Consider the following 59,686-nt stretch of genomic DNA (forward strand, 5'->3'; position numbering starts at 1 on the left):
GTTTGAGACAATTTTCTTTTATTTGTTTGTGTTCTTATTTGTTTTGGTGTGTTTATGATTTAAAACTTCTAGTAATTTAGGATTTTAAGTGTGGTTGTTTTCCTTTTCATTATGTTGTTTGGTATCTTTGATTTTGCAGAAAATTAGGGTAAGGATTGAGAGAAAAATAACAAGCGTGAGGAAATTAACGTAAGGAGTCGAGTCGTTTATTAGAAGATTAGAAGATTGAGAGGTTCGTTGACTCCGATGTTTTTAGTAGTTGAAAAAGAGTCTAGTAGCTGAAGAAAAATGAGGGAGTGTATCACCTTAATACCCTCCTTAACAAAAAAAAAATCAAAGCTGAAGCAGAAAGAGGAAATTGGTCAGACAAAAGAAAACGCGTCGAGTACATAAATAGAACTCGACGAGTCCAAGTATAAAACTTCTAGTAATAGAAATTGTGTTTTTATTTGTTTTGGTGTGTTGATGATTTAAAACTTCTAGTAATTTAGGATTTTAAGTGTGGTTGTTTTCCTTTTTATTATGTTGTTTGGTATCTTTGATTTTGCAGGAAATTAGGGTAAGGATTGAGAGAAAAATAACAAGCGTGAGGAAATTAACGTCAGGAGTCGAGTCGTTTATTAGAAGATTAGAAGATTGAGAGGTTCGTTGAGTCCGATGTTTTTAATAGTTGAAAAGGAGTCTAGTAGCTGAAGAAAAATGAGGGAGTGTATCACCTTAATACCCTCCTTAACCAAAAAAAAATCAAAGCTGAAGCAGAAAGAGGAAATTGGTCAGACAGAAGAAAACGCGTCGAGTACATAAATAGAACTCGACGAGTCAAAGTGTAAAACGCGATTTCTGCCAATATAGTGATTCAACTCGACGAGTCTCCATATAAAACTCAACGAGTTACTCATTCTTTTATCTTGATTCTAGTTGACGCGACCATTGATTATATTTTTGAAGATCATTTCCGAGCATTTTCATGAGCTTTTTCCTCTATAGTTGGAGCTGTACCACACGAGATTTTGACACCCAAGGCGTGGATGGGCTATTCCCATGCCTAAAGTCAGCTGAAGATGGAGCTTAAAATGAAGAATATCAACCTCACAACTTCTATCTCGGGGGAGTTTGTTCCAATTCTCTCTTTTTACTTTTATGTTCTTTATCATGCATAACATGCAATGGGGACATTGCATGAATTAAGTGTGGGGTAGGGGGTTGGTTATATTAGTTAAATTAGAATCCTAGGTTTAATTAAAAGAAATTTTTGCATAAAAAATTGCTAAGGTTAAACTATAATTTTTTTTTGGTAAAAGCAATTAGGATTCCATGCTAGTATTATGTTTGATGATTCTATGAGGACCTAAATGTTTAGTTGGGCCTATATACACTATAGTGCATTTGTGGCTCCCTTTATTTTAGTGAAATCATGGGACAAAAACACAACCTCACTTAGTTTGAGGGACGCAACATGTTTAGCATCGTGTATCATAAATGTATCCAGGAAAGCTTAAGTAGTCATTGCACATAAGACTAATGTCTTTAATCAATAAAGGATGAAGTTAACTCCCCTTGCGTAAGCATATGTTTTTCTAGGATTTTAGTTTGAGTGAAAAAAGTGAGATAAAAAAGTGATGAAATGTTTGAAAGAGATAATCCACAAAGCGATGAAGACAAAGAAGGAATACATTGAAGAAAAGCTGCAAATTATTGAAGATTCAAGTTATCAAGTTATCAAGTCTTTTATTTTATTGTAAATTTTCTTTTCTAAGTTATTTTACCATATGTATGCTTGGGGTTTAACCAAAAATATTTTGAGGTTAAGAAAGTTTTCTGGGGATGGATTCGGAGGGATGCATAAAATGAGCGTTGTTCAAAAGAAGTGGGCGGGTATTTATGAGGATTGTTAGTATTTAGAATTAGGGGGGTCCTTAGGAAAATTTTAGCCACAAATGCATGCATTGCGGTCTTGGCATAATGGTTGGGTTTGATTGAGATTGTCTTATGTGAGGCTAGTGTACTAAAATTCAATTTTGCTTAGGGGCAAGCAAAAGTCAAGTGTAGGGTATTTTGATATGTGCATATTTAGTCATATAATTCATATAATATCTTAATACTTTCTGCTATTTTTGTCTCAATTTATGAACAAAAGGTACTTAATTTTTTTAAAATTACATTTTCAACTTTAAAGACATGTTTGTAACAACCCGCTATTTTCAAGTCAAGAAAAGTCAAACCCTTTAAATAGAATTTCGAGTTTTATTTATTTCGTTAAGTCTATAAGGTTTAGAATATGATTTAAATTCTATGAATGATGTCTCTATATAAGTATTGTAAAGGTTGGAATAGAATGCACTTAAAAATCTTAACATTTTCCTCAGAACCAAGAACCCTCGCACCGAAAACCCTCGGACCGCAAACCCCTAGCACCGAAACGCCTTTCCGACCGAAAACCCACCCGATATATATGGTTTCACTCGAAAACATAGTCATTTTTCTCACTTCTCCAACCGGAAACACACCCATTTTTCTCTCAAATATCATACAAAAATCTTCATAATTTTAAGAAAAATCCTTCAAATCTTCATAATTTTCACCAAGAACACTAAGAACAATCTTCAAATCTTCAAGCTGGCTGAAAATTGCTTAGGCCGAAAACTCACTCCTGACCGATAACACCTTTTAGACCGTGAACTTGGTTCTCGATTGAGGTTTTAAGACCAAAATCAAGGGAATTCGGTGAAGGCTAGAACAAAAACCCTCATCAACACTCCAAATAATTCTCGGATCCCGTTCTTTCCATGTACGCTAGCCCGAGGATCATATCTACAGTTCTGCTATCCAGAATCGAACACACACTAGAGGTAAGTTCATACCCCTACGTTTTCACTATTTTTCAATGTTTTAGGGGGGGGGGGGATACAAGTCAAACACAAGACTCTTGTGTTAATATTCAAACGATTTCAAAACCGTTTCAAACCATTTGCAGTTGTTTCACTGCACTCGTCAAAATATGATTATATATTTTTAACTCTTTTGCTCGACATGCTACAAAAGGGTTAAAAATACACGAAACGAGAACATAGATCTAAATTGTAATTAGTATAGTTTACGAATCACCACACTATTTTGTTAAGTTCAATACACGAAACAAGAACATACATTTAAACTATAATTGGTATGGTTTGAAAAACACTACGTTATTTTACAAATTCAAGAACACTATACAGGAACAAGTATTTAAACGATAATAGGTATAGTTTATGGAACACTACTCTATTTCACTAACTCAAGGATACAATATTAAAATAATTATTTAAGTATAATTATCTTACATTACAAAGTACACTACCACAATGTAATGCATACATTTTCAAGTACTAGAGAACACTACTACACTACACGTAAACTAGTTAATATAGGGTTGTAAGGCACTACATCATTGTACCCAACAGGGTACAGGTCTAAGTCCTATAAATTATAACCAGTATCCTAGAGGGAGAGCGTGAATTTGTTTATAGATCTATACTGGACTGACAACCCCGCACCTGAGCTGCTTGCAACAGCTAGGCCCGTAGGCTTGGGGTGACAAATGTCATAACATTTCGACACTTGAAGAACGTCGTGGAGGCCACTAGTCATTTTAGCAAGGTTATATGAAACTCACAATAGTATCAACTAAAACATTTGTTTACAGGATTAACACTACTTCAAAGGTTTTATTTTAAATAATGAAACTACAGTACACTATTTTACACCACTGCTGGTGGATTCCAAGCACTCATACAAGAAAGTTTTCATACAAATACTACTACAAACACTACTTGTGACATCCCCAAAATCACGTCCAGAAAAGACCGGTTTAATTTATGCTTTTAAAATGATTTCAGAGTAATCATTTGATTAAAAGAGTTGCAGAATTTGTTCACAAAACAAAATATAATAAAAATAAGATGTACCAAAGCATTTCTTAAATAAATGTATTTTTCATTATATTACAATACTCAGGATGTCATGTTCCGATAAACAGACCAAAAGCATAAACATTTCAATACATACCTTACAACATTTATTTACAACAACAGTTCTATAATCCAAAAATAACTTGACAAGTCATCCAACTTATGCTCTGGCGCTACTACCTGTAATACAAAGAAAACTGAGTGGGTCAGGCTTGGGAGCCTGGTGAGCATATGGGGTTTTCAACCCACAATAAGTAATTAAATTTATTTTCATTAACCAGCAATAACCCAATTACCTATTCCCGTTATTCTCACTTTATGTCCCTAAAACAACTAACACAAGGGACCTAGTCTAAGAATATTTCATCGGGGCGAGAACACATGCATTCGGGGGTTTCCCAACAATATATTTCAAATAAGGCAACCATGAGGGGGATGGAGTACAACGAATGAACACCCAAGTTCATTAACACCTTCAGGTGGCGAGCCTGCTAGCGTTCCACAGGACTGTCTAGAAAAGTTCGTGGTCGTCATCTAAACTCCGCTAGATGACTGAATCAAAAACAACATCGAGGCCTCTCATCTGTTTATCACACACCAACTATCTACCCATGTTCTACCCAACATATAAGTAGACAAAAATATATATTTTTATACATAGTTTAAAACCTGTATAACATTCTCATTCAATACATATTCCAAGCAACAGTTGAGACACATATACATAACACGTATTTCATAGAGAATAAATCATATATATGAGATAGAAGAAAGTGAATATGCATTCACACAAATAACAACAAAATATACACATAACACGTATTTCGTATAGAATACTTCAATATTTATGTGTTAGAAGAAAGTGACTACACACTCACTTGATCAGAAGATGATCGGACAACACTACGGCTTGTAGAAGTAGTATTCTTCGGTAGATCTGGAAGATCTTCACAAAAACCGGGCTCTTCGCGGGCAGAGCTTCGTCTCGGAAATTATACTTCTCGGGATCTTCGAGGCTTCGGGACTTGCTTCGGGTCTCGAGAATGATATCGGGGATTCGGGATAATTCTTGCATGAAAAACGAGGTAAATTGGGAGAGAGAGAGAGAGATAGAAAGAGAGAGAGAGAGAGAAGAGAAAAGGAGCAAAAAGGCCGGCAGCCCTCGCATCCTTTATATAGGGGCAGAAGCCTCGCATTACGTTGGGCATAATGCTCAGCTACGCGGGGCGTACGCTTCGGATCGTCACTGCTTACGTACTTCAGAGCACTCGAGTGCGAGGCAGGTCATGTTTCGCTGTACGTTGGCCGTAACCCGGATCGGATTGCAGACTCCTTCGGATAACTATCCAATTTAAAGATTAAATAATAAATATTAATTATTTAAAAACTTCGGTAATTCATATCTTCATACGAACTCCGTTTTTGATGTTCTTTATATCCACGCGTAGGTGAGACTACGCTCTACAACTTTCGTTTAGACTCTGTCGGCTAATTTTAACTTTATTTTTTATTATTTATTTTTAGTAGGTCGGGACAGGAAAACTCCGTTATAAAATCATAACTTCTTCGTCTGACGTCCGTTTTCGTCTGTCTTTTTATCGTTTCACTACTATTAACGAGATCTTCGATTCTCGTTTAGATTGTTTCGGCTAAAACTGCTCGATCGCAAATCGAGTATTCGAGCTGCATACTGCTAAATCGAAACTTCGGAAAATCAAAACTTCCTCATACGAAGTCAGATTTGGACGATCTTTTTATTCACGCTCTGGGTTTAATGAATCTACAACATTCATTTAGATCGCTAAGGCTAAATATCGCTCTAACATAAATTTCACTTTTTACGTCATTCAGCGTTGTCGATTCTGTCGCGAAACTTCGACAGATCATAACTTCTTCGTTATAACTCGAATTTCGGCATTCTTTATATCTTCGGAATCCTTGTGTTGACCACTACAACTTTATGTAAAGATATCAGGATTATATCACACTTTAATTTTGACGCTCATTTTATTCTTAATTCATAAAATTATAGTAATTAAGAAAATAAAAACATAATTCACATAATACTCAAAAATTTCATCATTAATACTTCAAAAAGAGTTACAAAAGTTAACCTAGACTATTACATCAACGAAAAAGTCTACTTTAGAAACGCGGGCGTTACACTACTATAGTACACTACTTTTCTAGTACAGAGTACGCTAGTACATCATACAATTTCAATAACATTCATGAGATAGTCTTATTTATTAATAAGCTACAGTTTACTATTTCAGAGTACAGTAACAAACATATATTTTGGCCTTAAGTCCTAAGAATACATTACATTCACTAAAAGAAAAATATTGGATTTTCTAGAAGAACACTATAACAACTCAAAGAACCAAAACAAGTTTTCCATCTCAAAAACATACTTATGAACTCACCAACTAAAATGTTGATACACTTTCAAAATCACTCGTATTCTAAGGGAACCAGTAGACAGGTACACTCACAAGTTTTGAGAAGACGAAGCTTATAGAGTCGCGTCTTTTATACTTTTGTTATATACTTTTTGATGTCATACAAATTATGTATTGAACAGATGTAAATATTATATTTTATCAATGTAATGGTTGTGTTTGCTTGATTACTATTATGAAATTGTTGTGATACTTTACATAACGCCTTCCGCCCCCAAACGTTTCCGTCGTTCTGGTTTGGGGGTGTGACAATGTTTGTGTGAAACAGGAAGCAGAACTAGCAATTGGAAGCTCGGAAATTGAAGTTTGAAGAAAGAAGCCTAAATTAAGGACGAACTCGACGAGTTTGCTGGAAGATTCCCGATACAAGGATGCCTTGCTGCACACGTGTATTAAGTAAAAAACTCGTCGAGTTAGGTCTAAGAACTCGACGAGTTGGAGTTGAAATTTGGAATACATAAATAGAATCGATTTCTCCTGAAACCCAAGCACATTTTGGAGGCTTCTGACGACTTTTGAAGATCAGAAGGGTTCTTGGGAGCTTTGGTTTTCGAGAATTCAACCTAGAAGTCAATTTTGAAGAGATTAAAGGCAATTAAACATTACTTTTATCTTAATCTTTTATGTGAACCATGTTTGAATCATTAGATTTTGATTTTATGATGATATTTGACGTAGTTGTGAGCTAAAAGCTTCATACTTCTGTTTAGACTAGATGATCTTATGAATATGGTTTGATTGAGTGGTTTGGATTAATTTAATTTGATTATTTATCTTGTTAAGCTTGTTAAAAGGTCCATGCATATTAATGATAATTATTTTCTGTTAATAATCAAGTTTATTGAGTTGTATGAATATCTTCTTAATTGCTTGAATCATATATTTTTGTGAAAACAAGATACCCAATATTAGTGAACATGAACCTAGGGTTAAGTAGAAAATAAATAAGTTAATGTGTGAGCATGTGTGATGAACAGCCACATACGAGTTGATTGAATTGACAAATTTAGTTAACTAATATTACAAGTCTTACTTGATTCGAAATGAACACTAGGAAACTTGTTAGTTTAATCAATTGGCCACTGTTTGAATTGACTTGTTTGCTAAAGGATTAGTAATAGTGAACACGAATCTAATCACATTAGAAATCGGTAATCATTGATATATTAATCCATTGCACTTGCCACAAAATCAAGCATAAGAATAAGTGAATCGAAATCTAAATAGAAGTCTCTTTATCTTATTGAATTTGGTTGTCTTTTGTTCCCTTTTATTAATTGTCTTTTGTTTAAGTGTTATTTGATTGCTTAAGTTTCTAGTCTTGCAAAACTAGAGCCCCCCCCCCCCCCCCCCCCCAAGTTTTAATTAATTGCTTTATTTAGATAATATTAGTATTGATTTTAATTATTTACCGTTTCATGTGTTCGATATCATACTTGCTTGAACTAAATTATTATCGATAGATACACTACTTTCGTGTGTTTATTTTGTGTCCAAAATACTAGGATTAAAACTAGTACTATTTCACACGTATCAAAACTAGTTGTATGTCAAAACAACATTTCATGTATTTCACACTTAACACGTGTTTCCAAGACTAAGTTAACTATATATATATATATATATATATATATATATATATATATATATATATATATATAATCATTTAGCTTATGAACAATACTAGATTGGAGCCACGACTTTTTCGGTTTACTTGTGGCTCCAATATTGTCTGGTTTTGAGCCGGAATTGCTTCAACGTACCGCCATTATCCTCTAATTGATTGCCTCCACCTGATGTGCTTCACGTTTCTTCCACTGCTTCCCTTATGTGTATCCTTCTTCCACTGCGACAAACGTTTGTTTGTTTAATTGGGATTGAGATTTGCTCTGCTCTTCAATCCCCGAATTAGAGTAACCACGGTAGAAGAAGGAGGAACGAAGATTGGTAATGTGCTTTCCATCTCTACCTATCACCACGTAGAAGTGAACTATCAAAGAACGATTCTCGCTTACTTCTAATTCTGACCTCGACATTTCAATCCCCCCCTAAGGTTTATCTACTTTCGTTTTTTTTTAATCGATTCCTATGATACAGTAATCAACACGGGGTTCCTTTTACTTATTCTTCTATTTGGTGAATGGTAACGACAATTGTTTTGATTTAAAGAAATGTTGAAGAAATCAATGGAGGCAAAAGCGCAACAACGATTATGGGGTGCAAATCGTAAGAGGTTGTTGCAAAACATCAAAGAACGCTTCTCGACAACTTTTGATTCCAACCTGAATACTTTAATCTCTCTAAGGTTTATATGCTTTCGAGGGTGTTTGACATTACTTTTAAAATAACTTTTGAACTTTTAACTTTTCCAAAAAGTCAAAAATGTCCAAAAGATGTTTGATATAAAAGTTCATTTTAAAACAACTTTTTGCTAAGAACAAAAAAATTGTTTTTCAAAAGTCATAAAATCATGTCTTTTTATGACTTTAGGCTTTTAAAAGCCTTAAAAACAAAGTCAAACACATGAGATTGGCTAAAAAGACACCCAATTTTACCTTATAGACACCTTAATTAAGTTTTAAAATATTTTTATTGGTTGAAATTGTATTGTTTTCCGAAAAAGTTAATTATAAGTATTTAATTATAGGTTAACTTTTTATAAAAATATCAATAAAATGTTTAAAGGGTCTCTTACCCTTACAAAGGGAAGTCGCCTCCATTGTTCCAAAGCACCCACTTCTTCATATTTTTCCTCAAGCACCAGTTTCTTCATATTTTTCCTCGTTGCTTTGTAAGTACACATCACATAACATCACACTAGTCTTACAGCTTACTTTCACATTAAAAATTAAAACCATTAATCATAGCAACCTTTTTTTTGACATGTGTATTTAAATAACGGGGGGTTCAAATTATTTTAACATAGGTTATCATAATCGATAGAAAACTAAGTTTGCTATTTTAAATTTAAATGATTCAACAATATAAGAATGTCATTTTTGCATAATAAGTAAGGTTTATCATAAATGAAAACAGGGTATGATCCTATTATCAAAACTTCAAAGCGGAGAAACTTATCTAAACATTATCTTCTACAACTTACTTTGTAATATTGGTTATTATATCGTACATAAACGCACATCCAAACATCCCCTTAAATAGCCATTTACATTCATTCATCTACGTTTTGAATTTGATCATTATTAAATACTAATCTATTTTTCTTCTCACTTATTGAATAACTTGAATGCTTAAAAAAACAAACCACTCTTACATGCCAAAAAAAAACAAGATAACGTCCAAACAATATCTGTTTCCGTGATTTGAATTGTCACCAAATCCAAAACAATATGATTGTTTTGAATTAAACTATTCAAACTTTGGAAGAAAGATTTACAAAATTAGAAAAAAAGTGGAAAACGAAAGGGCAAAAAGTGATATACGATGATAGTATCATATTCATATCAGATCCAACGTTTGCGATTTCGAGATGAATGATTTGCTCTTTGAAACCATCTATCCCATCCACCATCTGCCGGCCCTCTCGTCCTGTTTGTGTATAGTTTCATCAACACTCATATTCAGTATATTTTTTTTATAAAGAATAAAATGAAAATTGGATTTTTTTTTTTTAATTTGTGTTGTGTTTGTCAACAAACAATATTTTGTACTATCAAGTTTATTAACATTCATATCCAAAAGGTATTTTATAGATTACTTTAAATGGTTAAAGTCTGTTCAAAGTTACCTAAAAAGAGATTGGGTTCAAATTAAATGTCATATTTGTGTCAATGGAAAAAAAAAATTAATGCAAATGCTTAACCAAATTGGCATATTTTAAAGGCCAGAATCATATAGAATACAAGTTTCAAAAATCTAGTGGCCTTTTTTCTTTATATTTGCAACCTTATTACTTTCTTTAAAAGGTCAAATCATAGACATTAACCCCACAAAGAAAAATGTTTTACCATTTTATTTTACTAATATATACAACATTCTTTTTTACTTGCTCAAAGTAACAAACTTAGTTTTTTTTTTACCAATTTATCTATAACTTACTAAAGATAAGTTTTTAACATAAAAGTCAGATTTTACATAGATGATTAAAATAATAATGATATGATATATTAAAAAAGAAAAACTACGTGAAATAAATTAATAAAATTATTTCCCTTTTTTTCAATTAAAACAAGAGAAATTAAATATATCAATTAGTTATTGTACTTGTTATCTCATAGACGTTTTGGATTTGTGCGTTTTTTCAGCAAATATAATAAATTAAACACACAAAAAAAAACTATCAAAATCAAAGAACAAACAAAGTAAAAGAAATGACAAAAAAGTAGATATTGGGGATTGAACAGGAAGATAAAAAGACGCTTACACAGGAAGCAGAGCATCTGTACTTGATTCGACACTCGATATCAGCCTGGATGTACAACAATACAATCACTCATTCAAATTCATTGCTGAAAACCAATTACCGATGAAATTAATAAATTAATTTTAATTTCACATACTGTTCACAGACAAGCGACGCTTCTCCAAGCGTTTCCAATTGATCCAGCTCTTCCTGATTAATCGCATCAAATCACTTTCTTCTACTACTCAGTGTGTGTAATTAATTAATCGAACAAACAAATGGAGAAGCTAGTAAAATTTTCATCTAATCTAATTGATTACCTGAATGATCTGGATTTGTTGATTCTGTTGAGAAATAATGGCAGCCAATCGATGCTTACCTATGAAATTCGAAGAAACCACACCGGAAGATGTTCGATGATTGTGACGATTAACATTGGTTTCTGATCGAGATGTTTGTTTGGATTGGGAAGGCTCGTCGCCATTAGATTCGGAGGGTGAATCCATGTAGAATAAGAAACCTAATATTTCGGTTGGAGAATGAGAATGAGATGGAGGGGTGGGTACTTGGGGGTTGCTGAAAGTAAAGGTGGAAAGGAATAAAGAAATGGATGAGGATGCACATAAACCCATCTACTTTTTCACTGGCTGGTCAACATGGTGTGGTGGGGGCTTGTGTGAATGTGAAGGAGCATGGACTCCAATATGAACAAGTGGGTGTCTATCAAAAATACATTTACATAATTTTATGTCTCAAAGATTATTTTATTATAAATCATAATAGATGTTGTCTTTTTAAGTTTCAAAAGGTTAATGTAGTTTTTTTTGCAAACAAAGTACTACCCTTTCCGTAATAATTTTTGAGAAAACTGTAAATTTGTTGATTTCTTTGATTATAAATTTTATGGTTTTATTATCCGTAATTTGTTTTTTTTTTTCCTTCAATTTGAAATAAGTATGGATGCAAACCGGTTTGGAACCGAACCGGAACCAAAGAAGCGAAAACCGATTAAAGAGTAAGGAGTAAATAGGAATTTGAATACCGGATTGAATACTACTAATCGGTTCCGGTTTGATTATACTAGGAAATGTGCTATCTAAGAATGTGTTCAGAATCGGAATTGAACCAAACCATAACAAAATCGAAAGAACTGAAAATGATAAATTAGAGGAACCAAACATAATACCAATAATCAGTTCCAACTGGTTCCGGTTCCGATTCCTGTTCGATTTTCCGGTTAAAAAAATCATCCCTATAAATGAGTAACTTGCCTTATTCATAATCTTTTATACTTTTTTCTATCTAATTTAAAATTTTATTAAATAAAATTAATGAGACTCACACCTACCTATCTCATGCCGTCCACTACGGGTGTAGTCGAGTCGAGCACTGCCAAGCTCGAAACTAGACTCAAGCCTTAATTTTGAGCTCTAGCTTGAGCCCGATAAATTAATCGACACTCGAGCTAGCGCTTGAATCAACTCGATTAACTATTAAGAAAATAACATTACTTTAAATTACAATATAAATGTGATTAAGCTAGTGAGTTCGACTCGACCCTCCTCTATAATATGTAAATATGAATAAAACAAACAATAAATGTGTAAATAGTACAATGATTGTTAAGCTTGCGAGCTTCACTAGTCGAGTATTCCAATACTCAAGCTTGGCTCGATAATGTACTCTTTGTTGTTTGGTTATACTTGTAATTGTAATTATAGACTTATTCAAGTGGAAGGCTGTTGGATTAAGGTGTCTAATCTCATAACTAAATTGGTATAAAATTGAATTAAAAATAAAGTCCTGTTGGGTTGCCCTTATAAGCAGAAATGGCTAGAAGTGATATTAAGAAAGAGAGAAAAAAAATGTTTTGTTAATATATTATGTGATTAATATATTAATTATGAATAGATAATTGATGTGTTAATTTGTTATGTGATTAATAAATTAACATGAGATAAATAGTTAAATAATTGATTTATTAATTTATATGGTCAATAAATTAATAAGAAACCAGTTAGAATTAATTAATTGTTGATTATAATTAATCTGGAATTAATTTGTGATTAATTAGAATTAATTAAATATGCAAATTGTGAATTATAATTTTTCAATAGTTGAACAAAATAAACAATTCTAGAAACCTCCATGACATGGGCACTTTTGAAGGCTCCTCTAGGGTTTCTGAAAGCCTATTGGTCGCATAAAAGGAAAGAACTTAAATTAGGATTAAATCTATTATTTAATTTGCTTGTAAGTTACCTAAACTATAAATAGGACCCCAATGCATCAATTTTTTTTCATGACACTCCTAAGAGTATTAGGAACGAAGTTTCCTCTTTCTTCCTCTCCTTCTCTCTCTTTTCTTCATTCTAGGGTTTATAGGGTTTTGGGAGTGAGCCATCAGAGGCACCAGATTTATGATGTTTGCTTTCTAGAGCGTGTTCAAGAAGGATTTTATTGATTATTTACAACAATAATCAAAAAGTATGTAAAACTAATCCCTTTGTGGATTTCGAAATTAGTAGAGTACTCCTATGGTTCTTCATGTTCAATTGTTTGTTGCAATCAATAGAGAAAACTTAGATCCAATAGGTTGCATTCGAACTTAGAGTTAAGTTTTTTCGCCACATATTTTTTTTGTAACCTATAAAACTTATCACATACCTTAGTTGAAGTTGGAACATGAAAATAAGTAAAATCGGATGAAATTTGAATGGAAATCGAAGTGGGGACCTTGGCAATTATATGACGTTGTGAGTGATTTTAAATAATGAATTAAAATCAAATGGTTTTGATTTGCGTAAAAAAAACTAGTCCCGCCTTGAAGGTCACGCCGTACGCTCTTATCCTCACGTCGTGAGTTTTAAATGAATGCAAAACGGGTCTTCCTTGATTCCCTATGTTGTGCGTGTTTAATCCGATGTCGTGGGCCTCGATTAATTGATAAAATACCAATTTTTTTCTTTTAGAAATTATACCACTCACAATTCTGATCCCGCTCTTGGTTTTTTTTTTAAATAGGAGATGAATGAATGACTATCCTAAACATCAGTTTAAAATAAATGCAAAACTAAAGGAAAAGAAAAGGAGAAGAAAATGAAAAATGAGCTCGGGTTGCCTCCCGAGAAGCGCTTCTTTTTGTGGAGTCGTGATTCAGACTCCTTATTGCTCTACGTTGCATCGATTGGGAGCAGAATTTCCCTCTTCTCCTTTTGCTCCTTCCACCTCCTCTTGTACGCTTGAACTCTACTTATGCACGCTTTATTTCAATTTTCTTTTTTCGTTTGGTTGTCACAAGCTTCAATTTTTCTTTTAACTCATTAGGACTTATCTTCATCCTAGTTCTTTACTTTATTTTCATCTAACTTCTTATCTATCTCCATTCAATCAAGTTTTACTTCCTTTTCTTCTTGATCATTCTCTGCATCACTTGAACTTATCTCTTCAATTTCACAAGCCTCTTCATCTTGAAATTTTGGTGTAGTAAAGGAAAAGACTTCAAAGATCATTGGGATCGAGGCTCTTGGCTTAGTGAACTTGACTTCTTCTTTGGCTTTTCTCTAGTTTGGACCTCTTCTTCCATTAATTTTTCCAATTCTTCAAGCTCATTTTCTTCAGCCATAAAGAACACTTATTCTTGATTTTTAAACCTCTCAAATCCTTCTTCAACCCAAATGTCATCTCTTCTTTTCCCACTTGTAAAGTAAGCTTTGACTCACAAATATCCACTAAGGCTCTTATGGTATTAAGTAATGGACGTCCAATGATAATGGGTACATCTTCATCCGCTTTCATGTCTATAACTACAAAATCAATTGGAAAAACAAAATTTCCAATTTTTACCAATATATCTTCAACTATGCCTCGAGGATATGTTACCGACAGATTCACCATGTGGATCGCCATCCTTTTAGTCTTCAATTCTAGAAGATCAAGCTTTTGGTAAAATGAATAAGGCATTAAATTAATGCTATCTCTAGAATCGGCTAAAACAAACGTCTTCGTGGAATTTCCAAATTCACATGGTAGTTTAAGGCATCCTGGATCTCCCATCTATGTTGGTATGCCTTCCACGATAACCATTGAGCATTGTTCATTAAGAACAACCTTCAAAGTCTTTTCTAATTGTTGGCGAGTGCCAATAAGATCTTGAAGGAATTTCACATATTCATGAATTTTTGCTAACGATTCAATAAATAGGGTATTAGTTGGAATACCCTTGACTTGCTTGATTAAATTTCTTATGCTCTTGCTCCAACAGATGTGCCCTTGCTCGAGAAGGAAAAGGTAATGGAGGCTGATACGGTTTAACAGAAGATGGACAAATTTTTCTGTTTACACTGAGCCCACGATGTGAGAGGTTGTTCCTCACGTCATGAGAACTGGGTGTAACATCCCCAAAATCACGACCAAAATTTTTCATTTTAAATTTAATAATTATAAAACCATTTGTCTGAAAACAACCATAGCATCAAATCGTATGAAAACCAAAGTATCAATAGTCAAAACATATCATGATAAAACAATGCCAGAGTACAAATCCCAGAAATCTCATATGCGGAAAATCGTTTGTGTGATGCGTTGCTACCGTTTCGGCTCCTTTCCTTTAAAAGAGGAGGTACCTGAAATCAAAACCGAAAACCGTAAGCACAAAGCTTAGTGAGTACCCCCATCATACCACATACCATATACACATAATGCCTATCCCTTGATATCTTTCAACCGATATCTAACTGGCATAACTGGAAGATGGACTCCCCTTCGGTATCTTTCAACCGGTAACCAGGAGCCGACCTCCCATTCGGTATATTTCGATCGGTAACCGGGAGCTGCCCTCCCCTTCGGTATCTTTCGACCGGTAACCGGGGACTATGTCACCCTACCACTACCACATAACATACTAGCACACATATAGCATAACAGATAGTGGCATACCAAATAATTATCATAAAGACAATCATCTAACTAACAACTCCTACTAGTGGACCAACACTGTGGCCTAAGACCCTCTCCTACTGGAAGGTAACTCAACTCAATGTTGTGAAGTAGCTAAACTGTCCTCGATGCTGGGATCAACTCTCCTCAAACTCCTACACATAACATCTCTTTTAATTATTCTTTCAAACTTATAACCCCTTTAAGCGTCAACACTGGTCGGTGGTCGAGTCAAAGGTCAACACTCTAGTCAAAGTCAATCTTCTGGTCCAAGTCAACATTATGGTTGAATCAACTCGCCGAGTTGGTCTGTCAACTCGTTGAGTTCCATGATTCAGAGAATCTCGAACTCGCGATCTAACTCATCGAGTTACCCTCTAACTCACCGAGTTTCTCATTATGACAGAATCAGGACTTTCTGTTTGAACTCGTCGAGTCCTTCCATGAGCTCGTTGAGTTCCCCTTCATACAAGTCGGGGCATTTCACTAGTAACTCGTCGAGTTCATCCTTGAATTTGTCGAGTTCCTCTTCATAGATGTTGGGACATTTGCCATCAACTCGCCAAGTTCATCCTTGGATTTGTCGAGTTCTTTGATCTTCAAGTCCATAAACACGTCCAACTTTCTGAGTCATCTTCTAGACTCAACAAGTTTGCTCAGTAACAGAAAAGATTGGGGAACCACGACCCAACTCGCCGAGTCGTATGAGCGACTCGTCGAGTCCCCCATAGTCGAAATCCATACAGTCGATTTTAGTCGGGCTTAATGCATCCAAAACGTAGATCTGGCCTCCTAGGGTCAATATAACATGTAAAGTTACTAACTTTACATTCTTGCATGGGTTATCTAGCTCAAAAGGCCCTAAAATGAGGTTCACAAGTTGCATGGGGCTCCCATGGCCATAAAGTTGGCACCTTTATGCCATGGAGTCCCTCAAAGGTTCCAGATCTGAAGTCAATACCCCAAAACATGCTTACATCCATGAATGGTTCCAAAATATGCTCCTAAAAGCCATAAACTACTCCATGAAGAGATCTAGAAAATGAATAGCCAAGGTATAGACTTTTGTAACACCCAAAATCAGGAAGGTCAAGAAAGGAAAGGAAACTCTAAGTCGAAGGGCCGACTCGTCGAGTCCAAGGAGGAACTCGGCGAGTCCGAGCGGGATCCGGGTCGAGGTGTAAGTGACCGACTCGGTGAGTCGGCTAAGGGGACTCGGTGAGTATGGTCTAAACGAGGAAAACCCTAATTCCGGGAGTTGTATCCTATATAACGGGTGTTATGTCCCTCCCTCAACCTCCATATCATCCTAGAGAACCTGTAAACCCTAGATTTCGTGTGAGCTTCCATCATTTGAGAGAAATAGATTTGGAGGAAGGAAATTTTGGAAAGGAACTTGAAGATCAAGAAGGTTGCTTCAAAGGAGAGGTGTAGATCCGATATCTACTTTAGTTTGTGTTCATCTTGGAGGTAATAAGCTGCCATTTTCCCTCCTTTGCATCTAGATCTATTTTTGTTATGAGATTTGGGGGTTTTATGGTTGTTTGAGACCCAATTCGAGTTTGGGGGCTTAGATATGTTGTTGCCACTTCAAATCTAGTGTTGGGATGGTCCAATATGTCATAAAGCATCAGAAGATGAGTAGTTGGTGAAGCCCTTTTGTCCTTAAACCTAGCCCTAGTGTGTTTTGAGCCTAGATCTCTTTAGTTATACGTAAAGTTTGCAACTTTACGTGAGGATTGAGCTTTGGAAGTATGGATCTATGATTTGGAGCCCCTGCATGGCTCGAAAAGCCACTGTATGGATTAAGAACTGGAGCGACTCGGCAAGTCACATGGGTCGACTCGGCGAGTTGGATGAAGTTGGGCAGGAACTCAGTGAGCTGGAAGAACAACTCGGCGAGTCTGTTGAAGATTACCTTGGACTTGGCGAGTCTGTTCTTGGACTCGGCGAGTCGAGTCACGAAACCCCAAACCCTTCGAGTTAAGACTCGGATCAGTGCGTTGTGTGGGGACTCAGTGAGTTGGACAGTTCAGGACTCGGAAATCGGTAGACTCGGCGAGTTAGGGGCTGACTCGGCGAGTCGAGTCGCGGATGAAAGGATTCTGAGCTAATAAACTCGGCGAGTAGGGTTGACTTGGAAGGTTGACTTTGACCAGGACTTTGACTTTGACTTTGACCAAAGTTGACTTAGTTGACTTTCGGGGGACAGTTAGACTAAGTGTTGCTTTGATATTGGTAGCTCGGGGAGCTAGTGGAGCAAGAGTTCAGAGAGTTGTAGGGCAGCAGCTAGAGGGGCTATCAGTAAGTTCAGCAAGTGCAGGTGAGTTTCCCTTTTGTGTGAATGGGTCTAAGGCCACAATGTCGGCGCATGTAGTTATAAGTAGAAGACTCGGGGGTTAGCCCTAGGCACAGTATGCTAGTATGATATTCAGGACGAGGTCCAATGATAGCGGGCGGGTGCCCAAGGAATGGTTTATATGATAGTTTATACTTGTTGTCTGTGTGATACATGTATGTGCCGGGTAGGGAGGTGAGTGTGGGTGAGGTCCCGCACCTCACCAATAGCAGAGTGTGGATGGTGTTCCACATCTTATTAGCAGCAGAACAGGGGCGAGGCCCAAGTTAGGGAAAGAGTGAGTGTCGGTTGGGCCCGTATCTCACTACCAGTAGGAGTGGACGGGGTTCCATGACTCACCAGTTGCAGGACATGGGTGAGGCCCAAGATAGGCGAGTCCTTTAGAACAGGATTTGGTAGTGTACGTTAGTGTGTATCTGTTGCAATATGTTTATGTGTTAGTATTTCTTGGTGGGCGAGGCCCAATGACATGCGAGGCCTAAGTGAAACAGATCTATATCAGAGCGGGGCTCGAAGCCAGGCGAGGCCTGGAGCGGCGGGGCCGTTGTAGCGGGCGAGGCCCGAGGCAGGTGGCGAGGCCCAAAATAGCGGGCGTGACCCAGTATGTGCAGTATGTGGTTATGCATGGTACGTGGTGGGTTGGGGAACTCACTAAGGTTCGTGCTTACGATTTTTAGTTTTGGTTTCAGGTACTTCCGGTAGCGGAGGGAAGAGCTCGGGGTGATCGCATGGCACACACCATAGATTAGACAGCCTAAGAATGTTTTAGTCTGATAACGAACATGTGTTTTGGAAATTAATACTCTGATTATGTTTGGATTGATGCTTTTGCTTTAAGTAATGTTTTATTAAAAGAAATTTTTAGTCTTGAATTTTGTGACGTTACAACTTTATACCTCAAATGAACCGAAAAATGGAGCACAAAATTTGGATCTACTTGTTTCCTTTTGAACCCCCAAGCTTCCTCTTCCATCTCAAGCTTCAAAATCACCAAGAATACACAACAAATGGCTCAAGAACACTCACAATGGGTTAGGGTTTCGAGTTAGGTTTTTCTGGACTAAGGGAGGCGATAAGGAAGGCTAAAATGGGGGTGTTAAGGTCTTTATATAGGGTTTAAACCCTAAAAAAAGGGTTTCCCTCTGGCAGTCCTACTCGTCGAGTAGATTTCAAGTCCCGTGTCTAACAATATTTCATTCCTATTCGACGAGTTTGGGGCCTCCAAAAGTCAAGTCCCCTTGCAAAAACGAATAATTCTTATTTAAATACATACCAGGAACCGGGCGTTACACTGGGCACCAACCCTTTTCTTTTTCTTCGGTCTTCATTCTTTTCGGTTGTGGATCAGGCTGCTTCGAGGCTTCATTATGGATCATAATAGGCTCTGAATGAGGGTTTTCTTCAGTGGATATGGCCGTGAGATGTGGTTGTGGTTATGGATCGGGATTCTTGGGAGGTAACATTTCATTAACAAGTGTAATCAATTGCCCGAGTTGAGTTTCAATGTTCTTTATGGAAGTTTGATGACTTCTAAAAGTCACATTAGTAGCATCGTGTCATTTTTCATCGGCTTCCATAAACCTATTAAGCATTTAATCAAATTCCATCTTCTTCTCAGTTGGTGATTGCTCATTTTGGTAGTAGCCTCGTCCGGTTTGTCGATAATTTTATTCTTTTTGCTTCTTGTATTCTTCATATGGCAACCATTCTTTCTTTGGCTTCCTCCAATCTTCATCAAATCAATCTCTAATAGAATAACACACTTGAGAATTTCTATTCCCGTTTTCATCTAAATCACAATCATTGGTTAAGTGTGGCCCATTGCAATTTTTACACTGAACTCATATGACACGTATAGATTGATCCAATTTCGTCATTCTTCGGTCCATATTCTCTAGCTTTGCCATTGCCACTGCTAAATCTTCGAAACCTCCATTGATATTTCCCTTACCACTAGTCACATCTGATGGGTTTTAGCCATAAGAACTTTCCTATGTGCACATGCAAAACCCTAATGCTTGGATCTAGGCTTTCTAATTAAACATGCTTTGAATCCAAGACTTCTAACAACTATTTAGGTGTAATAACAATATTGAAACAGATCTAGAATCATACCTTTGAATTCCTTGTTGATCTTGTTGTCTTGGAGCTTCTAGAGTCACAATTGTCACTCCTTTAATGACTTACAAACACCAAATAGCAAGGGGGATGATTTGGGAGAGAGGAGAGGGGAGGAAATCGGCCAGTGGTTCTCTACTTTAGATGAAGTACCGATTTCCTTATGCCATAGGGTCTATTTATACTTGTAGACTCCTTAAGGGTTACAACCTAAACCCTAATTGGATAATCTTCTCTTAAGGCTATCCAAATCCATTCCTTAGATAACTCTTGGACGATTTGAAGCAATCCTTAGCTTCTAAATCCTTCCAATCCATATCTATATGGATTTACAGTGTAAAGTTTAACTATCAAACAATTGACAGTTTATACCCTTTTATTTAATTAATCTCTTTAAGTCACCAAATTAATTCCAATTAATTCTATGACTTATATTAATCAAATAACAATATATTATTCTTTATATTATTCTCATAATATACTAATAATATTTATTCTCTCTTAAATCATCCTATCAAGTTGCTATGGTGAAGGAAACCCAAAAGGACCATGCACAACCGGGTCAATTACTTGCCTAATATTGTTGCAGCCTTAGACACTATTCCAACAGTCTCCCACTTGGATAAGTCTAGTAACTATATGCACAAGTACAATTCGGTTTGCAATCGTAGCTCTCAAAGACGCTGTCAAACTCTGATCTAATCAATATTGTCCTTTAGATAAGGGATCGTACAGTCCTCTGTTAGATATCATGCTGACAATCCTATGGAATGGTTAGTCAAGCATTTAGGTTTCTCGATCTCTGATTTATTCGACATAGAACTTAATCGAACACATCAATTCAGTTCTGACCGGGCTCGGCACATAAGTCAAATCAAATCATCGAGCGGCCGAGATATCGCTTTTACCTTCTTACATAAAAGTTACAGATAAACTTCGACTTATATGCATTTACTTATTCAATAATCAACTATACACAACAATGCGTTTTATAACATTGAATTACCAATGCGTTTTCGCATTATCAATGTACAATCAATTAGCAAATAATAAACCATATATCTAGGTTTTAAGACTATATGATATTATCGTCTTGCGATCACCCTTTTATATCATATTCCATAAGGTGATTCCAGCAAGCGCAGGTTTGCTCCAATGTTCAAAACCAGTTCATAAGCACTCATGAACGTCGCAACAACCCTTTGCTATGTCTAATACCATTTAGACAATCTACGCACCGATTCATGACAATCTTCATTCATATCTACTTCCAACATATGAACGATTGTGGATAATTTGAACAATTCGATTATTCCTAATAAACTCAATTATTCTGGAAGTCAAAACATGCAAAGTGAAACAATAGCTAAACAATTAACATAAGATAGTAACATTACTCATAAATAAAACTCCTTTATTTAATCATCAAATGTTAATTACATTTATCTATTACACGTTTCTAATACTATCTAATTTATGCTAATATCATCCTTCAGCCCAATACTCCTAGCATGCTGCAAGTGCTTAACCCTACTTAGTCCCTTCGTAAGCGGATCTGCATGGTTATCTTCTGATGATATCCTCTTCACTACGAGTTGTCCTTCTTCTACACGATGTCTAATGAAGTGATATTTTCTGTCGATATGCCGTGATCTATCATGATCACTCGGTTCCTTGGTCAAGGCAACCGCTCCTTCGTTATCACAGAAAATCTCCATGGGCTCCTTTACGGCAGGTACAACTCCTAGATCACCGATGAAGTTCTTCAGCCATATTGCCTCCTTCGACGCTTCGCTCGCTGCAATGTACTCTGATTCGCACGTTGAATCAGCTACGGTTTCCTGCTTGGAACTTTTCCATGTCACTGCTCCTCCATTTAGGGTAAAGACCCAACCCGACTGCGAACGGTAGTTGTCCCTGTCGGTCTGAAAACTGGCGTCACTATACCCTCGCACCTTCAAGTCATCACTCCCTCCTAAGACTAAGAACCATTCCTTTGTCCTCCGAAGGTACTTAAGGATATTCTTCACTGCAATCTAATGTGCTCTGCTAGGATTCCCTTGATATCTGCTAACCATGCTCAAAGCGAAGGCTACATCAGGGCGAGTACAAGTCATAGCGTACATGATTGAGCCAACTGCGTAAGCGTATGGTACTCGACTCATTTCTGCTATTTCAGCTTCGGTACTCGGACTTTGAGTCTTACTCAAATTGGCATTACTTTGTATTGGTAATTCTCCCTTCTTTGAGTTTTCCATACCAAAAAGTTTTAGTACCTTCTCCAAGTAAGTGTTCTGACTAAGTCCAATTTGTCTCTTACTTCTTTCTCTTACTATCCTTATTCCCAAAATGTAAGAAGCCTCTCCGAGGTCCTTCATAGCGAAGCACTTCCCGAGCCAGGACTTAACTTCCTGCAGAGTCGGGATGTCGTTTCCTATGAGTAATATGTCATCGACATATAGAACGAGGAAGCTTACTATACTCCCACTGGCTTTGACATATACACAAGATTCATCTTCGCTTCGTACAAATCCAAACTCTTTGACTTTCTCATCGAAGCAAAGATTCCATCTGCGAGACGCTTGCTTAAGTCCATAAATGGACTTCTCAAGCTTACACACTCTATTCGGATGCTTCGGATCCACAAACCCCTCTGGCTGAGCCATGTAAACATCCTCAGCCAACTTTCCGTTAAGAAAAGCGGTCTTGACATCCATTTGCCAAATCTCATAATCATGAAATGCGACAATTGCTAGCATCACTCTAATAGATTTAATCTTCGCGACTGGTGAGAAAGTCTCATCATAGTCAACTCCGGGAGTTTGAGTAAAGCCCTTCGCAACCAATCGCGCTTTATATGTGTGTACGTTTCCATCCACGTCGGTCTTCTTCTTGAAGATCCATTTGCACCCAACGGTCTTACGTCCAGGCACATAATCAACCAAATTCCAAACTTGGTTATCATACATGGATTGGATCTCGCTATCCATTGCCTCTTTCCATTTCGCAGACTCCGGGCCTGTCATGGCTTCCTTATAGCTATTAGGTTCATCAAGATTTATTAGTGTACCATCACTAATATACGTGTCCCCTGCGGTAGTAATATGAAAACCATAAAACTGGGGTAGAACTCTAACTCTATTGGAACGTCTAAGAGGTAAGGATTCATCAATCGGTTCAACCAGAGTTTCCTCCTCGGGTTGAGTGCCAGCGGTAGAGGTTCCTTCATCTATCGACTCTTGAATCTCTTCAAGATCGATTTGCCTCCCACTGTCTCCTTGGCCTATGAGTTCTCGCTCTCGGAAAACTCCTCTCCTCGCAACAAAGACAACATTGTCCTTCGGTCTATAGAAGAGATATCCAAAGGATGTCTGCGGGTAGCCGACAAAAATACATCGCTCACTTCGAGGTTCGAGCTTGTCGTGAGTATCTCGTCTTACGAAAGCCTCGCAACCCCAAACCTTGATATGTGCCAACGAGGGAGCTTTCCCTGTCCACATCTCGTGAGGTGTTTTGGCAACCTTCTTACTAGGGACTCGGTTAAGGATATGGGCGGCAGTCTCTAAGGCATACCCCCAAAAAGAGATTGATAGTGAAGCACGACTCATGATAGAGCGAACCATATCCAATAAGGTTCGATTACGCCTTTCTGCCACACCATTCAACTGCGGTGTCCTAGGAGGCGTCAATTACGAAACTATTCCACACTCCTTGAGATAATCGTGGAATTCAAGACTTAGGTACTCTCCTCCTCGATCGGATCGAGGCATCTTGATTTTCCTGCCCAATTGATTCTCCACTTCATTCTTGAACTCTTTGAACTTTTCAAAAGTTTCTGACTTTTGCCTAATTAAATAGATATACCCATATCTACTATAATCATCGGTAAAAGTCACGTAGAAGCGGTTCCCATCCTTCGTGGTTGATCTAAATGGTCCACATACATCGGTATGTATTAGGTCCAATAGGCCCTCACCCCTTTCACACGTACTTGTGAAGGGTGATTTAGTCATCTTTCCAAGTAAACAAGACTCGCACGTGTCATCTTCCCTAAGGTCGAATGACTCCAACACTCCATCCTTTTGAAGTTGGGCTATGTGTTTCTTGTTGACATGTCCAAGACGACAATGCCACAAGGATGCTTTATCCATACTAGTGGAAGAATCTATGTTCAAAACATCATTTCCTAAGTTATCAACAATCATAACAGTTTCATAAATTCCATTACATGGTATAGCTTCAAAGTAAAAAACACCATTTAGATAAGCCAAAATAGAACCATTCTCATTATTAAAATAAAATCTAAAACCTTGTTTGTATAAACCATGAAATGAAATGATGTTTCTAGCCATTTCTGGCGAATAGCAACAATTGTTCAGATCTAAACATAAATTATTCCTAAGCACTAAAGAATACACTCCAATCTTGGTCACAGGCGACGATCTTCTGTTCCCCATGATTAGATTGATTCTTCTTTGCTCCACATCCCTACTTCTTCTTAGTCCCTGCACATTAGAACAAATTTGGTAACCACAACCGGTATCAAGAACCCAAGAAATAGCATAATTAGAATCGTTAGATTTAATTGTATATATACCTGCGAAAGATGGCTTGATCTTTCCTTCCTTGATGGCTTGCAGGTATTCTGGGCAGCTTCTCTTCCAATGTCCTATCTTGTGGCAGTGGTGGCACTCTGCCTCCTTCGGTTTAGGGCAGGGCTTAGCGGGATCAACTTTGGTCCCACTAGAAGAGGCACCATCTCGGGCTTTAACCTTGCGATAGTTCTTAGACGAAGCCTTCCTCTTCTTTCCCTTTCCTTGATCAATAGCCAAGACAGGAGCAACGGGTGGATTGGGAGTTGGTGCAACAGACTTGTCTTTGAAGTTGCTCTCAGCGACCCTCAAGAGACCTTGGAGTTTGCTTAGGGTGACCTCCTCTTTGTTCATGTGGTAGGTCATCCTAAATTGATTGTACATCGGAGGCAAAGAGTGAAGCACCATGTCGATCGCCAAGTCTTCTCCAAAGTCAACATTTAACTTACGAAGGCGGTCGACATACCTTTGCATCTTTTGCAGGTGCACGGTAAGAGATTCTCCATGACCCATCTTAGCGGAAATCATGTTAGTGAAAATCTCATAACGCTCTTGTCTCGCGTTTTGGTGGTATCTCTCCAATAAGTCTTGATGCATCTCGTACGGGTACATGTCCTCGTAGGACTTTTGGAATTCAGAGTTCATGGTGGCAATCATGATGCAATGTACCTTCGTTGCATCTCGCTCATGAGTCTCAAAAGCGGTGATTTCGGCCGGAGTAGCGATTTCGGGGTTGATTTTCTCGAGCTTCTCATCGAGGACATACTCCTTATCCTCATAGCGAGCAATGGTGTGAGTGTATCTTATCCATTCGCTAAAGTTCATTCCATCGAAGGTGACCTTTTGGCAAAGGCTCATCAACGTGAAACAACTAGCAGCAGCGTTGTTTGCGTTCGACATCTACAAAAGAAAAAGGACAAAGATAGATTAGAATAAGAATCCCTAATTATCACCCAATAAGAAAATTAGGGCTAGGATCCAACAATAACATTTACATACTAGAAAAGGGATGCCGTAATCTAACATGCAAATAAATTTGAAGGTAAGTGAATGACGATTCACTAATTCTCCATCACAAAACTTAACTATTACTCCTAAATGTATTGAGAATTCCTAGGTTCGAATGAGATTCATTGAAACTATTCAATGGCATGTTTAAATCTCGATATGCCCCTCTTGTTTGTGACTGGGATGCCGAGGATCACAAAGCGGGTGTGAATTACCATGCAAATTCACATGGTGCCTTCATTGTAGCGATCACCTGTTCGATGTGCCGGTAAACCACACACGCTCCATCGAACTATGATAAACAATGAATCACCCTTTGCCACCTTTGCTTAGAACCAATTAGTGTGCCGGTAAACCACACACACTCCACTAACTTCTTAGCAAGGGTGCAAAGTGTAATTTCATGGGATTCCATTAATTCACTTTTCCTAAAGTAACTAAGATTGGGAAATTTTAAAATATGTGTAGTTACTTTGTATTTCCTATTATACTTTTAATGAGAGGATGAGGTTGCCCTATCCTACCCGTTCGGCTAACGACCCTCCACCGATCAAGCAAGCGGTGGGTGTGAGTGTACACCCATTAAGTGCCATTTTATAGGCCACAACATTATACCCACCTTATAGATCGGCTTCGTGAATGAGGCCTACTAACGGTAAGACTAGCATTTTAGTTATACATATATATATATATATATATATATATATATATATATATATATATATATATATATATTATTCTTAGTAATATCATATTAGTATAGGGTTGTATTTTAAACCTTTTAAAATCTAGGGTTTGAAATTTAATTTGTCTAAATTAAAACTTTTAATCACAAAATATAAATTTCAAAAACTTGAGGGCAAGTTTTAAACATTTAAAACATGGAGGATCAAATAACAAATAACTCTAATTAACAATTAATATCCTAATTATCTTTATTTCATTTTATTCAAGATTTCTTTGAAAGATAATTACCAAAATAATTAAAATAATTAATTAATTATCATATAAGGAAATTAAATATTTTATTAGTTGATAAATATCTTTAATTAGATCAAGATAATAGTCATATATATCAAAAAATCGGATTAGGGTTGATCTAATATGATTAAGGTAAGTTTCCATAAGATAATCATGAAGAAATCCTGAATCTGACCATTCCTGACGCATGGACTCGCCGAGTGCACCAAGGGACTCGCCGAGTCAGGCCAACTCGCCGAGTCCACTATGGAACTCGCCGAGTCCATGACTCAGAAACACAAAAATCGAATTTTTCAGTTTAGGTTCAAACAAATAAGCATCAATTTAATGAAAACCAAGCTAGGCTCTGATACCACTGATGGGTTTTAGCCATAAGAACTTTCCTATGTGCGCATGCAAAACCCTAATGCTTGGATCTAGGCTTTCTAATTAAACATGCTTTGAATCTAAGACTTATAACAACTATTTAGGTGTAATAACAATATTGAAACAGATCTAGAATCATACCTTTGAATTCCTTGTTGATCTTGTTGTCTTGGAGCTTCTAGAGTCACAATTGTCACTCCTCTAATGGCTTACAAACACCAAATAGCAAGGAGGATGATTTGGGAGAGAGGAGAGGGGAGGAAATCGGCCAGGGGTTCTCTACTTTAGACGAAGTACCGATTTCCTTATGCCATAGGGTCTATTTATACTTGTAGACTCCTTAAGGGTTACAACCTAAACCCTAATTGGATAATCTTCTCTTAAGGCTATCCAAATCCATTCCTTAGATAACTCTTGGACGATTTGAAGCAATCCTTAGCTTCTAGAATCCTTCCAATCCATATCTATATGGATTTACAGTGTAAAGTTTAACTATCAAACAGTTGACAGTTTATACCCTCATATTTAATTAATCTCTTTAAGTCACCAAATTAATTCCAATTAATTCTATGACTTATATTAATCAAATAACAATATATTATTCTTTATATTATTCTCATAATATACTAATAATATTTATTCTCTCTTAAATCATCCTATCAAGTTGCTATGGTGAAGGCAACCCAAAAGGACCATGCACAACCGGGTCAATTACTTGCCTAATATAGTTGCAGCCTTAGACACTATTCCAACAACATCCTCTCGTGGGTTGGGGTATTCTCTCAAGTGCTTTGAGAATTCTTCAATTAACTCTTTAATGGTGGTCAGACCTTTCTTTGTCATTGGTCATTTAGAATCAAGGAGTTGCCTTGTTATAACATTCACCCCATCATAGAAAATAGAGACTTCTTGTTATATGTTCATGTCATGTTGAGGACAAATTCTCAAAAGGCCTTTATATCTTCCCCATGGCTCGTATAAGGATTCTCTATATTCTTGTTGAAAATTAGAAATCTTTTTCTTGAGTTTGGCGGTTTTTGTAGGAGGACTAAATTGCTCAATGAAGGCTTCACGAAGCTTTTTCCAAGTTCTAATAGTTTCGGGTGCTAAAGACTTTAGCCAAATTTTTTCATCTCCAGTAAGTGTCACTGGAAGCATCCTTAGTAAAACCGCATCTCTTGTAACATTTCGAACATTGAAATAATTAATAATGTCCAAGACTTCATCGATATGTTTGAATGCATCTTTGTAGTCTTTACCGTAAAATGGTATGTATCCGAGCATTGAAAGGATATGTCCTTTGAGCTTATAACTCATTGCAGCTAGAATTTCGAGAGGCACTAGACCTAGACCGTTGTCGTTTCACAATCTCTTCTTATTCTCCTCCATCGTCATGGTCGTGATATTTTTCATCTTTGTTCCCTTGCTTTTTATTTCTTTTCCTAAATCTTCCTTGGTTTTTGTTTTTGACTCGTACCCAGTTCCTTTCTTATATGGAGTCTTCTCAAAACTTTCGAATTTATCGACTTGGAAAGGTGCTAGTTGATTCGTCGACCTTCTTATCCTTCTTTTTGTAGAAAGCTAAATCTGGATTTTTAAGTGGTGGAATTGGTGTTCTGGATCCTCTGGTCATAAATCACTGAAATATAGAAAACACAAAAACGCATAAAAATGAACTAAAATGAAAATAAACGAGAAATTGAAAAGTATTAAACTCACGTCGTGAGAACTATGCAAATAGAAAAATATAAATTCGTAGAAAATTAACTTTTTGCGGTTTTTACCCCATAAAAAGGATCAATGAACCTAGAACAATTAAATTAACAACTGAAATAGTCATTTCCCCACAACGGCGCCAAAAACTTGATGTGCACAAAAGATTATCTATCAAATTTTAAATTTATAAACCTAACTTGATGTACGTAGTTAGTTTATAGTATAGTAAAGTAAGTTGGGTGTCAAACACAGGGAACAAGATTTAGCTAATATAATAATTAATAAAAAATAATCTAAAAACAATAACTAAAAAGGCGTTTTATCTGATTTTGCAAGTTCAGATTAATTTAAACTAATTACCTAACTAAAAAGTAAAAACTAATCAAACACCATAACTAGAAATGATTGTAATCAAGATTATGAAGACACTTTCGTTTAGCTTTGAATCCCACTTTTTCATATGGATAGTTTCTAAACAAGGATTTTTTTTCAGTTGGTTACCAATATTAATGATATTAGTAGTTTTGATCTTATCTCCTAATATTTTCACCAATTCATGAACTACTATGTAATGATCATGTACATGCAAACACAAAACTGATTATTAAGGATAATTGAGCTATATAAGATATACCTAAGATAATTATCTAAGATTAAGACAATTAATTAAAACAAATATGATCAAATTATGTTATCTAACATAACTTAATTTGTTATCTTTATCTAAGATTTGGGCCAATCCTAATTCTAGCAATTTAATGATCATAAACTACCAGGTAATCAAGTTCATGCAATTAAAATGATCATTAAACTACACTTAACTTGAACTAAAGCAACAAATATTAAAACTTTAACATGTTAGGTATTGATAATCAAACACAAGCTTAAACCTGTTGGATTAGTGTCTAAGTTCATAACTATTTTGGTATGTACTTGACCCGATGGTGCATGGTCCTTTTGGGTTGCCTTCACCAAAGCAACTTGATTGGAGAAATAAATAAAGAGAGAGAGGTTATTATGATTTATTAATATGTTATAAGAATAATATATTAAATGAGAAATCATATTTGTTTAATTAATATTGGTCAATAATTAATTAAGAATTAATTTTGTGATCAAGTGTAATTAATTAAACTAGAGGGGCTGAATTGTAATTATATGATAGTTACAAAATAAGGTAAGGATTATCTTATTAATAGGTTGGACAAATTTAAGGTGATAAGGCCTTAGAATTCGACTAGGATAAGGGTTTAAAGGCTTATCTTATGGGTTGCTTGGTAAGCAAGCAACTAGATAAGGATAAGGACTGAAACCCTAATCTCTACACCTATATAAAGACCCCAAGGCTCATGAATTCGTCCATCCCTTCCCAAGAGGTCCTAGAGACGAATTCTTATACCTCTCCTCTCTCTTTATACCTTCTCCATTTGCTCATGGTGTTTGTAAGCCATTAGTGGAGTGACACTTGTGACTCTAAGCCTTCCAAAGTCAATTCAAGGAGGAATTGGGATTGTTATTGATACATAACAATCAAGGTAATATCATAAACCTAATTATATGTTAATATCGATTTCCATATGCTAGAATTAGGGTTTATACTCTTGGATTCAAAGCATGTACAATAGAGAAACCTAGATCCAAGCATTAGGGTTTGTATGAGCTCATAGGATGTCTTATGACCAAAACCCATCAGTGGTATCAAATCCTAGACTGGTTTCAATTGTATTGATGCATTGTATATCTGAAAAATTCGATTTTTGGTGTTCTGGAGGCTGGACTCGCCGAGTCCATGCAGACTCGACGAGTCCATGCTTGACTCGACGAGTCAACTCGTCAGATGGGGATATCTTCACGATTTCTTGTTGTTTTTTCTTATGGATAGTTACCTTATCATATTAGATCAATATAAATCCGATTTTATGATATATTTGACTATATTCTTGATCTAATTGAAGATATTTATCAATTAATAAGATAATTGTTTCCTTATGTGATAATTGATTAATTATTTTGATTAAATTGGTAAATTGTTTTGCAAGAAATCATTAAATAAATCAAATATAGATAATTATGTAATTAATTGTTAATTTAGATTATTTGTTATTTGATCCTTGTTGTTATGAAAAGTTTCATATTTTCCCCTTAGGTTTTATAGTTTAAATTTGAACCCAAAAGTTTTGTTGTTTTGAAATTTAAATAGTTAAAACCCTAATGTTTTGAAAAAGGTTTCAAAACTTGCCCTCAAGTTTTGGAATTTAAATTTTGATTAATTGTTTAAGTTGATGTGTATTTAAATTCTAAACTCTAATGTTTGAAATGTTTCAAAACTTGCCCTCAAGTTTTGGAATTTAAAAGTTGATTAAAAGTTTAATTAGGAATGTTAAATTCTAAAACCCTAGTATTGTTTTGAAAAAATTCAAATCACACCCTTATGGTTTTATTAATTAATTAAGGTGTATAATTAAAAGAAGTTTAATAAATCCATAAAAGTTTTGGTTTACAATTTAATTGAATTAAAAGTATAATTGTTAAATTTAACCATCTAATATTTTAAAAGTGTAAAATACACCCTATACTATATATAACATTAAAAGTCTAACATTATATATATGTATGAGTAAAAGTCAGTCTTACCGTTAGTAGGCCTCATTCACAAAGCTGGTCTATAAGGGGTGTTTAAGGAAATTGTCTATAAAATGACGATTGAATGGGTATCCACTCTTACCCACCGCACTCTTGACTAGTGGAGGGTCGTTAGCCGAACGGGTAGGATAGGACGAAACCTTCCATTATAAGTATAATGAATTATTAAAGTAACTAAATGTTTTCATAAAATTCCCAATCTTAGTTGCTTAGGCAAAAGTGAATTGATGCAATTCCATGAAATTACACTTTGTGCCCTTGCAAAGACGTTAGTGGAGTGTGTGTGGTTTACCGGCACACTAAATGGTTCTAAGCAAAGGTAGCAAAGGGTGACTCAAAGTTTGTCATAGTTCGGTGGAGCGTGTGTGGTTTACCGGCACATCGAATAGGTGACTATAACATGTGAGGGCACCATGTAAGTTTGCATGGTTATTCACACCCGCTTTGTGATCCTCGGCATCCCAGTCACAAACAAGAGGGGCATATCGAGATTTAAACATGCCATTGAAAGTTCAATGAATCTCAAAGGATCTAGGAGTTTTCATAGATTTAAAACTTAAATTCTTTTTCGTTTTTCATGGGGGAAATTAGTGAATCGTCATTCACTTACCTTCAAATGTTCTGTAATTTGGGTTACGGCATCCCTCTCCCGAGTTGTAGAATATTGTGTTGGGTCCTAGCCTTATTATCTCTTTTGGTTGAATTGCTAAGGACTCATTCAATCAACTAACTTGAATTCGTTTTCTCCCGTATTGTAGATGTCAAAGTTCGACAACTATGGTTTTCCCAAATCCCGTGGAACAAGCATTCCACATGAAGATGATATTCCACGATTCGATCGAGGAACAAGAGATCATACTTCACTTCATCCTCCTCCTTAAATTATTCTCCCTAACCCACAAGTTCAAAGGCTTGAAAAGTTCAAGATCACTCAAGCCCTTTTGGCAAGTAAACATAAAGATGGAAAGTCGGTGTGTGCACACATCCTAGGGATGAAGTCACACATTGATAGGTTAAGAATGTTAGGATACGTTGTCTGTGAGGAAATGGCTGTTGAATGGGTTCTTCAGTCAATTCCTAACTCATATAGTGAGTTTGTAAGAGAGTACTATATGATGAACCGCGATGTGACCCTTATAGATCTCACCTATATGCTTATTGATGCTGAATCAGAAATGGTTTGGCGCAATAGAAAAGCAAAGTTGATTGGTGAATCTGTCTTCAAGACCTCTATGGATATAGACAATGGCAACGAAAGACATGTTATGATCGAAAAGTTTGATCATAAGAGAAAGGCAATGTCTGAAGTAGTTCCATGTCATGTTCCAAAAGAGTCAATTTGCTTTAATGCCAAGAGAAAGGGCATTGGAGACGAAGCTGCCCCATTTACCTAAGAGATCTAAGAGATGGGAGAGTCAAAACGTATGGATCTAATATAGGTAAAATCCATTAACTAACTCTTTAAGCTTCTATTCTAGATTCTTAATACATAATGTGATAAGATTACAATTGATGTTTTGCAGGATCAAAGAAAAGAAAGGAAGCTTAAAGGAAGAAGTGAGCAGAATCTAACCATGAAAGAATGGATTTCGATCGCATTTCTCGAAGATTAGATTCTTAAGCTACTACTTAGAGTTAGAGTTAGATTGCTAAGAAAGATGTATTAGCATAAGTTTTTCAATGAATTGCATTGTAAGGACAAATTTTTCCGCAATAAAATAAATTTTGATTTTAAATTTTATTTATTTATCCTTGCAATGGCGTGTATGAAAAATTGATGTTAAAATGTTTCTATTATTAACAATAATGGATTTGGTTCTTATTATGTTATTTATGGAAAGTCGAGAATTTACCAAATAGGGAGAGTTTCTCATCGCCCAAAGTTTCAATTGGACAGAAATTTGGAATCACGCAACTTGGTTGCACGATCAATGAGAAATTTCATATTTGGAAATTAGGTTAATTCATTGACAAAGTGTCAAGTGAAGGACTAGGAGATCGAGTACACAAAGTTGTGTGTTGATCAAAGTCCACCATAACAGTAACGAAGATATTCGTCATGATTTACTAAAGGTTTAGTAAATATGATTATACGTATAAGATTAAGTGTAATTCTGAATTGATTGAAAAAAGTTTAAATCAATAGCAGAACGAATAAGAAGAATCAAGTAGGCAGAAAGATAGAAGTTTCTCCATTCTAAGAAGAAGGGAGAGTACCTTTTATGCTTTATGATAGGTCTTAATGATTAAGAACCATATCTCAATTGATCCTCTAAGTGAATCTTAGTACAATTGTATGTCTAAGAAGAGGAATCAAGAATTGAAGAAATGGTTAAATCAAGAAGTCAATCATACTTCGTTCCAACAACAAGTCTTAAAGTTAAGATTGTAATATTGAGTGAAAAGTATTAAGAAGGTTTGTAACATTCATCAAATGTGGAAAGTTGTGATGTCTTGGATAAGACAAAGACCAACTAGGACCAATTTATGAAGGGTTTTGATAAAAGCTACACTAACTCTTGAATATTTGTTTGTCAAGAAATGTTTTGACAAGAGAATCTTATATGTCAAGGAGTCAGTGGGAGTCTTAATGGTCTTGAAAGGTTTCAAGAACAAATCAAACCTTATCAATCATCACTAGCACACGAGTTGAGGTTTACAACCTATCGTGTTAACGTTATTTTGTTTTTGTGCCAATCCAATCGAGTTAATTATGCATGTGAGTCCTATGAGTTCTCATTTGAATGCATAAAAGGCAAGGACCTTGATCAATGGAAAGTACATTGATAAGAAAAGGTGAGCTGCTTAACTACTTGGAAGACATGGTGGGCAGTTGTGCTACCATAAGGCAAGAAATCAAGATTAAGAAAGTTCGGTCCATATAAGGTTGAATTTGTCGTAAACCTTGGTTTTAACAAATTCACATGGATAGGAACACATACACTGGTTAAATCTAAGTGTCATAAGATTTCCTCCTTCATGAAAATGATTGTGAGGAAATGCTTTCACTAAGAAAGATTTTAAGAAGATAGTGATTGTAAAATTGCATTCTCGAATTCAATTATGGTTACAGTATCCCTTTCCATGATTTGAATTGTGAGGTTTGGCAATTAGTCTTAAATGTTTAGACACACATATGAACTATCTAAGGCAAATGTGTACAAGTTTAAGAGGCCTTGATAAAAGATTATCAAAGCATTAAGTATTAGAAACATGGACTTAAGAAATTCAATAGGTATTGTTTTTCTGAAAGTTAAGATGTTTATGAATACATGTCGAAGCTAGTGGGAGCATAAGTGTTATGTCTTATAATAATCATCATGATAGTGGGAGCATAAGTGTTATGTCTTATAATAATCATCATGATAGTGGGAGCATAAAAGTTATGATTGTATGATTATTAAGGCACGTATTGCAAGTTGGCAATATTAATTATAGAAAACAAGAGTTATACCTTGCAAAGTCGTAAGGGTTGTTTTGCTATAATTAAGGGAGAGAATATTATGCTTCATTTCAAATCTAAAGGCTTAGGTTGAGAAATGTTAATACATTTAGTCAAAGGTACATAATGTGTTCTTAAAATTTTGATTATGATTACGGCATTCCTCTTCACAATTCGAATTTTGAGAACATAGCAAATAAAACATTATGCGTCGTGTCCCATACGCTTCGGGTATAGGATCGATTGCAAATGCTTTAATGTTTGACCATTCTAAAATTTTCCAAATGTCGAGCGCATTTAGAGGGAAAACGGACTAGAATTGGTTTTGACTAAGATAATTAAACAACTATCAAAGGACAATCCAAAGTTCGACGAGGATTGGTTGCTTGTGAGTAGTTGGAAGCATGGTATTGGAAGGAAAATATCGACATTATTATGAATAGAAAATATTATATTAAGAATGAGTTGTCATATGGAAAATATGGAAACGTGTCCATATGGGGAATTGAATATTGAAAATTCATGTCTAGATTAGAAACTTTTATGCAAAAGGATGTTCAAAGGAATGTACTTTGAGTGAGAGACATCATATCTAAGGAATTGTCTTGTAACAATCTCCGATAGAGGACTTTGTAATATCATTGGCAATAGTCTTTGTGACTTTGGTGCAGTGAAATTACGAAAGGATCATTGTATAAAATGTTAGAATCTAACATATTCTATAAGTGGCAAGAATTTGACATTCTTAAACTTATGAAAAATGGATTTGGAGTTGTGAAATGAGAATGATTGGAAATGTGTCCAATGTGATCTATTTCACAAAGTAAGAACCATAGGTAAACATTGTGTGCATGCTAGGAGCATGGGACAAGTGTAATAATTCAAGTAAGAAGTTGATTACCCGAAACGACAAATAATGAGTAATCAATATGGTGATAAATAAAAGGAGTTTTATTTATACTCAAAGGTTTGGGGCCATATGGGATTAGTATTATTCTTGTGTTTCACTTTGCATGTTTTGACTTCCAAAAAAATTTAATTGGTTAATGATGTGTGTGAAATGAACTAGTTTTAAACCTACTTTTAATTATCAAATAACACACAAAAGGCAGTGAACCTATCAATTGTGGTATAGTTCAAGCAAGTAGGGTATCGAACACAGGGAACGGCAAATTAAATACTAAAAACTAATTTATCTAATTTAACTAATAAGTAGGGGTTTTCTCTAGTTTTACAAGACTAGAAACTTACTAATGATTACTTGTTAAGCTAGAAAACAAAGACTTTGACTAGATTCAATAACGGAGAAGTACTTCTATTTAGTTCAACTTAATTGATCCTATGGTTGATTTCAAGGTAACAGTGCAATGGATTAATTCTTTTGCTAGTTACCGATTCAATTGACTAGTTCCGTATTCACTTCATTAATCCTTAGCAAATAAATCAATTTAAACAATGGCCAGTTGTCTATTTCAATTAAATTTACTAGATATAATATTCGGGTTAAATTAGACTTGCAATAGCTAATTAATTTATCTTTTAATTAACTTCTTGTTTAATGGTCATCTCACAAGCTTGCACATAAATTTACTTGATTTTCTTATTAATCCTAGTTTCATGTTCACTACACTAGACATATGACAAGAAGTGTTCACTAAGCATATGAGATTGATAACTAATAGATGTTCATGCTAATTAATTATCTCCCTATTAACAGAAAATCAATTATCATTCACACACAAGGTTCTTTAGCAAGCTAAAATAACTAAATTAACCAACATAGAATTAATCCTACCAAGAATCAAACCATATTACCAATTTCGTATCCCCAAATAGAAGTTTAAAGAATTTAGTTCATAACTAAGGTAAATAACAGCAAACAAATAAGTTCAAGTTGCTTAATCATGTTGACAAAACAAAAGAAATAAGTAGAATGGTGAAATTATGCCTTAATTACTCCCGAAATTGGATTCTAGCTTCCTTGGTCGACTTCTAGGGTTCTTCTGGCTTCTTATTCGCAGCTAAGCACTTCTGAAACTTCCCAGAACTTCCTCCTCTCGATCTGTGGAATTATCTTTAAATAAGCGGTTCGACTCGTCGAGTCAAGTGGTGACTCGTCGAGTCCCTCTCACATTCTCCGTATTGCGATAACTATCTGGGATCCCGAGTCATTATCCTTCTGATTCCTCGACCGGACTCGTCGAGTAGCTATCTGACTCGACGAGTAAAAGCCTTTTTTGGGTGTTTTTCCTTCTTCATTCCACTCTCGAGCTCCTAACCGCTTCTCTTGCTTCCTTTTACTCCCGAGCTTCATCTTTGGACTGAAAAACATAATTTAACACTTTTAAGTACCTTTTGTCCATAATATGCGATAATTTAGCTAATATATGAATAAAAAACTATACTAAATACACACTAAATATGCACATATCAGTTAAGAATAGTCAAATTATTCAAACAGGCCACAGTCGTTCATATGTTGGAAGTAGATATGAATGAAGACTGTCGTGAATTGGTGTGTGGATTGTCTAAAAGAGTATTAGACATAAGCAAATGTTTGCTGCAACATTCATGAGTGCTTATGAATATGATTTGAGCATTAGATTAAACCCACGCTCACTTGGATCACTCCATGAAATTGTATCACGAGTGATTGGTGAGACAATAACATCTTATATTCTTGAAACCGAGATGTGTGAGTTGTATCTTGCAAATCGGTTGCACATTGATAATATGTAAACGCACTAGTAACTTGGTGTTATAAAACATATTATTGTGTATAATTCGGTGAGTGAGTGCAAGCAAGCATTGTATCAAAGTTTATCCGTTCCTTTTATTCAAAGTAGGATAAAAGCGATATCTTTGGGCCCCTCGATGATTTTGTGATGACAAACGTAAATGCTCGGCCGGGATTGGGCTAATTTGATTTGTTCAATTAGTCAATCGTCATAAATCAGGAATCGAGATATAGTACAAAGAGAATGATTAGAAATCATGTCTCATACGATATCTAGAATGGAGGAATATATGATCCCTTATCTAAGGACACGCGTATCTGATAGGATCAGAGTTGACAGCGGCTTTGGAAAGCTACGATTGCAGATCAGGATCTGAAGTCATACGCATAATAGTTATTAGACTTATCCAAGTGGGAGACTGTTGGATTAGTGTCTAAGTTCATAACTATTTTGGTATGTACTTGACCCGATGGTGCATGGTCCTTTTGGGTTGCCTTCACCAAAGCAACTTGATTGGAGAAATAAATAAAGAGAGAGAGGTTATTATGATTTATTAATATGTTATAAGAATAATATATTAAAGGAGAAATCATATTTGTTTAATTAATATTGGTCAATAATTAATTAAGAATTAATTTTGTGATCAAGTGTAATTAATTAAACTAGAGGGGCTGAATTGTAATTATGTGATAGTTACAAAATAAGGTAAGGATTATCTTATTAATAGGTTGGACGAATTTAAGGTGATAAGGCCTTAGAATTCGACTAGGATAAGGGTTTAAAGGCTTATCTTATGGGTCGCTTGGTAAGCAAGTAACTAGATAAGGATAAGGACTGAAACCCTAATCTCTACACCTATATAAAGACCCCAAGGCTCATGAATTCATCCATCCCTTCCCAAGAGGTCCTAGAGATGAATTCTTATACCTCTCCTCTCTCTTTATACCTTCTCCATTTGCTCATGGTGTTTGTAAGCCATTAGAGGAGTGACACTTGTGACTCTAAGCCTTCCAAAGTCAATTCAAGGAGGAATCGGGATTGTTATTGCTACATAACAATCAAAGTAATATCATAAACCTAATTCTATGTTAATATCGATTTCCATATGCTAGAATTAGGGTTTATAGTATTGGATTCAAAGCATGTACAATAGATAAACCTAGATCCAAGCATTAGGGTTTGTATGAGCTCATAGGATGTCTTATGACCAAAACCCATCAAAACCAACTTCATAAAATCCATGAAAAGCAAGAAACTAACACATAGTATTAGGATTCATCTACACTCAACTTCATAACTTTGTCATCTGACGTCCATTTTCATTTGTCTTTATATAGTTGAGATCCAATTAATGAGATCTTCAATTCTCATTCAGGCTTTGTCGCCTAAAAATCGATCGATCCAAAATTTGATTTTTGGGTTGTGCACTACTATGCTAAATCTTAGAAAATCATAACTTCCTCATACGAAGTCAGATTTAGACGTTCTTTTTATGTATGTTCTTGGTTTAACATATATTAGGGGTTTCATTTATATCCCTAAGGCTAAAAAGTAATTTATCAAAAATTCATTTTTTACATTACGCAGTGTCGTGCCGGTTTTAGCCGTAAAACTTCGACGGGTCATAACTTCTTCGTTATAACTCGAATGTCAGCGTTCTTTATATGTACGAAACCCTTGTGACATATAATATAACTTATTTGATATTATTTATTCTAAATAACCTTCAATCAAAAATTCGTTTTTTATGTTTATTGCCTCTAAATTGACTAGCCCGAATTTGCGGGCGTTACAGATCTCATCAGTTGCGAGGTGAGTTTTCCTCAACATACTTATGGGTCAAAGAACCAAGGCCGACCCTTTGGATTGTTATCCTGATTATCATATGATTGAGTGTTGTAGTGATATGTTAGATATGTATCCTGGTAGATAGGATGATGTTATGCTTAGTGATTTGTAAGATCTGTCTGTTTGTTATTGGCTGGTTAAATTGTATGATTATTTGTTATATAAGTGTGTCGACATGGTGTATGTGTGGTTGGGTTGAGGCGGTCCTACTTTGTGCTAAAGGTCGACTGACTCAGGGCAGCTGTAACATACACGTTTTGAAATCGTGTTTTTGTTGGAATAGTGTCTAAGGCTGCAACTATATTAGGCAAGTATTTGACCCGGTTGTGCATGGTCCTTTTGGGTTGCCTTCACCATAGCAACTTGATAGGATGATTTATTAAGAGAGAGTAAATATTATTAATATATTACGGGAATAATATAAAGAATAATATATTGTTATTTGATTAATATAAGTCATAGAATTAATTTGAATTAATTTGGTGACTTAAAGAGGTTAATTAAATAAAGGGGTATAAACTGTCAATTGTTTGATAGTTAAGCTTTAGACTATAAATCCTTATAGATATATAGTGGACGGATTCTAGAAGCTAGGATAGCTTCAAAATCGTCCATGACTTATCTCAGGAAAGGATTTGGATAGCCTTAAGAGAAGATTATCCAATTAGGGTTTAGATTGTAACCCTTAAGGAGTCTACAAGTATAAATAGATCCCATGGGCAAGGGAAATCGACACCTCACCTAAAGTAAGAGAACCCTGGCCGATTTCCTTCCCTCTCCTCTCTCCTAAATCATCTTCCTTGCTATTGGTGTTTGTAAGCCATTAGAGGAGTGACAATTGTGACTCTAGAAGCTCCAAGACAACAAGATCAACAAGGAATTCAAAGGTATGGTTCTAGATCTATTTCAATGTTTTTATTTAACCTAATTATCCATTAGAAGTCTTGGATTCAAAGCATGTTTAATTAGAAAGCCTAGATCCAAGCATTAGGGTTTTGCATGCGCACATAGGAAAGTTCTTATGGCTAAAACCCATCAGTTTTAAGTAAATAATATTATGAAATATTATGTGAATTTGAATGTTGAGTTCTAACAGATAGTTTTTACTAGAACTGAAGTAAAACTATGCTTAGAATCATTCAGAAAGTATTAGAAGTCTTATGAGATTCCAATCAAATGTCAAATAGTGAAATTTAACAAAAATATAAAATTTGGAATAAGTAAAATTTTATTATTGAAAGTTTTAGATAATCTCGTTAGAAACATTTAGGCGAAAACCTCATCGAAATCCGAGTTATAACGAAGAAGTTATGACCAATCGAAAATTCGCAACAAAACCGGCACGGCGCCGAATGACGTAAAAAGTGAATTTTTTATAAACTAATTTTTAGCCTTAGTAATCTAAATTAATGCCGTATTATTCGTTAAACTGAGAAGTTCGATAAAAAGAACGCCAAAATCTGACTTCGTATGAGGAAGTTATGATTTTTCGAAGTTTCAACTTAGCAGTAGACAACTAAAAACTCGGATTTTAGATCGAGTGATTTTTACCCGACACAACCTAAACGAGAATTGAAGGTCTCGTCATTAGTAGTACAACGGTAAAAAGTCTGACGAAAACGGACGTCGGATGAAAAAGTTATGAATTTTTAACGGATTTACCTGTCCCGGTCTGTTAAAAATAATAATATTAAAATTAAAGTCAAAATTAGCCGATGAAGTCTAAACTAAAGTTGTAGAGCATAATTTTAGCTACGCGTGCATATAAATAACGTCAAAAACGGAGCCCGTATGAGAAAGTTATGGATTTTACAAGATTTGGCACATTTTTCGAGAAATTTCGCATGAATAGTGCTGCCACGTCATCCCTCGCATGCAACCTCCACGTGTCGCCTTCTGATAGGACCGAGGTTGCTGTGTCGCCTTCTGATTGGACCAAGTCCGAGGTCCACTAAGCTTCGGACACCTTCGCATGAGACACCCCTCGGATGACCTTCGCACCAACGTGGAGCCTGCCCATTGGACCGAAGTTGGGTCCAATCCGAAGCTGCCGTCTGCGAGCCTATTGTTCCAACCCGCGCCATCCCACCAATGCGAAGCGAGCACCTGTCCGTCCGAGCCTCGCCCTGCTGCCAGCTGGTCCGAGCCTCGCAGCCACCTGCCCTCTTCCCCTCGCTTCGAATCCGAACCTCGGCCAGAAATTTGCCACTTTTTACCCCTAAACTTATATTTCTTCTACTTCCACTTCCCCCGAAGCCCCGATACTAATTCCAAAGCCCGAAACACGCCCCGAGACTCCCGAGAACCCCGAAAAATTTATCTTTTCGGTTTTGAAGCTCTATCTTCGCAGAGCCCGATTTTCAACGAAGAAAGTGATATTTAGAGCCGAAGTGCTGCCCAAATTAATATTTTAGCCCCCGGTTATTTCACGGTGAGTTTAATATATAGAAATAATTGTATGTTATGTATTATATGTGCTACGTGCTTTTCAGTGTTATTATTTCGAGTTATTTTCTCGTGTTATTTTTATTCGCTATTTTTAATAGCAAAGCAATACCTTTGACCATGTGATTAGGCCTGGCAATGGAGCGGATTTTGACCCGGATCCGATCCAAACCCTTAACAATTATACAGGTTTGGAGCATAGTTTTTGATCCATTTACCCATTAACGACCCGTACCCGCTAACCCTTTTATTAAAAGGGTCGGGTATGGATCATCACCGGTCCGCTCCATTTATAACCCGCCCCATATAAATTTTAGAATTATACATTTATATTTTATATTTCCTAAGTTTTACTTTAAATTCCAATCGAAAGTCCAAAGACTAAACTGGTTTTACATAGGACTCGAGGACTCAACTTTTAGACTTCCAGTCTTCTCTTAAGAATCATGATGTTATTTCATTTATATTTCATCATATAATCACCAATTTCATTTATAAATCAATAAATTCATTTATCAATCGGAATAAAGTTTGTAATTACTATTCTCTGTCAATGCAATCGAGGGTCAAAAACCAATTGGAAGTAACTACAATAATGATTTTAATTCCAATCGAAACTCTTCGAGTACATAATGTGGTTTCTAAATCAACATTTGTTCTATTTAACAAATGTGATTTTATGATTTAAGTAAAAAGAGTTTAATTATTCAAAAAACCTACGAGTTACGGGGCGGGTTTGGATATCTGTTGATTCGGTGGATAAGGGTACGGGTTTGATTATTCAAAACCCTACGGGCTACGGAGCGGGTTTGGATCAGGTTTTGGAATTTGTTAAAAGGGTTTGGATTGAGGTCGATTCGCTCCAAACCCGCCCCATTGCCAGGTCTACACGTGATCAGTGAAAGGACTTAGATTCACGTTGGTACTGGTATGTAACCTCTGGCCATGTAGAACATGTCTCCGTAAGAGAATGATTTCTATTATATGGTATTGGCAGAAAGTTAAACAAGACTATAAGCCTGAAATCTACCAAAATGTTAAATCCGAAGTTGTAAGTTTTTTGTGTCATTTGGGCTAAAGCTTTATTGATGTATATCAACTATGGAAATTGTTATGTCTCATTAATTGTATATCTTTGAATCAAACCAATGATTGTTATGGAAAGTTTGTCACATGATTCATATATGCCCTTGTTGTTCCTTGTTCCTCTTTGCTTCTGCCATATTGAAGTATATATATGGCATAACGTTATATTGTATCTATTATTGAACTCAGTAAGCGTCACTGCTTACCCTCTCAATGTTTAACAAATTGCAGGAGATAAGCATCCAATATAGTTATATACTGGTAGAAGATTTTTGAATAGTTTGAAACTATTGTATCGATAGAAGCTTATGAATAGTTTGAAACTATTGTATTTTGCACTCCCATATGTATAAAACTATAGAATCCTGGGAAGTTATGTAATATATAACACTTTAAAATAGTCAGTTTGTATCCAGTAGTTTGTAACCTCTTTATCAATGTAAAATATTGTTTTTATGAATATGCAAGTAGCATGTTTTGGAGTAACTATATTGTCAAGTATGAAAGTTTGGGTCTTTCATGAATACGAAAGTGAGGGTCTTTCAGCAGCCCAGATAAACTGAAGGCTAATGGTGCGTACCAGTCAGGCCGAAGGCCCGGAGAACGATCCAGATAGGCTGAAGGCCCGATGAGGCGTACCAATCATGTTGTAGGTTCTGTGAGCGGTCCAGGTAAACTATAGGCCGATGGGACATTCCAGTCAGACAAGGCTCTGTATAAATGTTGTTTATTGTATTTATGCCGGTTTTGTGTTGTGTTGGTAATTTGGGGGAAACTCACTAAGATTTGGGCTTACAGTTTTGGGTTATGTTTTAGGTACCTCAGATGATCGCGGGAAGGCGAAGGCGTGATCATGCACCTACTTGTGTTATGTTTTTATGATTTTGGGAAAACTCTAATAATGGACATGCTTTGAAAACTATTTTGTAAACAATGAGGGTTTGTGGAATTGTTAGAAAAGTTTAAATTTTCATGAATTTATGGATGTTACATGAAGTTTAAGGAATGAATATCACTAGGATAACACATAGCTTCAAAGATATTGAAATTGATCACCTCACCATCAAACTCCATAAACAAAGTACCATTTGCTACATCTATTTTTGTTTTTACGGTACTCATGAAGGGTCTCCCTAAAAGTATGGAGCTGAATTATGGGGTGTTGTCATCACCCATATCCAAGACATAAAAATCATCAGGAGACATGAGTTCATTGACTTGCACTAACACATCCTCCAATACACCTTTTGGGTGTACTAAAGACCGGTCGACAAGTTGTATTATGACTCCGGTTTTCTTAAAGGTCCAACTCCTATTGTTTTGTAACTCGAATAAGGCAAGGCATTAATTGATGACCCAAGATCGAACATGGAACGTGGCACAAAAAGGTTACCCATTTTACAATGAACGGTGAATACACCCGAACCCTTGTATTTCTTTGGTAGTCATTTTTGTAACATGGCGGACACGTTTTCTCCTACTTTCATAGTTTGATTTCCTTTAAGCTTTTTCTTAGATCTGCAAAGTTCCTCAAGAAACTTAGCATATCTAGAAATTTGTGTGATGACATCTAAAAGAGGGATGTTTATTTCAACCTTTCGGAACATTGTCATGATCTCGTTATCTTCCCCTTCTCTTTTTATGCTTGTTAGCCTTGAAGGGAATGGGGTTGGTGTGACTTTCGCCTCAGTGTCTATTGGCTTCTTTGGCTTTAGAGTATCATTCTTTTCATTCTCTTTGACAACTTCCTCTACTTCACTCTCCGTTTCTTCCTCTTCCTCATTCGATATTTTTGGGCATCATAGCTTTTTCCACCTCTCAATGTAATGGCACATGCATTGTGTTTCAGGTTCTTCTCGGTTTAAGATGGTAACTATCCTTATGATTCCATTCTACTCACAGATTGAGCAAGTCATGACACTTGTTGCTACAAATTTTTTATGCTAGCTTTAGTTTTTTGTTGGAAGCTTTGAGTGCTAGTAACAAGGCTTTTGACATTGTCTTCCAATGGCATGCTTGTGGAGGAGGTGGGGGATGGTTTTGCCTTTGCTGGAAATTTTGAGGTGGAAACGATGGCCCTTTTTGATAATGAGGGGGTGGAGGTCTTTGTTGGAAGCCTCTATTTTGATTTCCTCCCCAAGCTTGATTGTTGTTCCACGTTTGGTCACCGTGTGGTTACTCATAACCTTTTTGATTCGACCCCGAATAACCTCCCAAAGCATTTGTTTACGCATAATATTTTTCTTGAAGTTGGGGGCACATATCGGTAGGATGCCCGGTTTGAGTACATATACCATAAGGGTGGGGTGTGGATTGTGTACATTTGTCTTTCGCGAGCATCATGAATTTTTTTTTAAGTTCGGATAGTTGAGCTTCGATTTGTGGAGTATTGACTTCTTTGACACCTCGCGGTGTATCGACTTACCAGCCGTCTTCTTGAGAAGTGTGTTTTGAATCTTCAGCCATGCCCTTTATCAGTTCCTGAATTTTTGTTAGGGTCTTATCAATAAGGGATCCTCCACTTGAAGCATTAAGGAGCCTCATCTCCTATGGCAACATGCATTCACAAAAGTATTGAAGGAGGTTGTATTCGGAGATCTCATGCATTGGACACCGGGTGCACAACTTATTTAACCTTTCCCAATAGGTTCACAAGGCTTCATTCTTTTTCTTTTTGATTCAAATATTTTTCCATCTCAAGCTGAAGCTTCGATTTGTGGAGTACTAACTTCTTTGACACCTCGAGGTGCATCGGTGTACCACCCGTCTTCTTGAGAAATGTGCTTTGAATCTTCAACCATGTTCTTTATCAATTCCTGAATCTCTATTGGGGTATTATCAACAATGGATCCTCCACTTGAAGCATTAAGTAGCCTCCTCTCCCATGGCAACATGTCTTCACAAAAGTATTGAAGGAGGTTGTACTCGGAGATCTCGTGCGTTGGACACCGGGTGCACAACTTCTTGAACCTTTCCCACTAGGTTTGCAAGGCTTCATTCTTTTTCTATTTGATACTGATAATTTCCCTTCTTAAGGCTAAAACTTTCATTTACGGGAAATACTTATTTATGAACAACCGTGCAAGATCTACCCATGTAGTGACCGTTCCTGGTGGAAGGTCATAAATCCAGTCTTTTTGCTGCATCTTGCACTGCAAAAGAGAATGTCCCAAGCTTGATTTAATCCTCCGTGACAGTGTGTGGTTTCATGCTGACACACACAACATGGAATTCAGTGAGGAACTTGTGAGGATCTTCGTTTTCAAGGACTCTAAAGGTTGGGAGTAGATGGATAAGACTGGATTTTAGTTCAAGGTTTATGGCTGACATATAGGTGATGCAAAGAGGTTGTTAAGTAACCTCCTGCCTCGCCCATTGACGAAGAGTTTGTTCGGTCGGGTTAGGTGGACCACGGTTATTGTTTCCAAACAAGTATAACAAAGATGAAATAATCTGCAAACAATACTTACACATCTAACGACAAATATTTCCAAACGGTTACAATCGAAACCTTGCAAAAACCTTTGAAATCTCCTTACCAAATGTGCTTTGATATGAAGCGTGTATGTCCCCTGTCCCAAAATCCCGAGATAGGTTAAAAAAGAAAAATCGTCAAAAGACAGTTTTTGGGTCGAATATGGCCCATGTCAAAATAAAGTAAATCAACACGAGTCTTCTTCCAAAGTAAGTTGCTCAAAAATGCGAAACTGGACCAACACGACCCGTGTCAAAATAGGCTAAATCAACACGGGTGGTGTTCAACATGGTCAACGAATCCTTTTTGGTCAAACACGCCCCGTGCTCTTTTTTCATTACAAATACAACAAGACTCGTGCCCACATCTGCTTCCAAATTAAAACTTGATTTTTTTCAATTTCTTTGTTTCGCATCCTATCATCCCGCCATGTTCACCCGTGCTTCCCGACACCTTCCCAAAACGCGTTTCCACCTTCAGATCACCTAAAAAAGATCATAAAAATGTGCAAATGAGATTGTTATAGAAACTAACATGATTTATAATAAAAAGCATATAATACGAAGTAAACTACACTAAATGGATACATAAAATGGATGAAAAGACATGCAAAAATGTGCACAAAAATGCATCTAACGAAATTCTAACTAATTTTTTTTTTCAAATTAGTTTTTAAAAGCTTTCGTATACTTTTTTTCCGACTTTTGTTATATCCCTTTTCTATAACATTTTTGAAATTGTTTAAGACTTTTTACAACATTTATATATATATATATATATATATATATATATATATATATATATATATATATATATATATATTACTTATCACTTTTTTTTAAATATTCTTAAACTTTTTTTTACAATATGTTAAACTTGTTTTTACTACTATTTCTAAGTTATTTTAAACTTTCATACAACCTTTTTTACATGCTTTCTTTATATATATATATATATATATATATATATATATATATATATATATATATATATATATATATATATATATATATATATATATATTTAAAAATAGTATAATAAAATAAATATTTTTGTTTATCCTTTTTTTTCGACTAAATATGTTAAAACTTTAAGGTATAAAAGAAAGCGTATATATTGATATATTGTTTTTAGAAATATCTTCATTTAAAAAAAAAAATAAAGTAAATATAAAAATGAAAGTTTAAAAAAATTACAAACGCACATTTAAAACGTTATAAAAATACCATTGCAAAAAGTGTACAAAAGCAATGAACATAAAGAGAAAACAACTTATTAAGGTAATTACATTTTCGGTGTGTTCACGTTTGAGTAACATTTGTATATATTTAGGTAACAAATTTGTTGGAAGTGTTCACATATAACAATTATGATCTGTTATAGCAGGTTAAATCCTAGATGTGAACGCTTTCAATAAATTCGTTATCTAGATGTGTACAAAAAAAATAGTTACCCAAATATGAACAAAATGAAAAGTAAAATTAAATTACACGAATGGTCATTGTGGTTTGGGGGAATTTGTGTCTTTGGTCCCAAACTTATTTTTTTTAACTTGGATGGTCCATACTGTTTATTTTTGTTACGCTTTTGGTCCATATCTTACCTAAAAAGACTATTTTGCCCGTATTAATTTATTTTTTAATTAATTTTCTTATTTATGTATTTATTTTTTATATATTTAAAAAATTAATAGATCTCACATATCTGTATCTTCTCACCATAAACCTCAAACCACATTTGAGAAATTTAATTCGGATGGTCCCTATTGTTATTTTTGTTGCGGGTTTGGTCTATGTCTTACCTAAAAAGATTATTGTGCCCTTATTAATTTATTTTTTAATTAATTTTCTTATTTATGTATTCATTTTTTTATATATTAAAAAAATTAATAGACCCCACTAATCTGTATCTCCTCACCGTAAACCTGAAACCACATTTAAGAAATTTAATCTGGGTCTTACCGGTCACTATCACATCTCTCATCCTCCCCACTTTTTATTTCTTTTTCATCTTTAGTAACATCGATGTCTTCATCATCCTTTTTTTTTTTGGTACTTCAACTATGGCGAACCAACACCATAACCTACTGTCTCTTCATCTTTAGTGGGTAGTGGTGTTGATTCGACGGAGTTGAATGACCGAAAAAAGAAGGGACGATGAAGACGTCGATATCACTAAAGATGGAAAAATAAATGGAAGTTGAGGAGAATGGGAGATAGGATGGTGAAGAGATATAAATATGTGGGGTCTACTATTTTTTTTTAAATATATAAAGAATAAATACATAAATAAGAAAATTAATTAAAAATAAATAAATTAATAAGGACACAATAGTCTTTTTAGGTAAAACAGAGACTAAACTCGTAACAAAAGTAAATAGTAGGGATCAACCGAGTTAAAAAATAAATTAATTAAAAAATAAAAGTAAGGACAATCTCAGGAGATACAAATATGTGGGGTCTACTAATTTTTTTAAATATGTAAAAAATAAATACGTAAATTAAAAAATTAATTAAAAAATAAATTAATAAGGGCACAATAGTCTTTTTAGGTAAGACAGCGACCAAACACACAACAAAAATAAACAGTAAGGATCATCCAAGTTAAAAGAATAAATTAACGGCTAAAAACAGAAATTTCCCCAAACCATAGGGATCATTCGTGTAATTTACTTTTACTTTTAGTTATATTTGGGTAACTATTTGTTTTAGACATTTAGGTAACGAACTTGTTGAAAACGTTTATATCTAGGATTTAACCTGCTATAGCAAATCATAATGGTCATATGTGAACACTTTCTACAAGTTTGTTACCTAAATGTATATAAAAAAAAAAATAATAACTAACCAAATGTAAATATACCAAAATTTTAATTACCTTAATAATATTAAGTCATTTTCCTTAAATGTAAACGGAGAGGTACCATTCAATCTATTTATCTATTTTAATAAATGAAACCTAAAAATGACATGTGTCAATTTTTTAGAATATCACTTTGACACGTGATATTTTTCTATGATTTTTATTATTTCCTTTTGTTTTAACAAATCAAATTCAATTCAAATTTTGAAAATACAAATTACAAAATCTTATACTACTAACATTATTATGTTTATTTTACTTAACAAATTAATTCATAATTATTTACAATCGACAATATCTTTATTTTTTTTACATTTATTATTTTTTATCTATATAAAATTTTAAATATACCGATCATACTTTCCGGTTGATATAACCTGGTGTTCAAATGTTTATAACAAAAATTTTCGCGAATTGTAGTTTATTTTAGGGAAATAAAGGTTGGGCTCGATGCCGAAGAGTAAAAATGAATCCACTCAATCCAGTCCACTTCTACTAGACCACCACCGATCAGCATGTCCTCGCATTCTATTACCGCTGCCACGGCAGCGGCGGCCGCCGTTAAGCAACTGTTATTTCATCCTTCATTCACCTTATCGCCGTTGCATTGCTACCGCCGCCAAATTTCCTCTTCCCTTCTCGCAGTCGCCTGTTATTCCACTACCTTATCTGCTTCTACTCGTAACAAGAAAAAGCTAAACAGAAAAGATAATTCCGTTACCGGTACTAGTCGTAGAGTTCTAATAGATTCTGTAGTGAAGAGGAGAACTCGGTCGGATAAAAAGTTCGATGAGGAGAGCTTTCGTCAATTTGGTGACACCGAGAGTCATATTCCGGTGATGCTAGGTGAGGTATTGGAGGTTTTTGATTCTCTTAAGCTTCAGACGTTTGTCGATTGTACCCTTGGAGCCGCCGGACATTCTTCCGCCGTAAGTGAATCTGATTCCCCTTTTCTCTATTTTTTATTACATGCTTGATTTTAGAATTCATTTTGTTGCTATTTGGTCAAGGATCCTTTGATAATATGTAGCCCTGGAACTGGGAAAAGGGTTTTCTCGATTGTACTCGTGTCTTTTGTGTCTGATGTTAATTTCTTGTGCTGGAGCTAACAGATAATTCAGGCTCATCCCGAGATGCAATCATATGTTGGACTGGATTTTGATCCTGTTGCCCATGAAAAAGCAAAAGCCAGGATTGATTCGATCCAAAGTTCCATGTCCCAGGACTCGACTTCCAACCTAAAAACACATACCTTTCTGCGAAATTTCAAGAACATCAAGTCCACAATATCTGAGGTAGACGAGAAGCTTCTGACTTCAGGAATTGATGGGATCCTAATGGACTTGGGAATGTCATCCATGCAGGTATGTAAACTGTTAACCATTTCAAACATGTTTCATCTTGCTTGTTTGTCTTATAAATTTGCAGAAACTCTTATTTTGTAAAGATCCATGACCTTCAATATTAATGTTTTACAAGTATATATATGCAGGTGAACAATGCTAAAAGAGGATTTAGCGTGCTTTGTGATGGACCCCTTGATATGAGAATGGATCCCCAGGTCAGAATCAGAATTAGCATATGTAATTAATTACTATTAATTAATCATTGTCTATATATCTTGTTCGTTTAACTGATTAGAACAGGCGTATTACTATTGCTATTATAGGCAAGTTTGACAGCTGAAGACATACTAAATTTATGGCCAGAGGCTGAAGTGGGACGAATTTTACGGGATTACGGGGAAGAGAACAATTGGCGTGCACTTCAGAAGAGGATTGTTAAGGCCCGATTAACTGGTGGATTGCATTCTACTAGTGAGCTAGTAGATCTTATAAGGAGTTGTACATCTGGTGGAAAAGGTGAGTTTAACTCTTACAGACTCTTTATGTTTGGTATCATGGAATGGAATGAGTAATGTATTTGTATTTGTTACAGGAGGGAGGCAAGGTTGGATAAAGACAGCAACAAGAGTGTTCCAGGGTTTAAGAATTGCTGTTAATGATGAACTCAAGACACTCGAGGCTTCATTATATGATTGTTTCAGGTGTCTTGCACCTGGGGGGAGGCTTGCTGTTATATCTTTTCACAGTCTGGAGGACAGAATCGTAAAACAAACATTTCTCGATATCATCAAAAGCAATTCAGTTGATGGAAGCAGAAGCACGTTCCCTGATCTGAAAAATGTTGAAAACGAGCCATGGATCAAACAGATGATTGGAGGTGTTGGTGGGACAATCCTTACAAAAAGACCCATAACACCCTCTCAAGATGAAGAGAAACTCAATGTTCGCTGTAGGAGCGCTAAGCTCAGGGTAATACAAAGGGACTGAAGCAAGATAGATCCCTTTGTAGGCACCATGTGATGGTGACTCATACATTTAAGTATGTATCAGACACATACATGATGTGATGTGTCTGATACATACAATATGCAGTATGTGTCAGGCACGTTAATATTAACGTGCCTGATACATCAGGATCTACAAAATGTCTATTGAGTACTAACAGTTGGGGATACTTTGATCCGTTAGGTATTTGTGATTGGAATGTCATCTATTTGAGTTTTTGTAGAATGCACAGAATTTGTTACTAGAAAGTATTTAGAGGCTAGGAAACGGCTTTGCTTGTATGGACTTGTAAAGAGCGCTATAAGCTTTGGAATGGTCATTGGCTTGTTTTCTGTTTACACTATATAATATATGACTTGGTTTATATGTGTTGAACCAACTATGGCTTCTTGCGAAAATGTTGTAAAATTTTTATGGTTTCAAAGAATGAAAATTTTGAATAGATTAAGAAAGTCTTTAATAAATTGCTTCAGTTCAAATACATGTAATCGTTACCGATATTTAGGGTTGTTAATTGGGTCAATCTGATCGGGTTTCGGGTAGTCGGGTTTTTTATAAAAATAATTTCACCCGGAACTCGACCCTATTAAGGTTCGGGTTATTCGGGTTTCGGGTTAACAAAAATAAAAGAGGTGAGGTGGAATGAAATACATAAATATTATATTCGGGTTAACCTGAAACCCGACTTTTATAAAAAAATCAACCCTAAACCCGACATTAACTATAGTTTGGGTTTGTCGGGTTAACCCGAATAACCTAATTAAGAATTTTGACTCTATTAAACCCGATCCGAAATGTTTTATTCGGGTTAGAGTCGGGTCGGGTTATAATCGGGATCGAGTTTTTTTGACACCATTCCGATATTTACTTCAAAAATGTTTATTTGTAAATTATTAGTGTAAAATATAAAATAAAATAAAAGATTTTTTTTGTTGAAGATATATATATATATATATATATATATATATATATATATATATATATATATATATATATATATATATATCTTACTATTTTATAAAAGAAATCTAACTATTTCTAAAAATAAATTTAATATAATAATATTATTTTTGTAAGACGTCCAAACCATTAAGCTAATAGTACAACAAAACATTAATAAAATAATATTAAAATTTTAAATCACCTATCTTTAAGATTTTATCTTTTTTATGGTTTTGACTTTTGACCCCGTCAAAATAGAGTTACGTTGACTCTTTGGTTGCTTTTGACCCAACCCGTCTCATAAACCTAATTTAAGTCTCCTGATATGATGACATATCTCTTGATTCTGGTCGAGCCCTCTCCTATATACAGCGTCGTCGTAGCAATTCAACACTCACCACCATACCGTCGCCATTAAGCATCCATCATCATCTATCAGACGACATCACACCCTTGGCCCAAATATTACCAACGTCTTCCTTCCACCTACAACCATCCACAATCACCTACATCGTACCATCCCACCTTAAAGCTAGACCCAGTCTTGCTTGCTTGGTTCACCCCCCTCCCCTTATCTTCAAAAAAGTCGTTCTGCCTCCTTATGTCCACCAACACTACTAATCGTCTCTGGTCCAACTGATACGACTTCGATCCTGCAAAATACATTATACTCTTATAATAGGTAAATTGACAATAATTTGTAGTTATGGGTCATGGTAAATATATTTTGCACTCTATCTATTCGATCAAGTGCTTCAAAGGGTGTTTAACATATATTTTTTTTAATCAGGTTTAAAACGAGTTTTGGATCCAAGAGAAGATAACGAGTCTAAAGGGGGGAGGTGTGTGGAGGTCGCCACTAAAGAAAAACTACCAAAAAAAAAAAATTAAAGACAACGATGGAAAATCAGGGTTCTGTCAAAGTCAACCTTGGTTCCTGGTAGTTTTCTTATTTTCAATTATCAATACAACTTCTAATTTTGATTTTGTTTTCTATTCTACTTCTGATTTTTTAGCAAGTGTCATCAACTTACTATTAGATAAGCATTATAAGTTTCCAATTAGCTTATAAATGAATATGTTATTGATATCTTTTGGTATAATAACTTATGCATCAAAGAAACGCATATATGATTATTTTGTTGGAATGAGATATTATTAGCTGAATAGTTAATTTGTGAGATTAATCTGAAATTAGTTATATGTACGTATTTGTTTCATCCATGTTTCCGGCAACTACCACTATCTGGAACACAAACGCTAATGTATCTATCTTTCAAAAACCCAACTCTCTAAGTGTTTGTTTAACTTAGAGTTCCAGTGGGACTTAGATCCATGTTTTGAGTTGAAGATCCATGCATCTCTTTTACTTTGAAATCCTAACTGTTGGATCTACTCTACCTTTGGCTATTATTTCTCTTATCATAATGTTTTTAACATGGAATAAATAGGAATGAAAATGAAGAGATTACGAGGAATTGCAACAATTTCATTATGGAGCCTGCCTCTTGGATCTCTCAAGTCTCAACAAAGAACATGCCAAAGATTTGCTATCAGGTGCATGTCGAGCAATAGAAATATTTATATATCTTGTGTTCCTTGAAATATAACATATATTTATATGTCTTGTGCTCCTTGAAATATAATATGATTGCAAATGAAATATATTGTTAAAACATGTTTGCACCAAAAAGAACTAATTGCCGAAACAAATTATTCATCGCCCGCCGCTTTGCGTGGGTAAACGACTAGTGTTTGTGTGTGTATATATATATATATATATATATATATATATATATATATATATATATATATATATATATATATATATATATATATATATATATATATATATGCGCGCTTTTTATTAATTGTATTTGATTATAAATCAATTATTTTAAATTTATGTCAAATAATTTTTCAATGAACTTAAAGAAATATAGCATTTAAAAAAAAAAATTCAGATGAGTGTTTTTTTTTTTTTCTTTTTTCCAGCAACAGTCGTTGGCGGGTTGTTTGGTCAATAGCAGTTCTCTTTATCCCTCTCTACACAAACACTCACTCACAACCACACACCATTTCCATGAGCGATCAGGTAAATCGGATTCTTTCTTAGACAATAGACATTGCTTACCTTTTTCGAACTTCTTTCTAGTTATTGCTAAATGCATAATTGAATAGCAGGAGTATATATATTTCGTATTGGAATGATGAAGGTTTTCAAATGTGAAGGTTCCCTGATTCTTCCAAAAGCTTTTCATTACCAGGTACTTTCCTAACTATCATCGAGTTTTAAGAAATACAAACATTGTGAAAGATATCTCCAATTTTCATATTCTTCCCCCTTCAACGTGAGCTCCCAATGCACAATTGGAAATTGAAATTACAGCGACATCAGTTCAATGCCCTACATTTCATGATTTCAAACATGTGGAACGTTAACTTGATAATTGTGAATTTGTGATACAGTTATTTAATTATCTTATGCTAGTATAATCTTTAATATTCTTTTGTTTTGGCACTAGGAATCACGTAATCGATTTTGTTCCAGGAGGAGATTAAGAATTATTTCCAATAGCAGTAATGAGAATTTTGACTCTAATGTCAAAAAGGCTAAATTATCTGCTAGGAAGAAGGATAGAGTCAATATTCCAAGCTACAACGACCTACATGGAAGAGGGAAAAAAATATATCCAATTAGAGAATTTCTAAGCCATCCATCTGGAATCGAAGCACTTCTAAATACTCAAGCCCTGCAAAAATTTGAACAACTCGATCTTACCACTTACAGGTTCATTTAAACTTCATTTTGTTGCTTTCTTTAATAACATAAAGATAACATTTACAGGAGTTGCTCGTGTTCTTGCTTTTTAACGAGAATTGTTTTGCAGGTGTACCTTGCCACAACTGAATTTGCTAAACTTCGAGGTCTATCCTGTGATAGATTTGCGTGTGACCCCAACAACTGAAGATTGCATGGTGGAGTTGTTATGTTGCAAGGTAACTAATGCCAGGAAATTAGTTCTAGAAACAGATACAATATGAAATGATAATACTATAATCAAAGTTTCAATTCATTTTTTTTATTTATACATTTTCTGCAGTTTGAGGGTTCCGAAGTCGTGACACAACAAAATGAGCATTTTTCAGGTATTTGCTCAGACTTGATATAATTTTGATAATGATGTTGTAAACTTTGTTGAATTTGTGTATATACAATTACTAACAACATGAAATATACATGAGTCATGAGTGATGACAAATGCAAATATTGGGTACTTTGATCAATTTGCTTGTAACAACTAGAATGTCTTGTATAATAGTATGGATTAATTGTGTATTTAATACAGCGGAGATGACAAATTACATAACTTGGTGCACAAAGAACTCTGAACCATATCTGGATGTTGACGTGACGCTAGATCTCACTCTTGAGGTATTTTCTCTACATTAAACAGATCATGTTCCATGCTAGATTATGCTTGAATTCATTACTTATATTTGCTGATAAGAAAGAATAGAAATGTTTGAATAATTATTGTTTTATGTAGATATACACCCAACCATTTACCATGCTGCCAACATCTGCTGTAGAGGTTCCAGGCAGCTTGTAAGTACATTTACTCTGTTTCATAGGACTTGAAACATGCAGTAATATTAAGTTTTTTTTTTTTTTGTGGCATATTATTATATATTACAGAATGATGCAAGCTTTAGTAGACAGACTTGTACCCTTGTTACTCCAACAGTTGATACAAGATTACGGCAGATGGCTGCTAACACAGAATCCAGAATCCAACTTCATCACGTCAAATTCAGCATAACTACTGTTTTCTCATAAGATATGTGTACATTCAATTTACAAAACTCATTAACAATTTTTGTTTTAAAAAAAGTTAAAGACATGTAGTTATAGCCTTGGCATGAAAATGAAAAATCTCATATGGAAACCAAAAGGCTGCTAACATTGTAATGTAGGTGAGCTTACTGACCAATCGCACAAAATATATGTGATTGGCTAATTAGCCACCAAAACTGTAATTATAAGTCAGAAATGATTATAAGATATGTAGTTAATAGACTTGATGTGATACTAAATGAAATCTAGTCCCACGTAATAAGACTGTTTAACAGAATAATGTTGGTGAGCTTACTGACCATTCACATATCGATCATCATCATGTGAATGGCTAATTAGTCACCGTGTAAAGCTTTCAAATTGGAAAACACTAAGGACAAAAAATAACGTTCTTCAATGGCAGATTATGAACATTTAAAACTCTCAACCTAGAAATGAAGCATGCAGGTGAATCCTACTGTTAATCTACCAAGAAACAATAAATAACTATTTTACCCAACTACATTTATAATCTAATGAATCATGTCGTTCCTATGAAACGATCCTACCTGACCCATAAGTTTATGAATTATGATGGATAACAATGCACAAAATGAAGTGCAAAAAATCAAACTCATTAAAATCGAAATAGAGAAAACAAGGCATAAAGAGAATCATATCAAACCAAATAAGCGACAACAAAGCGTATACATACATTTTGAAGGGAAGTGAAGAGCGGAGACGGAGATATTATTCTGAGTCCTGTCCTGTGCGGTGCTAGGGTTTGGGTGGGCCGCTAGCGTTTTTTGGGCTTTGGAAGACTAAAGCAAAATAACTGTCGGCCAACCCAAGCACAACAACATGACAAGAGTTAAATTATGTTTTTAATAACAACTGAAAGAAAAATTAATAGTCAATCTTATGGTTTGTTTATTAAAATTAAGGGATAATGTTATTTTAAAAAAAAAAGGAATTAGGAGCTTTTAAAAAAACTAGAATTAAAGAAAAATATGTGGTTCGACAATATAAAATTTTAACTTTTATTTTAACGAAAAATTATTAATTCAAACTTTATTTCAAGTAGATTTTCGAAGCTTTTAACTTTTGATTTTTATGTAATTTTTTACACTTCTAAAACTTCCACGTAGTTTATCGAGAATCTCTACACGTATAAAAACTTTGGTTCCAGCTACCAACTAGTTTCGTCAAACACATGTTGTAGAGGTGGTGTTCAGTTTTTTTTTTCTAGATTTAGGGTTAATCAGATATTCTTTTGATAATCATGATCATATGTTGATATTTTCGAAAATTGTGGTTATTGGATGAGACATGTGTAAATAGAATTCACTTTTGAAAAACAAGCTATTAAACTCGGAGAAGTGAGTCGGGTTTAAGCTCGGTTCCACCATGGCATACTCAAGCAAACACCGGCCCACAATGGTGGCATGCCAAAGTGAGAGAGAGCCCACAATAATGGATTGTTTGGGAGAGAGGACAAGTTGAACTTCCGCCTATATTTTGACCATATTGAATGACATTTTTTACCCACACATCTAAATGGTATGTTGTGCTTGTAGTGTGGCAAAATCGATGACAGTGATATTGCTGATAATTGAGATGAAATTGTCACAAGCATCCCTACAATCTCAATAGGAGTAAAAAGAAGTTTAAAAAAAATCATTAAGTAATTGACAAACATTTAACATTTATTTTAACTTATAACGGTTGATAAAACGGTTGATAAAAGAAAAAAATCAATAAATCGGTGCAAAGCACAATCCTAAACATCCTTTAATAAAGGCACTCATCTAACTTCTTTTTTATAGGCTTTGAGTCTAAACTGAATAAGTTTGTTCAAATTTGTTGACTTATCGTCTAATAAATATGCAAATGTCTATATGTATTACGTAGATATATAACCAAATGCGATTAGGTTGCATAGAAAACACAGTATCATAGATTCGTGGGTTAAAACTAAAGCATTCATATTCATATCTAAAAATTAAGTCTAATATCCGGTTTTGAACTCTCACGCAATTAGCATGCGCGTAATAAAAAGGCAAATGTTGAGGGCTTAGTGATTAAGAGGTGTTGCTCATTCACTCATTGGATAACATACATATATTTTTTTTTCTTTCTAGAAATACTCTTTATATAATATACGTACAATCAAATATGACGTTGGCTCTTATTCAACTCATTAAGAGCTAAACAAAAAATCACTAGCCAAGTATCCGTAATAAATAATGATGCTGTGTTTATCGCAACTCAAAACAAAAAGGTGCTGCGTTTTGTATTGCATGGGGATATTTTTCAAGGTAAAACGTAGACATTGTATTCATTGTAAATTGTGTTATATCATATGTTCTTTTTACTTTATATATGAATAATACGATCCCTTACTTGCAATTGAAGGATAGATCCAGAGAAACATTTAAACGGGGCAATTCAAAACAATGAAATGTTTTATGTATAAAAAATTATAAATTATATCATTTCCTTTTTGACATGAGAAAAGTAGAATCGCTAGATTGGCTTATACTCCCTCCATCCCAAAATTATAGTCTATCTTTCTTTTTTGGTTTGTCCCAAAATAATAGTCCACTTCTAAAAATAAATAACATTTTTACCAAAATACCCCATCATTATTACTTAACCAACTAACCATTTAATGCAAAGTAAGGACAAAACTGCCATTTTATTATATAAAGTTAATGGTAATTAATGTTTTTCTTAATCTGTGTGTTTTTTGTCTGTGGACAATAATATTGGAACGGAGGGAGTATTTAACTAGTTTATAACCCGTGGTTCTCACGGGTTAGAAAATTAATTAAATTTTCTAAGTAAAAACTCAAAATTATTAATTAATAATTTTAAATAACTTATTAATTAAAAGATATTTTTTTAGTTATATATATATATATATATATATATATATATATATATATATATATATATATATATATAATCGTTGATTCAAATAAATACGTAAAATATATCATCTTATAATTTGTATAAATTTTATTTTATTTTTATTTTAATATTATTAATTTAATGTAATTAAAATGTGATTTAAATTTTGAAATTTGAAATTTGAAATGAAGAATTAATAGATTGATAAATGTCATGATATTAATTACAAGTGCCAATAGATTGACAAGTGTCA

The 59,686-nt window shown here is 35.0% G+C and overlaps 4 protein-coding genes and 1 non-coding gene across 5 annotated transcripts; 3 read left to right on the forward strand and 2 right to left on the reverse strand.

The window, feature by feature from the left end:
• Window positions 1-9,657: 9,657 nt before the first annotated feature.
• LOC145091899 (guanine nucleotide-binding protein subunit gamma 2-like) lies at window positions 9,658-11,449 on the reverse strand. Its single transcript, XM_079029720.1, has 4 exons — window positions 11,093-11,449; window positions 10,930-10,982; window positions 10,794-10,838; window positions 9,658-9,958 (listed from the first exon to the last, which is right to left on the reverse strand). The coding sequence occupies exons 1-4, from the start codon at window positions 11,402-11,404 to the stop codon at window positions 9,874-9,876; spliced, it is 495 nt and encodes a 164-aa protein (XP_078885846.1). The 5' UTR covers window positions 11,405-11,449; the 3' UTR covers window positions 9,658-9,873.
• A 2,709-nt stretch (window positions 11,450-14,158) lies between these two features.
• LOC145095141 (uncharacterized) lies at window positions 14,159-14,828 on the reverse strand. The gene is made up of 2 exons (XM_079033071.1): window positions 14,426-14,828; window positions 14,159-14,241 (listed from the first exon to the last, which is right to left on the reverse strand). The coding sequence occupies exons 1-2, from the start codon at window positions 14,826-14,828 to the stop codon at window positions 14,159-14,161; spliced, it is 486 nt and encodes a 161-aa protein (XP_078889197.1).
• Window positions 14,829-28,056: 13,228 nt separating this feature from the next.
• LOC145096662 (small nucleolar RNA R71) lies at window positions 28,057-28,163 on the forward strand. The gene has a single exon (XR_013704034.1). It is a non-coding gene; the product is annotated as a small nucleolar RNA R71 (small nucleolar RNA).
• A 21,669-nt stretch (window positions 28,164-49,832) lies between these two features.
• LOC145091900 (mraW methylase family protein) lies at window positions 49,833-52,078 on the forward strand. The gene is made up of 5 exons (XM_079029721.1): window positions 49,833-50,318; window positions 50,502-50,753; window positions 50,882-50,950; window positions 51,059-51,251; window positions 51,328-52,078. The coding sequence occupies exons 1-5, from the start codon at window positions 49,905-49,907 to the stop codon at window positions 51,720-51,722; spliced, it is 1,323 nt and encodes a 440-aa protein (XP_078885847.1). The 5' UTR covers window positions 49,833-49,904; the 3' UTR covers window positions 51,723-52,078.
• Window positions 52,079-54,659: 2,581 nt separating this feature from the next.
• LOC145091901 (DUF1997 family protein, putative (DUF1997)) lies at window positions 54,660-56,763 on the forward strand. Its single transcript, XM_079029723.1, has 8 exons — window positions 54,660-54,777; window positions 54,867-54,949; window positions 55,208-55,473; window positions 55,574-55,682; window positions 55,787-55,832; window positions 56,033-56,118; window positions 56,234-56,292; window positions 56,383-56,763. Exons 2-8 carry the CDS (start codon window positions 54,890-54,892, stop codon window positions 56,504-56,506), a joined length of 750 nt encoding a protein of 249 aa, XP_078885849.1. The 5' UTR covers window positions 54,660-54,777; window positions 54,867-54,889; the 3' UTR covers window positions 56,507-56,763.
• Window positions 56,764-59,686: the final 2,923 nt, after the last annotated feature.

The sequence above is a fragment of the Lactuca serriola genome, chromosome 3 (genome assembly GCF_051521515.1).
Source record: "Lactuca serriola cultivar US96UC23 chromosome 3, Lser_US96UC23_V15, whole genome shotgun sequence".
Taxonomy (NCBI): Eukaryota; Viridiplantae; Streptophyta; class Magnoliopsida; order Asterales; family Asteraceae; genus Lactuca; species Lactuca serriola.

What these genes read in the sequence shown, in the direction of transcription:
- LOC145091899 (XM_079029720.1), bottom strand. Translation starts at nt 11,404, where the DNA reads ATGGGTTTATGTGCATCCTCATCCATTTCTTTATTCCTTTCCACCTTT. An exon ending in AACAAATCCAGATCATTCAG is followed by an intron (nt 10,983 to 11,092) that starts GTAATCAATTAG and finishes GCGATTAATCAG; the next exon opens with GAAGAGCTGGATCAATTGGA. An exon ending in GCGTCGCTTGTCTGTGAACA is followed by an intron (nt 10,839 to 10,929) that starts GTATGTGAAATT and finishes TTGTACATCCAG; the next exon opens with GCTGATATCGAGTGTCGAAT.
- LOC145095141 (XM_079033071.1), bottom strand. Translation starts at nt 14,828, where the DNA reads ATGGGAGATCCAGGATGCCTTAAACTACCATGTGAATTTGGAAATTCC. An exon ending in GTTGAAGAAGGATTTGAGAG is followed by an intron (nt 14,242 to 14,425) that starts GTTTAAAAATCA and finishes CAAAATTTCAAG; the next exon opens with ATGAAGAGGCTTGTGAAATT.
- LOC145091900 (XM_079029721.1), top strand. Translation starts at nt 49,905, where the DNA reads ATGTCCTCGCATTCTATTACCGCTGCCACGGCAGCGGCGGCCGCCGTT. An exon ending in CCGCCGGACATTCTTCCGCC is followed by an intron (nt 50,319 to 50,501) that starts GTAAGTGAATCT and finishes TGGAGCTAACAG; the next exon opens with ATAATTCAGGCTCATCCCGA. An exon ending in TTGTACATCTGGTGGAAAAG is followed by an intron (nt 51,252 to 51,327) that starts GTGAGTTTAACT and finishes TATTTGTTACAG; the next exon opens with GAGGGAGGCAAGGTTGGATA.
- LOC145091901 (XM_079029723.1), top strand. Translation starts at nt 54,890, where the DNA reads ATGATGAAGGTTTTCAAATGTGAAGGTTCCCTGATTCTTCCAAAAGCT. An exon ending in ACAAAATGAGCATTTTTCAG is followed by an intron (nt 55,833 to 56,032) that starts GTATTTGCTCAG and finishes TATTTAATACAG; the next exon opens with CGGAGATGACAAATTACATA. An exon ending in CGCTAGATCTCACTCTTGAG is followed by an intron (nt 56,119 to 56,233) that starts GTATTTTCTCTA and finishes TGTTTTATGTAG; the next exon opens with ATATACACCCAACCATTTAC.